The sequence below is a fragment of the Columba livia genome, chromosome 11 (genome assembly GCF_036013475.1).
Source record: "Columba livia isolate bColLiv1 breed racing homer chromosome 11, bColLiv1.pat.W.v2, whole genome shotgun sequence".
NCBI lineage: Eukaryota > Metazoa > Chordata > Aves > Columbiformes > Columbidae > Columba > Columba livia.
The window spans coordinates 8,934,769-9,006,034 of record NC_088612.1 but is presented as its reverse complement, the minus strand read 5'-3'; the positions used below and the strand labels follow the sequence as shown (position 1 = coordinate 9,006,034).

Below are 71,266 nucleotides of genomic sequence, written 5' to 3'. Positions count from 1 at the left end.
TAAATATGAAGCTGCTTAGTAGCAAACAGTTCACAGTAGGAGCTGAAACTCTGTTGATCAGCAAATTACTGAAACAAGCACAAAACTATTTAAAACTAAATGATAAGAAATGATAAATTCATTAACACAAAGTGTAACTTAAATTTAAATGTATAATCAAATGGTATGTGCATCTATATTACCATTAAGAGTATTCATGTTTCAGAAACTCATCATATATTAAATACATGTATTTCATCTACTCTAGTGGGAAAAAATAAGATAAACATGTAAAAGTAGAGCTTGTTATGTGTGGTACAAGACATCTGAAAGACAAGTAGGAGTCCAGGAATGATAAAATGACAAATATGTCTGAGACCTAAGGGAAGCTGTACCAGAACCCTCACAGAATTATAGGTTTGGGCAGATTCATTTTCATATGACAGGAAACTACACACTGGATGCAAAACCCATTTGTATGGAGACATGAAGTGTATCAGAAAAAACACTGGCATTCACATTTTACCACCATCGTGTAAAAATCAAGCAATATCCAACATGAAAACGGAGGAAGCTGAGAAAATAAACCTACTTATATAGTCTATTATGTAAGTAACACATAATACATAAAAACTCCAATTTAATTTTTACCCAGTAATGTAAATGGTAATATAAACCTACTATTAAGAGTAGTTTACTCAACAATTTTGGCTGAGAAATATGCTGATGGGTAACTCGCCCTTACCATTAAGCTGTAGTTCATTAAACATTTCGTATTTGAGACATGAATAGAGTGGAGAATTAAATTAGAGGATCACTTCACTCCTAAGACTAACACTTCAGTCAATGCAAGATTTTGTCCATTCAACACACCGTACAAAGAACAGACCTAACTCTGCTTTCAATTACTGGGGTGCAACTTTGACTGAAGTCAACAGATGTTGCACCTCAGTAACTGTTAGCAGGACTGCACACTGAATAAAAGGTTGCGAGAAAAACTCCCTGACGAAAACATTTTTGATGGAAAACTCATTTTTCAAATAAAGGAAAGTTTTGTTTCACAGAAAAAAAAATATTTTCATCAAATATTTTTCTGCTGGAAACTTGAAACTTTTAGTTTTCCTTTATTTAATGACAGGTCAGAGGGTTTTTCTTGAGGAAAGAAGTCTAATCATTTGACACGTTGCTGGAAAAAAACTATCAATGGATTGAAAAGACAAAGCCGTGATGAGAGTGGGAAGAAATGGAGATAGGAAGGAAAATGAGAAGATGGCAAGTTTGGCATTCCTCAGAAAGCTTATTACAAATGCTCAGTTTAATATTTTAATTCCTTCGACAGAGGGGTCAGTTCTAGATAGGTACTGGCTTGTAGCATGGAGATATGCAAGGGGCTCAAACAGGAATGACCTGAAGGATGATCTGGGCATTCGCGGGTGGTGGCAGAAAAACACTGCAGCAGTATTTCTGCTCTCATACACTGCACAAAACACAGGAATAGGGCTCCAAAAAGGAGGGAAATTAAGCCTCCATAAATTTAGCAATTTCCCAGGGTGTAAATCCAAGCGGGGGTTTCAGGAAGCAGAACGTGTGAAATAAGACAGGTGTCTGTCCCTGACCAAGGCAGTCTGGAAGCAGTTAGTACAAACCGTACATGTTGCCTGGTCTGCTTCAGTGCCGAGAGAGAAGCATCAGGAGAGGAAAACAGAGAAAGAGCAACTGCTTCGCTCACAACAGTACAGGACCTCCTTAAGGTCAGCCTGGTGCTTTGGGACAGAAAGGAGAAACATGAGTGAGACTAGAAACTTCACTTTCATGGGAAGTCCAGAGAGTCCCATGAACTAAACAGAACTATTTTGAGGCTGAAGAACCACTCGCAACAAATAAAAATTTCAGAATTCGACCATAAAGCATGCAAAATATATTGTATCATGAAATGTGAGTCAGCACTGCAACGATACAGACATTACTCATGTATATGCCAGACGTCTCTGCTGTACGAACAAACCTCATCTTCTTGGGAAGGATTATTGAAAACAGAACTCCTGTGGCAGATAGTTGGGGCTGGACTTTGACAGCTCATCTCCTTTCCACCTAAAAGATGGGGAAGGTTACCTGGGAGAGCTGCTTCTCTGCGGACAGGCTCCCATGTGACCTCACCACTTGATCAACGTGCGATGGTGTAACAGGCTTTGGCCATTGGAGATGCTGTGTGATGAGGCCAAGTGCTCCTGCTCCTTCTGGAAGACACGAGGGAAGATGTGACAGAGCCCCAGACTAAAAACAACTCCTAGCGTGCCAGGAAATGGTACGTGAAGATATTTAGTAGCTAAGGCAGGATAGTGAATCAAGAGCGTTACTCTGGAGGACTCCTTTTTATTAGCTGCATATGAAGATTTCTGGGAGCAAGGAACATTTTCGTTAATGTCTGTTCCTGTCGTATCCAAAAGCCTAAGAGAACAGATCCTGGAATTTTTTAGGCATTGTGAAATATGTATGAAAAGAGTGGCCATCGCACAGCCCTTGCCTGCTATTTGAAGGCAGGCTACTGAAGCGGGTGTGGGTTAGACAGACTGTGGAAGAGGGGGAGGAAGGCAAGGAGAAAGGTTAAATAGCAGTGGGAAACATGGCTAGAAAGGACTAACTACTTGCACAACTGATGGTTCTGAGCGGTTAGATTATGCTGACAGTGTATTAATCATATGTTACAGCCATATGCACACACACTGATAAATTTATATTTATCTGCCTATAAATGAACATTAGATGTAAATATATGTAAATTATTGATGATTTTGTATCATGTTAATGGGATAAATATTTTAAATAATTTAAATATAAGAATCTTTTCACATTACACCATCAGAAGAAATTACAAAAATATATATGTGGGAGATGAGCTTATGGCCGACACCAGCTCTAAAGACTGGGCTTGAAATCCCAGATTGTCCACAGACTCCTTCTGTAACTTAGTAAAAGCTTCCAAGAGCTTCCCAATGAGTTAGAAGGATAGTTCCTAAGCCCTGCATTTAGAAAGTAACTTAGGTAACTAAGCAATTTACTTGCCCTTGAAAGACTTTCCCTGGGCCACTCTTGCTTTAAGTGTCTAAACCTGCTGTCGAGGTCCCTATATTTATACTGAATTTAAGATCCTTCCTTTCGCCTTGTTTGTTTTAGATGCTGGCTCCGAATCACCAGCTCCACATCACTCCCTAACCCACCCATTCTGTGGCCATATATGAAAATCCCAAGTGCTTTGCCATTTTCCAAACCATTCAAGATCATTGATGCCACGCAGGTAAACTCTTGGACTCCACTCTCATTTCAGTTCATGACTTCTAATGAACTTGAGGAGGGTTAGTAACACAAAGGATTAGACTCAAGCTCTGTCACTCCTTTGTCCCCTGTGCTTTTTACAGTGACCCAAGCTCCCAGTGTTCATGGGAGCAGCCTGGGACCATCTCAGGACACCATTTTTCCAGCTCTAGGTTACAAAGAGGACAGAAGAACAGATTTTCCCCCTGGACTCAGGTCCCAGACTGACCCGTGACTGCCTGACCTCTGCGCACCCACTGGATGAACCTCAGCCCAGGCCAAGGCGTAAGTGATGCACAGGGCTGTGGCTCTCACTGGGCACAGCGCGGTACTTTGACACAGACAGAATTTAGAGCTGAGCTCTTTCCTTGCTTCACCTCTCTTCTGCTACAGGAACATCTTTGGTACAAAGCCTATGGAAAAGGAGCAGTTAAAAACCCCACCTCTAATATACCTAGATTTTTTTTGAGTATGTGTGTGTTGTGATTGTCTTGCTCTGGGACTATCTTCTGGATTCTTAAAATACTCTTGTCTCTTTTTTTTTCTTTTACTTTTGCCACATGCTGCCCTGATGACACTGCCTCCGGGAGCGGGTGTTTGGCCAATTTCCCCGACAGTGCTGAAAACTCCCTTTGCATCCACCTCTCCCGTCCTGTTGCTCCAACTCCTGCACTGCTCGCTATGGATGAATTCCTGCAGTGTTTCATCTAACCACCTCTCATATCCCTCGTCAGAGGCTTGTGTGCTCAGCTTACATCCAGTCTCATCAGGATGTCTTTTTGATTTAAGCCCTTGTCTTCTCCCCGCTAAGCCTAATACCTCATCTGTTAGCCACTGCTGGGTTTTGCATTGTTTCTTTATCCCAGTCATATTGTGTGCTGTGTCTAGGCTGACGTCTTCTCCCTCACACCGTGGCTCATTTGGTCCCTTTTTAGTCCTGGCATGCTGATAGCACCTCAAACGGGCTGTAAACTTCTACTCTGGAGCTGTCACTGATACGTCCTGGGAGAAATCGCTTGCATGAAGATAGCTTTTGCTTTGGGATTTGGTTTTTTGTTTGTTTTTCTGTATTTTTGTTGGACATGTGACTGTCAGAAGCCAAGAGATAGGTAAAAGAAGAGACGTGATGCTTATTAGGAATTTGTTGGCGTACAGTCAGAAGCAGGTCAACTTTGTTCAGAGAACAGAGTGTCTGTGGAATCATCCTGACTACGAGGCAAATGGATTCAGTCTCCACCTCAAGATGAAACAGGTCCTTTCTCTTATTTTGTTCCTCCCTCCTTCTCCTATTTTACACCATATTCTTTATGAATAGAGGCTACCTTGGCTTCCCTAGTAGCCAATTAAAAAAAAAAATAATCACAACAACAGAAGCAGAATTGGCTGTGCACAACAGAGATGCACAAGAGACAGCTAATGTATCTGCACAAATACCGGCCTTGATCCGACAGAGACATCTGCATTAAAGTCAATGAAAGATTCGAGTGCATAAAGTTAAGTGTATGTGTCAGTCTTTGGCAGACTGAGACCTTGAAGCCTGCTCAGACATCATGGCTGGGTGCAGACATAAACTTGACACTTGCCATGTTTCACTTAGCTTTGACAAAATGTGATATTCAGGCAGTGGCTTTAAAAATAAATACAAATTCCCTATCAGTTTTATTACCCTTTCAAATGAGCTTGGAATACAGCTTTCTTGTTTGTGATGCTTCCTTAGGAAAAAATGGCTTAAATTAAAGGAGAAATTTTGAAAGAAACTTGGTCTGTTGTTAATACTATATTGAGCCTTTTGGACCAACAGACAGAATTACAGGGGTAGATAGAGAATGAAAGAAAGAAGGAACTAAAGAAAAATAAAACCCAAGAAAGAAAATGTTCCAAGAGAGGTTCTTGACGATTTTCAAGGGCATTTGAGTAGCATTTCCCCCACTTAAAAATGCATCAAAAGGGGAGAGTGGATCTTTACAACAGCAGCAGCACGTCCTCACGTTTTCTAGGGCAAGGTTGCTGCTGGCTGGCTCAGGAAGAAAACGCTTCAGTAACGCACAGGTCACTAATTTTTACTAAGTCATTGTCAACACTCTTTGGAGACAGATGCTGGGCCACATTAGGCATAGCTATGCTGGGGTCTCTGTATTCCCCCTTACCTTACAGCCAAGCAGGCAGTGCATTTTTTGCTACATAGTTGTACATGTTGTGTTACGTGGAAAGAGCAGACACAGACTCTGAATCTAGTAGTTCAGTTGGTGTCTGCATGGTGGGAAGCCCCGCTCCAAGATTATTCAGCAGCAACGATGCCATGTCAAATCTTACTCAAAATTTAGCAGAAATTTTCAAATCCCAACTGCTGAGAAGAGCTGAGCAGATATAGCGTAACAGTTTTCAGGAAAGCATTCCTATTTATTTTTGATTTACTTTCTACAGGTACTCTATTTAACATAGTTAACAGTGGAAACACTTGAAAAACCATGCCTACACAATTCTGAGCAAACGCACGAGGGGATTAACAGTAAAGCAGTTGCCCTGTCATCTAGCACTCGGTTGAGAGAAGATACGTGACTTCACTGTAGTACAGTGCACTCTATGTAAATGGCACTTGCCCCACCTTGATTGTGTTCAGCTTTTTCCACAGCTTTGGTGTTTCTTGACTTTCTTGTTACTATGGTGAATGACTGTCACAGGGGTGTAAAGAAAGGATGTTTAGCACATGAGTGGAGAACAGCAGCCAAAAATCGTAATTGGACAGCATGAGTTACCATCAGGTTCATCTGCTTTTCTGTGTGTGTGGGAAGGGTAAGTGAGAGCTGGTAGCTCATCTGTCACTGTGTTCATGAGAGACAACTGTACATCTCTTGTCCTGATAGTTCAGCCCAGTCATGGCTCTTGTTTAATGGCTGGTGAAGGAGAGACTGGCTCCCTGACACAGGCAGCCTTGGCTACTTCTGCTGGCATCTGCGCCTGTGACAGCAAGGATGCCTTCATGTCTTTCCATGCACAGTCTCTGGTATCATGTCCACAGCCCATGGTGAAGGATTCAGAGTGTGTGGATCTGCAGATCACTGTTCTTTGTGATCCAGGGTATCCAGACAGGATAATTTACCCCTGGATCTGTGCAAGTGCTGGCTACATGGAGTTAATAAAGTTGTGACCTACCCTTGTCCATCTTCATTCACCTGCACATTCAGATCAATAATGCATATTGCTTTTTGGCTTCTCTTCCCACGTGAGAGGCAAAGCCAATAGAGCAGTGCACGTAGCATTACTACAGGCACATTTATGTTCGCTGATGACCCAAATGTTAAGTAGGCTTGTTTGCCCTTGTGCAACCTTACCCTTGGATAAGCCCCCGCCCCGGTCCTACTGCTGAGTTCCATTCCCAGATGAAGATTGTTTAAGTCTTAAAGTAGTGAGTGTCTTCAAGATGGAAGCAAATTAGGAGACATGTTAAAAGAACAACTACGACAGGAATTCTTAAATGCCACATCTTAAATCATTCTGGCAAATTGTCAGTGTGCTTATATTTCTGTCTTACTCCCCCAAGTTTGGTGATGGATGACCACTGATAGGAGTAAAGTTGGAAGTCATGATTTGGCACCCGATCCCAGCATTAGCTAAATCATCCCCCTGCTGCCACAAGAAAAAGCCTTGGTTCTGATCCAGTTTAAGAACTTAAGCACATCAGAAAAATGAATACAGCACTGATTTCTAACTCAAAGGAAGATGTTGTTAGGATATAGCGTAAAATGTCAAGAGACTACTTTTTCAACTGCAAATAGTCAGTAGTTCTTTCTATCCTGCTAAGGTGCATTAAAAAGCCTCCTCAAATGGATATTAATGAGGCTTTATTTTTGGCAAGTTCTGCGTATTAAGATATCCAAAATATTTGAGTACACTGGCTTCTCAATGAGATATTTAAGAGGGAGAAGACATACTTCTGTAAGGTTGCATTTATACTGCGTTTTATAGCTCAGTAAACCGACAGAGAGATGAGGTAACTTGCCAAAGACCCCATGGCAGGCAGGTGGCAGAACAGGAACTATAGCTTGTAAATGCCTCTTGCTCTTCTGTCTGCTGAAGAGTCAGACTACGCTGACCCGTGTGAATGTAATGAGGAAGGGAGCAAGGGAGAGAGTGCACAAGAACTTCTCTCCTTTTATCACACCTTTGCATGCCCACGAGGGCCCTGACCCCTCCTACACCGAGCCCTCTGCAAGGGGGCAGGTTCAGGAAGGATCAGGGTGAAATGTGAACTCACTATTTATCACTCCGAGAGGTCAGACCGAGAGTCTGGACGTGAGGCAGAGGCATCTTGGATTCCTTCCAAGGCTGGAGTCGCTGCTGTGCTATGTGCTGCCCAGGATTTTCCAGGGCAAATTCTGATTCAGCTCTTAAGTCTTGCTAGAGGCTCTGCCTGAAATTTCTTTCATTCTTATCTATTCAGCTGAGGGCACTCGGGGCATCCTGACCACTAGACAATATCCCGTCCTATGCCGCAATCCTTACAGCTCAGCGCCTGCAACAAGGCAGCTTTGCAGCCAGTGGAAATTGCGCAGCTCTGCTGACACAGGTTCAGAGCTGCTGAGGATCTGGCCTCATATTTTGACTGTCACACACACAGCACAAGCAGAACCGCTCTTCCCTATTTTCATCATCACCAAGAAAATTTTGTTTAGGACTGTGGTTTACAAAGATCTTATTATAGAGAAATGAAAAGAAAACTCATCTAAAATCTGGTTACATTGAAAAATTCCAGCTGTCTTGCAATTCAATGCAGCTGTGCTATCTAGTATCTTTTTCTCTTCCTTTTGCATCTCTTTATAGAACATTAGCTTCTATAGAAAAATGCCTTTTTTTTTTTTAAACATGGTGATTTTTTTTCCCTTCCCTCTTCATTATTTGCTGGCTGTTATTTCCACCAACAAAACCTACAGACTCTGACAAGGAAAACACAAAGATATTTTGAGACAGAGGAACAGCAATGAGGAAAAAAATAGCATCTGTGAAGAGTTTCTACTGGCAATCTCTTGTCCAGGATTTTTTCCTTATACAAACTGTAATATGATGATATTATGCAACTGCCTTCACATATTAGAATCATTATGAGCAGTAGCTTTGTGATATCATACAGCAGGTGCTAAGAACAGTTTTTGCTTTTTCCCCAAAGCGACTACAAAATTACTTACGATTTCATTATAGAACAATCAACACTTTGTGGGGAGACGTTTGTATTATTTTGTGATTGTGTTAGTGAGGAAAAAAAAAATAAATCTATCTTTCTGGGGAGTTTGCTGTATTCTCAGGGTGTAAACTAAACTGAATTCATCTGTAGCCAAATGCCTATGTCCTTAGCCAGGCAAAACTCTGACGGAACTGGAAGGACTCCAACCCTCACTCAGCCCTCTGCTTTCTCTTAACCCAAGCCTCCGTGAATCCCACATGAGGACTGGATAGTGCAGAGCTGGGGGCAAAATTCAGTCCTCCAGCCAAGACCAAAAGGATCACTACAAGAGGAGGTCGTACATTTATCTCACCTTTAGGATAAAACCAAAGCCAAAGTGTTAATAAAAATATCCAGGCTGCGTGGGGTGAGGCAGGTTCACGAGCAGGCAGATGTGAAGTCCAGCCAAAGCTGCCTGAGAGTCACCAGCCACTTGCAAGCAACGCAAGTCTTTCATCTTCTCTCTGGAGAAACTCTGGGGCTTAAGAAAGCCTCACCTCTGGTCAGCTCGAGTTACTCCGGCAGGAATAATTCCCGATGATTCCTGCTCCCAGAGGAAGAGACAGCCACAGCCCAAGGTCCACAGGTCTTGGTGCAAGGAACACCAGCAAGTTTATATATGGAGTTGCATTTTCTTCCCAGCATTTCCTGCCAGTCTCCAACGCCCACACAGCAGCTGGACTGCCAGCCCCAGAACGGCTTCTTTCCCGTTAGAAACAGGGCAGAGATTTAGTTAGAAACTTAATTTTTCAGTCAGGGAACCGTAGAACTGTGGTAGAAATCTGCAAGCCCCCATTCCTCAGCCCTTCATTTTAATACTGCCAAGGACTGCAATTCTTTCCTCAGAAAAAAGCCCTATCCATCCCAAAATGTCATTAATATATTAAAAAGTATTTTCCACTAAAAAAGCAAAATGTGTCCATTGGGTCATATTTTCTATTCACAGAAGATGCTTTGCTATTATTTTACAAACACTTAGCACCCAACATTCCCTTTAAAAACTGAAAATATGTAAAATAGCTCTCCGTATATTAAGGATAGACAACAGAAGCACAGGAAAAAATCTGTCCAGAAAGAAACATAAAAGTACAGTAAGACAGGGTAACCGAATGATAAGCACATGGCTGGAACACTTTCCCCTCAAGGTGAACTCTGAAAGTGCTAATGACAACATTCAAACCTCCAGCAACACACTGCAGTTTTTGTTACATCTGAAAACAGAGATACAGATCAATTATACTCAAGAGAAAAATACCTTCACGTCATTCCTTGTAAGAGTACAGCTTTGAGTGAGACATGCCTCATTTCCAGCAGTGGTATTTTAAATAACAATCACAGCCGATTGTGGTTTCACTGTTGCAGGAAAACACTGGAATTATGTTTTTTCCCAGCCTTGGTGTTACATTAAGTCAGAAGCAAGGCCCTCGATAGCTGCTTTAGCCACTGGTCTTCAGACAGAGCCTTTAGAACTGCCTCACTGTAGCTACAAAGCAAGAGCATAAAATAAGCAAACCAGAAGGTGGGTGCTCCCCAGGATAGAGGCTCTCAGTGGTTTTGGTGATACTACTCTGCAATGAATTGATTTGAGGACCTCTCCATGCTTGAGGGACTGCCTGGGGTTTTCCAGCTGTTGCCAGAGTACACAGCTGGGGACAACAGGACACCTACTCAGCACAACCTCACGCCACAGCGATTGCTGATTGTCAAATTTATGACTCTGGGCAATTGGATGCTCTAAAATAAAGCCAACACCCAAAAGCATTGCCAACCAAAATGAAAAAAACACACGTAAAATGGCTTGAATTTGTAGTTACTCCATCACTGCAGTCCACTACAGAACTGAAATCAAACCAGTTACACTGATGCATTGGTCCAGTAGCGAACCAGTTGACATTAGAAATGTTTCTTAGTCACTATTATGATGAAATCAGTACAAAGCCCTTTGTTCAGATCTACACTTCATCTCACATATGGAAACCTGCTGGCCACTCGTGGGCACCCAGGCTCTCCCCGGGCAGTGCCCTCCCAGCAGCCACACCGCACAGCTATGGATCCTCTCATTGCCTGAGCCAGATTCTCATGCTTTGTAGGATAAACAAACAGATCCTAAAACCATTTGATCCTCAAGCTGAGAGATTAAGATCAGGTATATAAATAAATGATAAGCAACCGGGTGCTGCCAAAACACGCTCCTTGAGAAAACAAACGCGCTGCACGACACGAAAACCCCCCGACTGCTACACGAGGCGTGAGCTCCCCGGACACTGGGGCCGTGGGGCCCCGCACCTGGACCTTATTAACGACCGGAGATGCTGAGAGCGCTGCCGGGGCCGGCTGGGAGCGCAGCACCCCGCGGGGAGCGGTGTCGGGCCGGGCCGGGGCGATGCCGCACGCCCGCTTTGTGCTCGGGGCCGCCGCCGCCATTCAGCGCCGCGCGGCGCCCAGCGCGGCCGGTAGATGGCGCTGTCGCACCGCGGAGGCGGCCGCGGCCCCGCCGCGCGCTCCCGCCGCCCGCACCAGCCCGGGGGGGAATTTCCACTCCCGGCACTTAAAAGCGGTCATTTGCTTAGCGAGTGATGCAATTAGAGCTGGTTTATATATATGTATATATATATGTGTATACATATATATTTAATATTTTTAAAGGGGTTTGTGTGTGATTAAAAAAAAAAAATAACATGAAAGAATGAGCTTGCTGCAAACCCCCAGCAGCTCTGGGGAATTCCTGCGTAGAAATGAATATGGATGAAAATCTATATTACCCCAGGCACCAACTTAGCACAGGATGTTTATGAAATATTCCTGAAATGTAGTTTATTTACAAATCAAGTTACCCACTTATGTGAGATACTTAAAACATTTATGTGTTTAGTGGACAGTTATTATTATTACTTATCACTTGTTAAGCACCAGGTGCTCTGTGCTCTACAAGCCGTGCACGTAAGGAGTCGGTCCCTCCTGCTAAGAGGGTACAGCGGAGAGGCCTGGTCCTGAGTCCGGGGAAGTTTCTTCTGAATCGGGCTGCCGCTGATGACAAGATGCCAAAGGAAACAGAGGAGGGAATAAAAGCTTTAGGTTGGTTTTCTATTTTTTTTTTTCCCTGTTGCGTTTGTATATTTGTTAGCTATATTTCTTCAGAATACCCACTGGATCAAAGTTCATTTCAAGGGATTTTGATCACAAAATAACCAGATCAGAAGCTGCTGCTTTCTTCCCTTACGTATCTGCATCAGAGGCTTTTTCCTTCGAGCACTGGGCAGAAAAGATCATGTACCCAGCCCTAACGAAACCCAGTTTCACACCATAAAAGGAGGATAAATTGGAACACTCATGAAGGACTAGATGAGCTTCAAAAGAATATTTTTAGCAAACCCCTGAGCCCTAACAATTTGTAAAATGAGAAAAATTCCTTAGCCGTCGCTGAGCCGTATTCCAGTACACAGAGCTGTATCTCTGTCTAGTGGCACTGCACAGTGTGCATATATATTGCATTCTCTATTTGTGCCTGTACACGCTTTTCAGAAAGGGCACATGAAAGCACTATCCCTTTCCCATATAGAAAACTGTGGTAACAGGATGTCATCTGTTGCAAAATGCTGGAGTTGCATAATTTTATTTTTTTTCAGTGCTGACTTTCTGTCCACTTTCCTGCACATATGTTAAGGTTTTGCATCTGTAGCAAACCTGTGTTCAGTGAACTCGGTGTTCGAGTAGGAGAAAACTTCATGCTAGTAATCTATGCGGTGTGCGTCCTCGCCGAGCAGAAAGCTGTGTCATGCGAGACACGGAACCGAGCGCGCCGCAACTTTAGGGCAGAGGGTAGCAATTCTTTTTATGAAGAAGAATCTCTCCAGCTCATCAAAAGGGAGACAGACGTTGCCCGTACAGAGTTTAAAATCACAGCAAGAACTTGTTACCCTTTTGCAACCTCTCTGGACGGAGCCTGTTCCTCCACGCGGTGAAGAGGGAATCGCTCGAGGTACATGCACAACCCCTTCCCTTTTAACTGCCTCGCCATCCCTGAGGAAGGGATGAAATTCTGCGCTTCAGAGCAGGGTTGTTCTTTGTTTGTTGATTTGTCGCCCGTTCTGTTTTATGCAGGTATTTCAAATAGAAACCACCTAATACAAATATCAGCTTCACAGAAAAAATGCTATTCAACTATCAAACAAAATCTGGAATACTTATACTATGTGTATTTTTCAGACAACACAATTTATTTTTCTGTGCTATTTCGTTTTACAAAGTCATCCCTGAATAACCTCTTCCTGCCTATTAAAATTACATCCTTTTTCATGTAAAAAGGCAGGAAAATATACACATAATGGCTGAGTCTTTGTTATTAGGTGCTATTGCTCATCAAATGTTTAAACTCTTTTCTCAGGTAATCTTGAATTTTGCAAGTGTTCAGCTGTACCAGAGCAGCACAGGGAAGGACGAGCCAGTGCTATCCCTGTGTCAGCAATGAGCTCCCTCCGTGCAGGCCTGAATTAGGTCCCAGCCTACCAAGGTACAGAGCTTTCTCTTGCATTATTTTTTCTTCATGAATATTGATTAAGAAAATAACTTGTTAATGAAGGTGAAAAAAAAAAGAGGCAGATTTAGAAGGCATAGTGGAAAAGATACTTCATAGCGAGTAACTCAGCTAAAGCTGACCAATGTGCATCAAAAAAACAGAACCCCTGAAATTCAAAGGCAAATATTCTGTCCTTAGCTCACCCCTTTGCAGTGAGGTATTACAGCCCATTTCACACTGTTTAGAGAGTCACGCTCTTTGCAGGCTCTTCTACTGTGTAAATATGAATGCAGAGCAGAAGAGCCGCCATCCTTCTCACTAAATTCTCTAAACTTTAGGGAATTTAAAAGACAGACCTTCAGCAGCATCTTAAGCCCTTTGAATATAAAATTTGCCCTTTCTCTCTTGAATAAAAACTGAAAAGGGAAAGCCCCCCCCAAACCTTCCTTGGTTGTTTCAAAGAAGTTCATCGACAAGATAAACACCAATGCTGATGGGATGGGCATATTTTTGAAAACACAATTTCTAAACATATGTGCTTTTCTTTCAGTAGGGGCTGAGCAGAAACGGGTGGCGGGATTTTTGGTCTCAGTCACATAGGATGTCAGGTGACCTGGTCTCTTGTGGTTTTAAAATTTATGAATTTAGGAACCGCTCCAGTTATCTATGAAGTCATTGTCCCTTGGAGTTCAGGGAGGTAAAAAGGAAGTCAAATTAAATGCTTTTAGAAAAATACCTTTTATTTGGTACTTATGTGAGAGGTAAGTGTCAAAGTTCTTCTGTACACATATATATTTCTGAAAGATGATCATTTTAAATGGAGCTTTTAAATGTTACGGATTCATGTGCTGTGGAGTTAGATTATTACATAAATATTCTCTCTAGGGCTGATTTTGCATGTGAAAACTGACGTGGCACAGCATGCTCAGAGAAGCTGGAAGCATGCGTGCTAAACCTGGCTACAGACATGTTGGATTGGTGGTTTTTTTAGAGCTCCTAAGCAAAAATAGCTCATATTTACAGTGAAATAAATTGCCTGCCTATAGTGGTCATTTTCCCAAAGCATCTGCTGAAAAGCTTTCGTCCACGTGCTGCACCTGCTAAAATCAGATTAAAGAACAACCAAAGCTGTTTTCTAAAGGGCCCATGTCTGGGGGGGCGGGTGGGGAATTAAAAAAGGAAGCACAGTCAAGATGACTTTTTAAGAAGTATTTTGTGGTTTGAAAATGGGAAACTGAAAAGGTAATTCTCATTTTTTTTTAATGAAACAAGTAACTAAAATAAGACCGAGATAAAAGCCAGCAATAAAAATCAAGTTAAAAGCTCTCCCTTGGTTAAGGTTTAATTCAAAATATAAGAAAGTTTGTAACCAAATTAAAATTATTGCTATACCCAGCAATCCTCCAGTGGCAGTATTCTGCAAAGAATAGATCTTTGCATTCTACTATTTTTTTTCAGGGCAGAAATGCATCATCTCAGTTCAAAGAACAGGCATCTTAAGGAAGTTATTGGGTAAATGCCAAATCATGATATTAATCCGTTTACTGGTTATTAATTTGGTGCTTGACTATAAAGGAAAAAATGTTCAGCTCTCACTATTTGTCCTGATTGAAAGGTAGAAATGAAGAGAAACAAAACCCTGATGGACAGAATGTTTATTTTGGTAATTACTAACAAAGCCAGCTGTAATGTACCTAAAAAGGCCAGATCAGGTATCCTTTCTGCTTTAAATACTACATCTGCTTTCAATATTTGTGGTCATTACAGGTCTCCGTGCAAAGTTATTTAACGCTGTCGTTTGTTGCTTAACACCAGTGTATTCTGTGATACCAGAGTTCTGCCAGTTCAAAGGAGATGGCCCTGTGGAGCATCTTTTTCGTGTCATGGTTTTTGCTGGAGGCTTTTGTTTAAAGCACGCTTCCAGCACGCGCTCTTGTCTCTCCCACTCTCTCTCCAGCTTGTGTGTGTGAAATAGCAAAGTAATTTGCAATATAAATTACAAAATCAACTGTTGAGTTTACAAATTGAATATGCATGAAAATATTGCATAATATTACTACCTTCCCCAGCCTAATATAGGTAAATAAGTCTGAAATTTGTGTTGGTGGAAGAGCAGATATTTATGTACTGTAGATATTAATTACAGTTGGGCTAATTTAAAGTTTCTGTTATTAATTCCTTTATAGTTTCACTGCCATCAGGATTAACTGCAGCCACCTACAAGCACAACCATTTGGTAATGTTCTTAATTACACTGAGGAGACATTATTCTTACAGTTAAAACAGTGCTTTAACAAGCACCTTCTAGTCTCTTTTGTTTATTCAAAACAAATATTAGCCCAGAAGAACGAAGAAGAAAAAAAAGAAGAGACCAACACTCTGAGGATAAAAATGGGCCTTAGGGATTTAGACTAGCAATGATTTTGGTGAGTGCTTAATTTCTTGTTTCGTTGAAAAAAGACTGGATTGGCTATTGACAGGTCCCTATCAATAGGCAGACCCTGGAGGTCTGGCTATTTGCACATGGCCTGATTGACTTGTCCTTAATAGACATATAATTGTTGACAAATACCTTCCAATAGACTGTGGCAGGCATGGCTGGGCAGACAAAAGAGGCTTCTCTACGACAGAGACCCGAGCAGAGTGATTCAAGAGACGCGGCACCTTCACCAGAAAAAAAAACAGCTTCCCCAAGAAGCTTCTAGAGTAAAACCTGTAAAATCAACCCCGTTTTCTACTTCCAGCGGCTGCCAGCCAGCTCAGACATAAAAAGCAGCATTGTCTGAAGAGCGTGTGGGATCCATTCAGGGTGTCCTTTCTTCTAGGCAACTTCAAAATACATCTTAATTGTAAGATACAGCTTAATCATAACAGTAAACCTATGCACTTAGTCCCCTCTATTCCCAGAGCCTGTGGTTTTTAAAAATACGACTGATTTTTTTCCTATTAGTTATTTGCTCTCTCTCAGGTACTTTGTCCTTACGCATCCATCACAGCTGTTATTAGGGACACAATCCCAGGGCAGGTAGATCTTCAACTCTTTTTAAGTCCTAATATTTCCACCAGTTCATTAAATAATACTGCAATACAAATTTTTACAGGCAGAAAAGCTGAGTGCACTGGCTGGAGGTGCACGGTTCTGAATCTTTGCAGTCTCCATTGATTCTCGCAGCCACTGTGGGTGGCTGGTGCCTCTGAAAACAAGATTCAAAAAGGAATGCTTAATGTTGGTCACCTATGTGTGAAAATTTTGGCTGAGTTTCCACAGTACCTCAGGAAATCTGTGGTGGAGCTTGCAGTCTGCATCTAAGGATCTGGGTCTAAACACTGCTAGCTTTATTTTGTGCCTTCACAAACACAATAATACATTTACTGTGCTATTATTTTCTGTGTTAAATAACAGCACAGAAAACGAAGAGGTGTAGGCAAAGGAGAAAAAAAATAAACTGCATTTATCTGTCCTCAAGATAATAGTTCTATATTAGATATGTTGGGGAATTAATTACATGAATTTTTAGAATGTTTAGTACATTATAGGCATTGCAATACTTGTCACAAGACAAAAGGCCATTGAAATGATGCAGTACAGCCTTAGGCAGCCATAAAAGAACAAATTGTTCAAGTTTGTGCATCAGTGTGAGATCCAAAGAATCCTGGCTCCAAGAAAAATGGCAGTGAAATTCAGAGATGTACCTACCCTGTGGATTTACCCAGAAGTGGACTGAAACCTGGACGGTGGCCTTTCAGTCCTGGCTTTGGTGCGCCTGCCTTTCCCCATCAGCAACAAGCTGAGAAATCACTCTTGAAAGTTTGCCTTGTAGGATTTCTTCCCTTGGTCATTTTGGATTTTTCTTCCCCCTTGGGACACGGTGCCTGTCAGGCAGAGGTGACACCCTCATCCTGTGGCGTAAGGGACTCGAGAGAGAAGACCGAGAGGTGGGGGAGGAGGGTGAGGAAGGGTGCTCCTTAAGGATCTAAGCTAATGTCTTCAGCCTCCCACCTCTAAGCTCCCCCACCTCTCTCCTCCCTTACTAATAAAAACAACCATTAAAAAAAGAGAGAGAGAAAAAAAAGCATAGGGCACACCGTGATCACAGAGGCAAGCAAATAAGGTTACAAATGAGTGTGACACCATCAAGGTGACACTGTAGACAACCTCTGACACCCGACACAAAGCTGAACGCCTTGTGCCAAAAAGACCTTGAGCCTTGTCTTTGATTCTTATTGATCAAATACATAGATTAAATACAGTATCAGATGGCAAGACTAAAGCCTGGGATTCTGCATACAGTGAAGACCCTCAGACATGAAAGAACAGATATACAGCAGAGATAGAAAGACAGACAGAGGGAGGGATAGAATAATTGTATTGTGAATAAACAGATGTAGGCTGAGGCAGGCAATTTTATCTGGCAGATGGGCAGGGCTTTTTGTACTTACTGCACTTCTTACAGGTCATGAAATCCAAATGTCAATAATATTAGGAATAAGAGACAACATTTTAAATGGCTTTTTTGCAATCCCCAAACATTCCTGAGCATGTGCATCCTGTGACCAGCTGCTTCAAAATGGTGTGTGTGCTTGTGTGTGTATATGTCCATTAATTCAGAATTACTCCAATTACGAGCTTTTGATGCTCCAAACCCCTCTTTCTAACCCAAAAGAGATGGAGAGCCCTCGGCCTGTCCAATCAGATCATTTTCCCTCCTGCCTGCAGCAGATGTAAGCAATTTACTTTTTTATTTCTGCATATTCAGTGCGAGCGGAGCTGTTGGTGACTTCTCACCCCAGAGCCTGCAGGATTCTAACCCTATCAAATTAAAGCATTTTGCTCACTTATTCCCAAGCGCTTGGCTGGTGCTTAGCAGGCCTCCCGCTGCATAGCAATGGCGGGCGTTCGTGTCCGCTCATACCCCGAGCCTAATCAGAGATTATTAAGGAAAATATACAGTGCTTTAATTTGATGAGACTGGTTATAGGTACTGCAGTTAAAGGTCACACTCTTGCGTGTATCTCCCTCAGTCACTGTAATATTTTCCTCTCGCTTGACAATCCTGAGCTCCAAACAATAGGCCAAGAAGACACGTTTATTTTCGTCACGCTGTGATGAGCTCAATAGGGACAAAAATGAATTATTTAAAGTTCGCATAAACAAACAACCCCAGCCCAGGTTCCCCCTTAGCCCACTCACCCCCTCTGCATTTTTGTGCATGTGTATGTGTGCACACATGCTTTGTCTCTCTCTTGCCTTTAAAGAACAGGCGATAAAAACCTTCCTCAGTTGGAAAGCAAAGCCATTTAGATGTCAAGTCCAGATATGATGGTGTGCAGTGGCCACTGCCTGCTGCTGGGTGAGACCCTGCCCATTCAAACCCCACAGAAGTGCCTGGGTACATCCCAGCGTCAGGTCCCTGGAAAGGACTTTTCAGCCTCTTCGGCTCTGAAAGCTTTCCCCACCCAGCAGGAGATAATGGAGCTATCCAGGGCGAAAGAAAACACACACAAGGCCTGATACAGCAGGTTCTAAGCATTCCTGCTGCCACAGTGGGAACCGAAGGGGTTCAGCTCAGTCCTGTGCAATTTAAAGGCTGAAGGAGTCAGGGAAGTGCATCAGCTTCAAACTGACCGCCTGTGCCATGGTAATCAGCTCGTGGCCTCGTCTAAATTCACACCGCCACTAGCAGAGGCTCTGTGGGTGTGGGAAGGGGGGAGGAGGGAGGGAATACAACAATTTTCTTCTGTCAGCCTTAACTCTGCTGTTATTCGTTAAAATAGTGAGGTGGTGTAGTTTCTTGTATGAGCTGCATGGTGGGGAGGGAAAGAGTGAGCCAGTGAGAGATGGGTGGGTTAATTCTAATCTCCTTTCGAGCCTAATGGTTTGAGCATATGTGTCCATGCAGCAGACCAACAGCAGGCTTATTTACCTCCAAAATTTACATGAGAATTGCTTTATGCAGCTGTATGTAAAAATTCAAACCACACAGTGTCACTGTATCACACAGGTCAATCCAAAGCCCAGTGGCATTATAGCAAGAGACAAAAGCCTCACCACGTCAACAGGCTTTCCTTTACGACTGAAAGTTGTTCTATTAAAAATGAAAAACAACAACAAAAATGTGAGCCTATTTCCACTGTTGCCCCCATTCCAGATTCCCTCCACATTCCTCAAAGTCTGCCAAAATTATGAGCCCGATCCTGCTTTTGCCCCTCTCAGCAGGCTGCAGCGAAGGCTGCAAAAGACGTCAGGATTGGGCCAGCTTCATTTTGTGTCTGTGAATAATCCGGTTAGCTGATCCCCAGGCATAGACTTTTTATATACACATTACTGATGGGCAAAGGCAGAAGAGTTCACGGAGGTGCGGCTTCAGTATTTATCCTAAACAGAGGCAGACAGGCGCAGGCTGCTTGGGATGCTACAGGCATCCCGGTCCGTCTCGTAAACTGTTTGTGATTGCCTGGTTGTTGGTTTGTTTTTGTCCCGCCAATTGGATGGGTCTGTGATATCTCCAGAAAAGCCACAGCTATAGGTGCTGTGGAAATACACGATGTATGCATTTCTTCAGAGAAACAGAGAATCCTGTGCTGTGGGAGAAATGAGGAGCTTTCAAAATCACTTCAATTATATTGTGCTATGCTGATACTATCCCACCTTTTGCCATACAAAAAACCACTCTGCTTCATGACCCCTAATTCCATCTGTTACTCAAGTAATCTAACAAGCTTTGAACAGTAAATTTGACTGGTATTTCTAGGATAAATATGGTTAGATACCACATTAGCAGTCTCCGCAGTGAAATTCCCTCAGAAAATGCACAAGTATATCAAGGGCAAAAAAGTTACCTGCACTTTTAAAAAACTTCACAAAAACTTTTTCTGTGGAGGCTTGGGACAGTTCTTATTTTAGTCTGAACCAATTATTCAGCCTTAATACCTGGACCCTGGTAGGCTTCTGTCTTTGATCAGAAAGAACTTGCCTGAAGGCCAGCTCAAGAGAGGTTCAAAGTCAAATGCTTTGATTTAAACCACTCTGCTCCCATCCATGAAAGAAGATGAGAAGAAGCTCTCTAGTATAAGACACAGATAAGTGCAGTACAGCATGTCACATGCAGGATTACAATGCAAAGCATACGAAAAGAGATGTTTCGGGGAGCAGCATTTTTAAAACACAAATCACCCTAAGAATCTGGTGGTTTTGGCACTGGTAAAACACCGTAGGGATTACAGCAAAATTCTTTAGGCTGTGAGAAACACCATGTATTCTGCCGTAATGCAAGAAATAGAGATCTGCAGCATGACCAAGGACCAAGACTTAGATGCTTGTGGTCTGAGCGCCTCCGAAACAACAATCCTAAGGGTTTGCTAGCAGTGTATGGAGGATGGGATGCTGCTGGGCCATTCCAGTTCTCTGAACAATTCTTTCCTTGAGACATTTTGCTATATCACTCCAAGTAACCATTTAGCTGTGTGACTATAAAGATCTTCCCAGAGCATACTAGACACACCTGCCCTAATATTTTAGTGAGTACTAGGATGATACTTACTGCCTGTTATGGACAGGACTCAGGCCCAGAAATCACCCTGGATTCTGCACAGAGAAGGAAAGCACAGCCTTCTGATTGCAACTGGGGTTTGTTCTCCTTTCCTCAAGTACCTTGATGAATGTTTCAGCCTTTGAACCCCCACATGCACAAAAAGAAAAAATTCTCCTTGGGCGTCACACAGGAAATGGAATGCAGGAAACACAATATCAAAATAGTCTTCCACTGACAGTGTCATCATTTTATTGCTGGGGTTGTAATCACTCTTCAGGGGAGTGATCATTTCCCCACCATTCACAGCAACATGGCAGGCAGGCCCCACTGGCTGGAAATGCAGGGAGATGATTTTCCCTCTTGTCATTCAGAACTTTACTTTGTTGACAAGAACTAAGGGAATAAAAAAGGAGAAGGGCTTCTTCAGATATCTTTTTCCACTTCTGGTGAATGAAAGTAACTTTCCTTTAACTATCAGCGCTGTGGTGAATACGTTTAGTCACTGTATCCTGCTGGGTCTTTTCACTGGGGAAGGTTTTGATGGCAGAGCCCTTCTATTCTCCACTGACTGGTACCTTAGGCAGTTTCCTGTCTTCTTTTCATTAATTTGCCCCTATCTGTCAGTTCTGGTGTCCTAGTAATTCAAACAGGAGAAGCCCAAAATTCATTGCAGCATAATACAACTCTACTAAAAGCAAACCAGTTTTGATTTTTGCCTTGGAACGGGGCCTTGGGCCTCTTTGGAAGAGTTCTCCAAACCGCATCCCCACAACTGCACCAGTGTTTTCACCAAGACCTTGTGTGAGAGCTTTGCTGGCCAAGGTCTCCTTTCAAGATATACCCCCATGGGGAATTAGAAAACAGCCATGGTAACATGTTCCAGGGCTGGTACATTACCACAAGTTGTGGTGTCACACCGCGATACACCATTCTCACTGCATAACAACAGCAGTGGCATCAGCAAAGGAAAGAAGTGTTCCTGATACCGAAATAATCAACTCAGGCCACAAAAAGGAAGAGTTTGAGGACAAAGCTTTAAAACTCTTCCTCCTCCTCGCCCGAATAATCAGCATAGGGGAATATTTAGAGAGGATGTTTTCCTCATTCTGACTATCAAGACATATTCCTTCTTTCCAAGAAAGGTCTGTTATAAATGTATAATCCCATAAGCAAAAGAAAATCAAAACCAATGTGCAGAAAAGCATGCTGGGGCTGAGGAGAGGCAGCACAAGAGATCAAACCATCAGAAAAGTAAAACACAGGGGAGGATAAACAAGAGCAGGAAAGAGACGGCACAAGAGAAAGAGAATAATCAACAAACAGCATAGGCTATATGGAGCAGGAGAGTCCAGCTCATAAAAAGCAAACATTGGGCTCTCTTCTCTGCTTACAGAGTAATTCTGGAGGATTTGAGATGAGAATGATGAGAAACTCATTTCCAGGGTGCACCTCAGATGTTTGGTGCACAACTCCACAGAAGACCACAGCTTGCTGCCATCAGTGAAATGCACCTTCCAAGAGGTGAAATAAAACTTTAATGCAACCGACCCTGTTACACTATCCAGCCAGGCCAGCAAGATGCTCAATTTCTGCTTATCAAATTCTGGTTCTGCGAATCCTGCTTGCAATGCTGCTTCATCTAAAGCATGGCTTGCTGAACTCCACATACTTCTGTGCATACTAGAAAAGCTCTGAGTAAAATACAGAGGGAAATTTGACACAGCTTGGTATCTACCTAGGCGAAAGGCACTGTTAGAAACTAGGGTGGAAGGAACAATAGTTGTTTTTTGGTTCAAAAGGTCCTGCCATGTTCTCTCCCAAGGAAGGATCTCTGGTTTTGCAGTCCGCCGTCAGTCTCCACCTTTGCTAATGAGCAAAAAACATTTCAGTGCCACTCCAGTAAACTTAAAGGGCACCTTTTGTAGCCACTGCTTTTGAAAAAAAGGTTTTTTGACTCCTGTGGTATGACCTTCCTTCAGAGAGAGGTAAATCCACACGGACATAACAAGAGAGCTCATAAAACCCCTTCAAGCAGTGATGAGCCAGAAAGTGAAGAAAAACAAGAGTCAGAGAACCTTCAGAACACATCCAGATTTCTTAAACATCACAGTGAGCCTTACAGAGCTCTGATCACCTGTGTTCTTGCTGCAAGGCCCAGTGCAGTGTGTGTGTGCACAGCTGGCACATCTCCTACACTGACAGGCCAGGAGGAGCCAGAGTTTTGACGGTACCATGAAACTCTGGAATTCAGAGTTTGTAAGGATGCTGTTATAGAGAGATGAGAGAAAAAAGGAACTTCAGAAAAAAGGTGTAGTACTTTGGAAAGGAACTTCATGAATCGCAACATAATTTAAGTGAATGGAAATAGAACAAGGGAAGAAGGAATGAAAATTGCAATGGGGGAAAGGATGGGTTGAGTGTGCAGAAAACTTCACAAGCCTAAATGAACACCTTGTTTTTATTTTCCCTTAAAAGTTGCAATGTCAAACATTAGGAAATGACAAAGATGGCATCATTTAGAAATATAGCTACCTCAAAACATGAGGCAAAATTAAAATATCAGTGCATTTTGGCCAGGAGACTGGGTGATCTGTAGCTGAGAATGAAGGCACAAAATTGAGATCCAGTAGCAACTGTCAGTAGCTAACAGAGCTGGCAAAGCCATGCACTATTACATGGGGAGGGAACAGCACTACCTACCCCTTTTGTACCTACTTCTTCTATCCTGTAGTATAATTTTCTTCTTCTTAGAGTAGATAAAGGGGATTTAGGGAAGAGCTGTCAGTCAGTCCCTAATAGCTGACATGATTTTTAGAACAAATGTGAAGAAAGAATAAAAAGAAGTAAAGGGCAAACATTTACCATATCAGTTTCCTGAAGCAAGCTAGACTGTGCCAGGCTATCCTGGAAGGGTTTTTGATAAAAATTATTGTTTAAATTAAAATTCTTAAAACGTATAGGAACTACTTAGTTCACTAGGGGAAACAGAGAATTAGTCAGAGCTCTAAGGTCTGTGCTGGTGACAGGGGAAGTGAAGATGTAATATTCTGCAAGGGGAAATACAGGGCTGGAGGGATGATATTAGGGGAGTTCCTCAAAGATCAGTCTTTGGACTTATCTCATTTAATGGTTCATTAATAAACTTGGCACAAAAAGGAAGAGTGTTCAAATGAAATTTGCAGATTGTACAAAGTTGGGACAAACCATCAACACAAACGAAAATCACAATATCATACACGAAGAATTGGATGACCTTGAGGACAGAAGTAATAGAAATGGGATGAAATTGAACAGTACAAAATGCAAGGTCATGCACTAAAGGACTAATAATGAGAATTTCTGCTAGAAGCTCTTGGGAATGACAAAGGAAGAGAAAGACCTGGGTTTGCTAGTTGATTACAGGATAAATATGTGCCATAATATAATGCAACTGGAAAGGCAGATGCAATCCTAGGATTCATCGCCTGTAACAGTGCTAATAACGAGAGGAAAATATTAATGCTACTATACAAAGCACTGGTGAGATATTATCTGAAACACAGTGTAAATTCTAGTTACCCGTGCTCAAGAAGGATGCATGCAAATTGGAGCAGAGGGTGCAAAGAGGGCTATTACACTGATCAAAGAACTAGAGATATTTTCAAAAGGAAACTAAGAGAGTTTGCTTGTTCAGTCTATGTAAACAATGGCTTAAAAGGACAAGATACAATTCAGGAACAGGGGGTGTCCATACCAGCTATATAAGGATATATAAGTGTAGGGCTGAACCAGGAAGAAATGGCCATGAACTGGCTTTGAGTTCACATAACACAGAAGATGTTTCAAACCACTGGAATAAAGATTTCTGACACAACATTCCAGTGAGTGTAGTGGAGGGGAAAATACCTAAACCAAAATACTAAAATGCATGAAGATAGTTCTAAAACATAATCTGATCAGATTATGAATGCTACAACATAACATGGTGGCCATGGGCCAGCAAAGCGGATTTGATATTCCAGATAGATGTTCTTAGATTTACAAGCAGTCTTTTGCGTTGTTCCTTTAAGGCCCAGGAAGATGGCAAGAGAGATCACTTTGCCATCCAAAAGGATGACACTAGTAAACAGGAGACTTTGCAACATGAGAAGAATCTTTCAGATGTAAGAATTAGTCAAGTTAGTATCTTGGAAAGATAATGAAAAATTTAGTTCATGTGTACGTCATATCCTGAATCCATTTTAGGGAAAGATAGTACTTTTTTAGCTGAGAAGAACTGCAGATAAAAGATTGATTTTTCCTCATTCTGAGAGCCTGCTTGCCACAGGTAACAATGCTCTTTGGTTTTCTCTGGAAATACGTCTTGACGTCAATAATTTATTAGAAGCTCTAGATTTGGTTGTTTATGACATAAGTCATCTGTTGGTACCTGTATAGCCCACTGGAAATAGTTCTATGGTTTTTACAGACTTATTTTAATGAGAAAGAAAAGATTAATAAAATGGTAATACAATCTGGCAGTATCTCTGTGCTTTATATACCAAAACAAAGATTTGGTGACATAGAACTCTCTTGCCTCCCTGCCCTGAATTGTTTTCAGCTCTGCTCTTTTTAGGTACAACAGGACATTTAAAAAATAAAAATAATAATTAAAAAAAAAAAAAGGCAGAATTTGCAACAAGACAGATAAAAATACCCAAAACTAAACAGAAAACAGAAAACCACCAGGAGATATTGCAGGAGAAAACAAACAAGAAAGCATCCATCTGAATGTTCACCCAGAAAATAATTTTTGCAACAGTTTGCAGGAAATGAAGAAGAGTTGGAAATGAGCAACTCAGAAGAAAGCAGATATTTTTGCTGGCTGGGAGGATGAGTATTGACCTGACAACTTTCAATATTGTATCCAACTACAGCATATGATGTCCTCAACTTCCTAAAGGCACAAGTTCCAAAAACTTTCCCCAGGGAGCATTACAATAATCCACAAAAATGGAATAATTTAGCAACTGCTACTGTAGTACATTAGCAGGTACTAATGGCATTTTCAGTGCTGGGGCAGGGCATGTTACTTGCTTCCTAATTCTAGGTGGAATTTTTCAGGAAATTAGTTTCTTCATTGAAAAACCTACCTTCAAACTGACCGCTGTTATCCGTAAATTCTAATAAAGACAAAAGATGCAAAAATATTCAGAAAAGTCTAGACACGCTTTCAACATTCTTTAACTGTATACTTTGCTATTTCTCTCCAAACAATCTTTCCAGTCCAAGTATTTTTGAAGCACATTAAAAAGTAACATGAAAACAACCCAATCATTTTGATATAGGTCAAGCAAAATATTTTTGATAACTTTGTGGAAGGAAGGATTGATTCTTGTGCATTTTTTTTTTTATCCCAAATGTCAGAAATGTCAGCTAAGTCCTATTTTAGATATATTTCTTTTAATCGTAGTTACTGGATGGGAAAAATCAGTTATTCAGCTGCTCTAATGGCAACAGTTGGAGGGACAGAAGGGGAGATTTTAAACTTCTGGGGTATAGACACCTAAACTGGCCAGTGCTGCTTGTGCTTAGCAAATAATAATGATGAAATGAATCTTCCATTGTCTAATGGATGCTTGGGGCCAGTGGAGGATGTCTGTTATAGGAATGCTGTCAGAGCTTCACAACAAAACTAGTGGTGAGTCAGGCTACGTATAAAATATATAGGTCTATACAAATAGGCATAGAAATATATAAATAGGTAATAGATATATAAATGTAGTAAAATGACCTGAACACACGAACACATTCCTACTTTGAAAGGGTGTTCTTTATTTCAAATGTTCTTGATGATTTGAAACGTCAGCTAAATATTACATTAAGGAATGTTCTTTAATTGCAAACATGGCAGACAGCTACAGTTATTTCTTTCTGCATTGACATGATAACATTATCTCACTGTAAATTCTGGATCCACTTTCTAAGGTAACTGGAATGGCTACCGGTGTGTAAATAAGGAAACGCAGGGATATGCTGTAGAGTGTTGCTGACAACTCACTGCTGTACAAGAATAACCTCACACGGTGGAATTCAATTTTCTCATTTACATGGATGTGTCTTGGATGGGAAGTGTCCCTGTTCTGCCTTGCCAAACACAACAGCTCCAGTTATGGAAACACAATGAAACCAAACAATTAGTTAGAATTATTGCTCTTAAAGAAAACTGATTTGCTTGTCTGTCTTCTAAGAAAAACTCAGTTACCGTACACTATCAACCTTGGCTTGACTGGCAGTGATTTTCCTGGTCTAGTCTGCTGGGAACCTTAAATGAACATGAGCAATTATAAACCCAAAGTCCTCAGCAATTTGTAGGCATTATCTCAGGATAATTGCCCTGAAATGTTCATGTTGCGAAGCAAAGGTAGATAATTTAAAAATCCATCTTTCTGTCTGCAGTACAAGTTGGGCATAACACTCTTCTCTCCTGCAGGCCTTGTAGTAGCATAATAAAGCTTGGAATTGGTCTTTTGAAAATGTCTATTGCTGTCTTTTAGAAAGCAAAGAGGCCAAATCTGAGTTCAACCTTTTCTGGCTTTACTATTTTTATAAAATGAAACTCAAGTCATATTTTCTGTCACAAACAGAGGAAAAAATGGATTATTAAAAGTCAAGGGACAAACCTGCCCTGAGGAGCTCTGGACAATAACATCCATTGGAAGAAGTCTCTCCTGCTCCCTGGGTAAGAGGAGTACCCTTCCGAAGGAAACACTGGGTCTTGGCCTCCTCATGGCTGTCCACGCAGTAACTGAGCTCAGTATTTGCTGCAAGTTTTACTTATGAGCTTCTAAAAGTGCTCATAAGTGCTCAGCTCCCGCTCTACAACTGGGAAAAACCTCCTGAGAAGTGCTGAACATTTCTCTCTTCTGACGACTCACACAACTGCCTCATCTGTAGGTGGTTTCCTCAGTTCCTTGCCCCCATCCTACCGAGCAGGCAACTGAAATGTGTTCATTCCCTTACTGATTTATAACAGCTCTCCTCTCCACTGCAAGGAAGGCAGACTGTTTCTGGCTTATGAGCAAAGCACAGTGATCTCTGCAGCTACTGCTGCAAGGAACTAGCAGTAAGAAGGATGTTTGGAGCGAGGAGGAATAGAAAGGCTCATGCCCTCCACATTTTTTGGAGGCTTTTAGGAAAACAAGCCATCACTGTATTTTTTTTCTTGCTTTGACGTAATCAAACCATGCAAAAAACCCTCAGTGAAATTGGACTTTTGCGAAGCCACAGGCTTGTCTCAGTGAAGAATGGAGAGTACTGACTCCTGAGAGAGGAAGAAGCCCCTGGAGTAGAAACACCTGGTACAGTAAGTATCTAGTACCTGTACTTCAATTTGTCAAAACTGAAGAAGTCCACCTCAACATTTCCCAGGAAATTGGTTATTTAAAAAAAAAAAAGAAAAAATAGTTGGCAAAAATTAAAGTTGAATAAGCCCAAACAAAAGATCAGCTATCAGGAAGACTGTATTTACTAAACAAGGAATCAATGAAGTAACTGGTATGTTGGAAATCTTCACTGGAAGTCTGGGGTATTGACCCAGTACCCTTCAGTTTGGAGTGCTACTTTGCTATAGAGAGTAGGAGAAAAATCAAGGAAGAAACATTATCAAGGCAATATCCCTGCAATATTCCAAGTTCCTGTAAATTACAGAGATTCTTGACTGTGCTGGTATTGGGAGAAAAAACTGAATTTGAAAGACTGATCCAGTTCATTCCACCACTCGTGGCTCATCTGCAAACTCCACAAGAAAACTGGGACTAAATGCCTTCTGCCTTTTGCATCCATATCCCTTTCCTCTTCTTTCACTCCATCTTTTTTATGCTCAGTTTATACTATAAAATTGCAAAGTACCAATGTTGACATGCTTCGTCAGACCATTTAGGAGTCAATGACAGTCACTCCTGCAGACAATCACATGTTTATTGCTGGAGGTTCCTCCTGAACCAGGACTTGCTCCATTCTGTGCAGTGCTGGAAGACTGCGAAGCACAACGGGAGCACAGGACGTTACCAGCTGTGCCAAACACATGGCCAGATCAGACATGTATTTTCCCTTACTCTAGTACTGTCCATTGCCGTAGCTGTGGACAGTCAGATCTTTTTCTTTTGTTATTATTTTTTTTTTTTAATAATTGAGGCACAGAATGAATAGGGGAGAGGAGAAAAAGGGAGTTATCAGCAAGAGGGCCAGCTGAGTGAGGTTGGTGACCTGATTTCAAGCATACCGGGGGTACTCTGTGACCCCTGTAATTTTACTGCCTCCTGAGTTATCGCTTATGGTTTTCACTGGAGTGAAATGATGCATCAGGGAACAGTAAGGATTCCAGCTGCCCACAGACAAGCAGAATACAAAGTACCTACCAAAACAGCTGCCATACCTCTGGTAAAGATATATTTTTAATCTTTTTGCATGGAGACTCCAACTGCCTATCCAGATCCCCTAAGGCTTTGTTAACTGAAAACACGAAAGAAGAGACCTTTTTTTTGTTTTTAATAATCGTGGGCCTAGCTCACTGCACAGAAGCTCCACAGGCTTCTGTAACATAGCTCTCAAGGAACTTTATCCAGATTCAGACATCCTCTCTTTGGAGTTGTGGAATGCAGCTTGTTCCCCACAAAGGCCTGTTTTCCTCAGTGACCATACCAAAAACCCCTTGCTTGCTCCAACAATGCTGTACTTGGCAGATCCCCACCAAATTGGAAAGACTTGTGATCTTGGGTACCTTAGCAACAGCACAGGTCCCTATCAGAAACTGGACCATTTGAAAAAAAACGAAACAAAACAAAAAACAAACAAAAAAAACAGTTTCAAGGAAAATATTCATCAAGAAGAAGCTGATGTCAGAAGAGATCTTTCCTGGAGAAAGAATGGAAAAAGGATAGATACATTCTCTTTTGGGTGGACTTTCAACTTGCACAAAAACCAGGTTTCTACAGTCTTTAAATTCATCATGGCTATCTTAAAAAATTAAAAGCAAATATGAAATTTAAAATATATGCTACATTCCACGTTCAAGTTTAAATATGGTTCCCTTTTGAAAAACTAGTGAAGTCCTGTTTCATTTCTTGTTGGAAAGGGGAAAATAGTCTTTATATCAAATCGGTTGAAAAGAGCAAAAGGCAAAGTGACAGAACAGAGAAGGTTATATACACTTCCCTTTACATGGAGATAAATGCACTGAAAACTTTAACCAAGACACTGCTGGCATGATTTCTTGCTTGAACTGAAAACGTGTTTTCTATTTAAAAAGTTTAGGCAAGGAAGTTTAGACTGAGTACAGTATTCACACACCTTTTAAAAACCGCTACAAGCTGAACATGTAATTCCAAATCCCTCTGGAAAAGTCCTATAAAATTATTATCAAATAAATAGAATCGTATAGTAGTGACAGGAAACCATCTGTGAAATTGACTGGAGAATTAGTTCCCTGATAGCAAATGCAGACAGCAAGTCAAAAAGTGCTGTAGAAGTTTGTCCCCTCCAAAATATGAATATTTTTAATCATTCAGTGAAAGACTTCTTTCTTTCTAGTAGATTAACATGTGAAGAGTTCCTGCACCAAAAGTGTGTGCTGAATTCCTTATAATTTTTAAAGAAGAAAACCAATCCAGACCATAAATTATGGTTTCTTATCTAAGTGCTTGTAACAGAGTATTATTTGAATGCTGAGATTCCTGAGGAGCTTGCTGATGAATGCTACTGCATGGCAGTTTGCAACACAGGCACCTGTTTCACCCATTCCCCTGTTTTTCCAACAACTGATTAATTTTGTTCCAGCCAGCAGTTACCCACCACATGACAGTATGTGTGCTGCAAGTGGCATAGGCCAGGTTTAAACCAAGGATCAACAGCTAACCTAAAATAGTCACGCAACTCTGATGGCCTAATGCTGCCAACAGGGAGTTGTTGCAGAGTCTGAAGTGGAGGTAGAACACATTTCTGCATGGTTCAAACCAGCAGAAGATCAGATGCTACTCTACAGAGCACAGGCAATGGGAACTATCAGAAATGCAGCTTTATTGAGATAAGTTGGTCCTTCAGATCGCAACTGAAAACAAGGTTTCTAATTCAAATTTGTTTGAACTTTCTCTCCCTCCTGCTCCCTCTGTTGGCCTTGAAGAGCCTTTTGGTCATTTCAAGTTAGAGTCTTAGGGTTTAATTATTAGCACAACAAGCAGAGCGTTCACAGAGGTGACGGGGGAGTGCGGAGGTGAAGTGGTTGGAGATGTCCTGCCCCAGCAGGCAGAGGCAGCAGCGAAGCCTGCCTGCGCTCCCCAGCTCTGCTGCCCACGCTCTGACAGCACAGTGTCTGGGACCCAGGTGCCCACGGTCCCGACTGTACCCTCAGTCTCCCAGCTCTCCTTGGAAGGTGCAAAGCTGCCTTTGGACCAAAGGCCCCACTGTGATCTGGACACAGATACACTATGTGCAAGATCACTGTAGGGAGCAGTAGGTAGCTTTTTATGTGCGTACATCCATGTGCACACACACACACGTGCTCCCTGGGGCATAAATCGTTTGACCTCTTCGCGCACCTCTCCGTTTTGATCCTTTTAAAGTCCAAGACTTATGCTTTAGGTTTTGGCACAAGATGAGAAACAAAATAATCAACATCATTAGTAGGCATCTCCCCCCTGTGTCCCCTACACCCATGCCATTTACATGCTACTTGCCCTTGTAATATTACTGTATGTATCAGACAAAACCCCACTATTTCATTGCCTTAAACAGGAAAATGTTTTCAACTCCCCTGTGCGTTCTTGCCCAGTTCATGGCTTGATTTAATTTTACAAGGCAAGAGCTGGAACAATTATCTGATTCTTCATGTACAGCAGGCTTTCAGTGGTCATTTCTGAAGTTTTACTGGTTCGTAACCTCTGTAATCAGAAGACCCAGTTAAAAAAAAAAAAAAAGAAACTAAGTGAACAGGCAGGAATCTGTTCATATTATCCCTTCCTAGCTGTCCAGGCTTTCATCCTCTTTTCTCCCACACATGCCCTTATTGCTCTGCTACTCACCCACCAATGAGGGTCTGTCAATGGCAGTGAGAGGTCAACATCAAAGCACTTTTACAGCTAGCAGCTTGCAGCTAATGCTGGCATTATGGAGAGAAATAGAGAGAGAGAGAGAGAGAAGCATAGGGATTGAATGAATGGCTCTCTCATATAGAAAGAGACTGAAGAATAGAACAAAACCTCCTATTCTCCCACTCTTTATAATACTCCTGGGCCGAGTGTGCGTATGTGGTACACAGCTGAGTTTGAACTGCATTAGCACTCTTTCAGTTTACAAACAAGAGGCCTAATTTAGAAGAAAAATCTCCTATCTGATTATTTCTTTGTGTTCACCCATGTGGTAAAAAATGTCTGTACAGAGAAGGGAGGGGTGCTACAGAGGTGGCTTATTAACTTCTTTGGCTGTATCATGATTGTGAAGGGCAATTGGGAGATCATTATTCACCCATAATTTTCAGACTCAAGAAAAAAAAATAAAATAGTCCCTCACAAAAAAAATTTCAATATGGATTACTATTTTTCTGAAGAAGGAGATGGAAAGACTGTGGGTCAATCCCACACTAACTGTATGACTGAGGTGGGTCTTATCCCCTGCCCACACAAAAACCCAGGAATTATTTTTGTCCCATGCAATTGACATTGAGATTGGATGTCTTCCTGTAAAGACATTATGGCCTTGGTATAGCGAATTTCACAATTCGATGAAATTACCACCTCATGCTAGGTAGATAATTGTAATCATCTCTCCTAGCTCAACAATCTATAATTCTGTAGGGGAGGAAGTGGATTCAAAGCTTGTATGACTGCAAAGTTGTTACCCAGAGACTCTGGCAGCAGCCTTAGGGATGAATATTGTTTCCAGGATTGACAATGAGTATTATTGAGTTTTTCTTCCTTCTCTGGAGTCTGGGACATGCCATCCTTCTAGCATCACCTGGGTATAGAATTTAATGAATTTCCTGCTTCTATAGGGAAATTAAGTTTTGGCAACATCTTTGATCCCTTCTGCACTTTTCTAGTGACAAATCGAAGTTACAGGATTTATCTTTTACTACATACCTTACACTTGTTACAAGAAGCCACAGGAAAAATAGTGCAAAAAGACACTTATTTCACGTCTCTGCAGACTATACTATTTCTATGCTATTTTTACATCTGTAACTTGGTCTACCCATGCATTAGATATATATGAACGCGCCATCCTTGCTGAAACAGTCTTTACTCTGCACAGATTTACATCAGAGTAGCTACAGGGATACAAAAGATACAAAAATATTAATGACTTTGAAAGTTTCACTGTGTTTTTCCTCCCTGAATTTAGGATGCAGAGATGACAGAATGGTTGAAGAAGTTCACAAGTGGGAGATACTAAAATACCCCTGGCCTTAGAGACTAACCTGAAGAAAGTATCTGCCATCTCAGAAAACAGCTGGATGGGTTTAGGGGAGTCTGTGTTTTCTACAGGATTTAAACTCTCTATGTTTTCAGAGAGAGATTCTCCACATATGACATGTACTGAATACTAAGACATGCCTTTCAAGCATAAATAAGTAGAGATCTTAACCATGCTAGTATCCAGTACTTACTGCTTAAAAAAATTCACTATGAGGAAAAAAAAAGAATAAGTGAACTGTAGTGTAAATATATCTGTGACATGTAACTGCAGGATGCCTTTAATGCTTTTTGAACACTAATTATTTTCTACTTTATTACAGATTTTTTCATGTTGAGTTTTCTAAGTATTACTTTATACATTTTTGAATCAGAAATGAGCATAATCAGCATTAGACAAATCCATTTAACTTTTTCCCTGTATCTTCTCACAGGACAATATGTAACAGGGTACTCCTCTTGCACCAAGGCCTCTAGTTTGTTATATTGTTCAAGATAATGAATGTGCAACTTAGCTTGTTATATACTGATTTATTTTAAACAGAAAGCACTTTCAGTAACCACAGAGAACTGTCTTCCAACCACAAGGGGTAAATGGGAGAACTGCCAGTCACTGAACCAAAGATTGCTGGATCAAAATTGGTGTTAATTGGTGGATAAGAGAATGACCACACAGGATCTCCCACCTACCATTTCTGGGAATGCAAAACACCTGTCCCTAGGCTGTGAACTAAAAAGGGCTGAAAGGATTAATTAATATTACTGTCCTTTGGGGGTAACTGTATTGGCTCTTTGAGCTCAGTAGAAGGAAAGCAGTGAAAGGATATAATCATTAGTAGGTACAACTGTTTTGCACATTCAATCAAGGATAAGCCTGACTATAGAAATCTAGTGGTTAAAAGTCTTTGCTATGACATCGATCTGTATTGAAAATCCACATAGGAGCAGTGAGAAGCAATTTTAGCAAGCAGTAGCTTTGGGAGCCACTATACCAACTCAAAACTTTTATTTATCTTCTTGAAACTGGTGGTGATGGTTCATTAGTTAGTGCATGCTCATAACTATAGACTGTTTCAGACAGAAAATAAGGACATAAATATTTAACCTTTGAAAAGGAACTCATTTACTGGAAATCCAACTTTATGAACTAAGGTTATAAATAACTCTGATGTACTGCAATCAGCATAGTATAATGAGATCACATGAATGGCTGAGTTGTCTTTAACCTTTGATTGTTTAGAAGTGCAGATATTCATTTGTACTAAGGCTTAGCAATGATGAACACTGAAATGAAGCTGAGTATCATCAGGCACAAGCTTGTTTAGAATATGTCCCTTCCCCTCCAGTTTTTACCCCTAAGATTTCTTTCATTCACGGTAATTCAGTTGTAGTCTTGTCAAGACACTGAAAGAGACATATATTTCAAATTTATCTGTAGGGATTTTGTAATGCTAGAAGAGGGCTTTTTCACTTCGCCACAAGATATCTCCTGAGAGAGGTCTCTTCATGTTACACACTTTTTAATCAATTGTATTAAAATGCCACGCGTAAAATACATTTTTTTAAAGTGTATTCTCCCACACAAAAATATCTGCTACATAGTAGATGCATATTAGTGAAATACACAGTGAAAATTTAAAAGCTTCATCTTTATAGGATCCTTCCTTGACATTGTTCTTGAAATTCCAATTCTCTAGAAAAAGATGCCTGTTAGTAACTGGGGAAGGATAATTCTTACTGATATATTTTGGTTAATATGTTGTCTAAGCGGACAATTTAAAGACTATTACATTTCAGTGTTTCATAGTCCTGGATAGCACTTCCAGCTTTCCAAAGATTTCCAAGCCATCCCTAGATTAAATCTTAAAACAGGTGGGACTTCACATGAACCAGTGAAGTGAACCACTTACTCCTCCATCATTAAACCCTTAATAACTGCAGAAGGTAAATCATAGGATAGTTATGAACCTGTCCAAAAATTACAGGAGAAGGCAGAGCAAAAAGCCTAAAGATCATGAATGTCCCCAACATGCTCTTCAATGAGAAGGCATGAAGGGTCATGCATTCCAAATATTTTTACTTTGCATCCAAATATTTTCACCTTGCACAATGTTACTTCTCTTGATCCGAAAGTAATTGCTAAGTTCGCAGGCTACTGCAATATAGTTTACTGAGCAATTTCATGATGAAACAACCACATTTTCAAAGTACTGATTTTTGTGTGAAAATAAGCAACTTCCCCCCCCAAATACTAAATAGAGCAAAAAATAAAGAGAGATACAGAAAAAATTCTTGACCAATCATTCTTTTGTACAGAAAAATATGAAGCTTTTTTTTGCTCACTTTTACTCACTTTCCTTAATACTTTGTGCTCGGGATTTGAACCCTGTTCTTCAGAGATGAAAAGCTTCTTCAGTATTTAAGGATATTAAAACTAGACAGTGTATGCTGCAAACATTGACTTTTTTTGTCCATTAGGAACATCTGCCTATTCCAAGAGGGATATCAGAAAACATGTCCAGGCAGAAATACAAATTGAGAAAACATCTGCAGCAGCATATGAAATAACCACAACAGGATAAATAATAAAATATTTACCATGACACAGTAAGTCTCCCTCACCATGGCCATGTAGGGCAGCCTCTTTAAGAACATACTTCCAGCATTAAGTCATGGAAGTGGTGTCAGAAAATGGTTTATTGTAGATTATGGTCTGGATTGCCATATATCCACTACACCTCCAGGAATCTGAACTCTGAAGTCATTTGGAGGTAGGGTTACATCTAGAAGAAAGGATATCTTCCCTGGGAGATAAAACAATACAGCACTTCTATGTTTTACAGATGTAGTGAGAGAAGAAAAAAACAACAAAAACATTGGATATGGACGTCAAGCTGGGGGAAACTTTTCTGAAACCAGAAAGCTTTTTCCAGAAGTCAATTAAACAGACTTGTTTCCTGAGCATTAATATTATACTAATCCTGCCCCTCCTTTGGCCTTTAAACTGTAATATAGAGTCTATTTCTGATTTTAATTTAATCTGCTCTTATCACTTTGATTGAAATGAGCAAAATCTTTCCCATCTGTTTGATCACCATCGTGTGTGCTATAGCTTGCACAGAACGTGCTACCATGAATAATGTCAATAAATATGGTCAAATCTCACAATCACTTTTGTAGTAGTATTCAATTATTCTGAATAAATTTCCCACGCCTTTCTTCATCTTCTGATTGCAAAATTTGGGGCACCCAAAAGAGCAGCTCTTCCTAATCTTTATCTGAATTGCCTCAGCAGCAGTGCCTCACCAGCATTATATTTGAACAGCCTGAAAGGCCACATTTGATATAAGGATAAATAAATTAGTGCAATGGGGCAGCAAGAGCCAAATTGAGATCTTCAAAGTTAGAAATTTTGATATTCTTTTTCAAATAGAAAATGTCATTTCTCTTACACAGAGAGGGGGCTTTTAATTCACAAGTAGACTTATTTCTTCCTTTTTTCCCCAAGTCTTCTTAACTTTGCTAAAGCTGATCATTGACTGAAGAAGGTAAAAAGCCCCATGCTTATCCTTAAATACACCTCTAAATATTAAGTGGCACCCCTGTGGCACAGTTGTATATTATTGTCCCCTCTTCGAGCACATATGGAAAGACTGAGAGGTTTCCTCAAAATTACACAGGCATCAAAACTTTTAGACAAAACCAAAATTGCAATATTAAGCTGCACCCCATTTTTCTGGAACAAAGCCACTATGCATAATTTTCCCTGAGGAAATAAATAACAATTAAATAAAAATTGAATGAATGAGGGAAGACTAAATATGAAACTATATGTGTTGGAAGAGAGTACAACTTTTTGGCTGATTCCACTGTGTCTATAAATTACAGCATAACGTAATGTATCATGTCTCAGATACAAGAACAGCATTGAAAAGAATAATTTAGTTTCTTACACACAGTTAATGATGAATTTCCATTTACATGTTTCATCATTCACTAGTACATATGGCTATAATTCAGGAATCGTGACAGTACAAAATCTATTACTCTAACAAAAGATTTGTATCAGACAATTATCTTGATGGTTCCTGTCTTGTTCTTGGAGTAGCAGTGTATTCAAAGAGCTCTGTGAGTTATCTGCCAGCTCTGGAAGTTCTTAGATACCCGTGAGCCTCTCTCCTCAATCATAAAAATGTGGAAGAAAAACTAATGTTATTTTTATGTGTAACTTAAGAATGCTCACATTCCCCTTCCTCTCTGTTCAGAAAGGCTGCAGTAAACTATTCATCTTGCCTATTATTTCTGTTCTTTTAAGAGGATTACATGGGCTGCATTTTTACCTGTGTTTTACTTCAACTTTTATGTGTTACACAGTCACTTTCTGAGGACTTGGCAATTCTTCTCCTCTGCACAAAGTAACCAACCCATTTTTCCAAAAGCATATATTATGATGTTATAAACTGGACTCTGAAGATCACTAACTCACTATTTAATGTTGTAAGGGATAGTAATTTTTTTATTCCACATACTTTATGTACATCAATAAACCCAAAAAAGCCCCCCAAAACCCCCTTCAAATTAACTCTTTAATCACTGAATATGATGCATATATTCATAAAGGCCTATATAGAAATCCATTTCTTTCAGTAGAATACAAGTAAACATGTTATATACCATAGGGACATGGAATAAAGCCGTGAAATATTCTAATCCTGAATTAACTATTGACTCATTGTGCAAGCTTTCCCATGCCATTTAGCCTCCATAAATCTAGCTATGAGACTTCAATGAACACAAAACAAATTATGCCCAAATCCAACTGGGCCTATCTGGTTTCTGTCATGGTTTGACATCACCTGCTTCATTTTATAGCTCAACTCGCATTAGCAATCCATATCCAAACTCATGCAATCTCATGTGTGCCACAAAACCCACAGAGAGAAGACCCATCTCTTTATTTAGGTTTTTCAATAACTTGGTGAAGCTCTGCCTGGATATAAATTTTCCCTCAATACCAACTTGATCCTCTATCCTGCTCCATAAGGAAGAGATGAAGTATTTTTTAATGTGGTCTCAACTTGTGTTTATTCAAAAGCTTTGCTTCTCGGACCAAGTATGAAAATCAAATGTGTTTATTGACATTGTCTCTTTTATTTCCAGTGTCTTATCTAAGAAGTTTTCAGTGAGTTTGTCAGATTACTTGATTAAATCATACGCCTCAGCTTTGAGCTTGTTTTCCCCTCAGTTGACATCTCGCCCTAAATACAAACTTCTGCTTAGGGCTACCTCTTCCTCATTCAACCTGTCAATCCTAAATTTATCAAAACCCAAGATGTGGATATCCTTTTAACCTGTTTATACACATTAGATAATTCTTGACTTCTCCTCAGGAGATATTTCTGGGAAGCTTTCCACTCTTTTGTCTGCTTATTAGATTTCAAAGTTGTCACATTTATGCAATTCATTTGTACCACTGATTTTCAGTTTTTTCAGGAAATGACAATTCATTTGTTGGGTTCCAACTCAGTTAAGACAATATCCATAGGATTTGAAAGTTCTCCTGCACACAATACTGAGGCTCCATCAGTGAAGAGAGTTTGATATTTCTTTGCTGCAGCTGAAGATTCTGCCTTTCCAACAACAGGTTTGACTCCCTTCTAACTTACACTTCAATTTATTTCCATTATTGTAATTTACCACTTTCAACAGTTTGACAGTCAAACGATGATGGAAGAACTGGGACCTTCACAAATGCCTAGATCTGGAGACAATCTCTTCAGTCTTGGTCACAATTTGATAATTAGAAAAACAGCTTAAAATATCAGGTGGGCATGAATACACATGTTGGATGCAGACAAGCATAGCTGAAAAAAATGATGAAATTACTCTCCTTTAATTGTTTGTGTAGTTAAACACAATGGGAAAAGACGCGGAAAGGTTTGACCATCATTCCCCTTCTCCCCTGTTATCATCACTTTTCTGCTCTGCTATTGGAATAATAACCTTGGATTAAGTGATCCTCCAGTTCAAACACAAACTGGATCCAGTTCAGGTCTCAGCCTACCTATCAAATATTCACAGGTACAATTAGCAATCCTGCTGAATATGAATTAATGTGACTTTTCCATGAGACAATCTTGCAGAGTGAAATCACTGAAGGGGTGCATTTATCTGAACAATGACTATGCTGGTTCTGAAGATATCACATGCATTGCATCAAGAATAAATCTGTACAAACGTGTTTTGCTGCTGGAACCCTATCAGTCTTTCATATAGCATATTACATTCCCAGGATATGTCGATGTGTAAAAATCGTCCCAAAAGAACCTTAGCTGTGAACTTTACTGTGTTATAGATGCGTAATATAAAAAAAAAAAAAAAAAAGAAGGCAAAAAAAAAAAGCAAAAAAAGCAGCTTTTTGGATCCATATATTTTGACACGTAACTGTACTTTTCTCATCTGGACTGACATACAGGGCTATGATAAGCAGTTCAAACCAGCCCCTTGTCCACAAGCTATTGCTTATAGCGCCTGTCGAAGTGGTGTTTACCTGTTATTTACATTTTATCAATGTATTAACTATGGAACAAAGCTGGAAGAAAGGGAGCAAGGAACTAAGATTCGAAGGTGAAGCCCAGACCCTGGAAAAGGTCACAGGCCATGAAGTGATAGGTGGTGACAGTCCTGTGCTGAGTTAGCGCTGGTCACTCTCATAAAGAGCGCACACATACATGGTTATCACAGACCAGCAACAGTAACTTGCAAAATTGGAGTCTTAATTCCCAGGAAAATATGTCCATCATGCTAAATGGAAGTAGGTATGTGCCAGTACGCTTCTGTGATTTTAAAAATTCATTTGAAAGACTAAAAATAGCTTCTAGAATACATTAAAAAAATGTGTTTCTATGTTGTTCTTTGTGACACCCGTTACTTCACTTGCAAGATTGTTGCAACACTGTCCATCTTTATGAGATTATAGACCACAGAAAACACATGGGGAAGCCTGATTCTCTTTACATGAAGGCTTCTTTGCACCCATCTGGCAATATAAATAAAGCTCACTTGTGAGGATAGATGACACTCAACTCCGGGCCCTTTACGCTGCTAGACTGGTGCAAAGCAAGAAGCCAGTGTCTAGTGCTCGTCTGACAAGAAGCAAATCTATTTTTGTTTATAAAACCCTGTGGTAGATCATTAGAATAAAAAAAAAAACCAAACCCACAGATACTTGTGCCTATTGGAGGAGAGCGAGCTGAAATAGTGCTGAAGACTGTTGAATCTTCCAGGACAGTAATAACCAAGAACCACTAGAAATAACCATGGTAACAAACAGTAGCTAAGTACAGTACAATCACCCTGATTACCATAGAATTAGCACAAAACAAATGTTTATTTTTCCTAAATATGTGTATTATGCTGATGATGATAATGTTAGTAACTACCCCAAATTACAGAGTATTTGCCCAAAATGCCAATGGCATTGCATTAAATGCTTTGCTCTGCACTTGTTTTCAGTCTTGCTTGTAGTAATTTGTGTAAGAAGTGTATTTATAACAGATTCTTTCCTCACTCTTTCTCTCACCCTGTCCCCCCTCCCTGAATCTCTACCAGTGCCACTAATTTGAATATCAGTTGGATTCATTGATCTCTTCACAGCTGACCGCAACGCTTCTCTGACATTAGTCATTGCACCATTAACCTTTTTATAAGGCTCTCACCTAGTAGGCAACACAGGCTTCATTTACATTTACACTCAGGGATTGTGTAGTCAGGGAATTACACTATAATAAATGAAAATATGAATTTAAACCAATAGACTATAAGCAGGGTTGGGCTTAAATGCATTGAGGGAAAAAAGGTACTATGTTAAATGAAGTAGAAATGTTGGTAATGCAATGGGAGGGACCTCTGTTTACTTTTCGTGAGCACCTATGTGTCTAATCCCACTTCTTGGCTTAATTCATCCTGCAAGTGATTCCAGGACGTTATCTGATTTCTCTGTTGAGTTTATCTCGCTTCTGCTGAGCCACTGCTTATGCCTGCTGGATCTTGGTAAGCACGTCTGGGAAGTTAAAATGGCAAAATGTCCTTGTCACTGTTTTGGCTGGGCTAGTTTATCTCCCCAGATGAACACAGCACCAGTCAAATACACACTAGGAAAAATGGGCTAAGCTGTAACATTAAATCATATCTTTGGCTAAGATACTCATCTTCACCATTTAATTAATTCCTGCCCATATCCTTGGACTCTCACTTTTGTTCCTTAAGTATTATTATGTTAAAAATCAAGATCAGGTCCCTGAAAAGTGAAAGGAAAATAAATTATTTTAAAGTAAGTTCTCTGATCCAGCTGAGACCTAGCACCATGGTTTTGCTGATACACTCAAGAGGAATCACACTGTACAAGGACAGGAAGGAGCAGCTGGTGACAGCAGAAGGAGGAACTTTGTAAGCCATCTTTCTTGCTGGAGAAGTATTTTGTAACTGCCCCCTTGTAGTCCTCTCCTAAAGATATTCTTGGGAAATTACTTAAACTTCAGTATAAGAGAAATATTCTTGGGAATTGTGGGGGACCACGAAGAATTTCTAGTCACATGGGCCTACTGATTTATGAGTATTCATGGGCTGGTGTAACAGTTCATGTTTGTCCTTGTAAACATGTTGGATGGTCCCATTTCATTGCCAAGTGCAAAGAAGTCCCCACTAGGAAAGAAACCAGCCCAAAGCCACATGTGGTTCTGCCTCCTGGGACAATGAACTCCAGATCAAGCAGGGATTAAATGAAGTAAAACTAGAGTACTGAGGCAAAGCTGTTGATTCTGGCAACTAAGATCTAGAGTGAGACTGTCACACTGATTGACAGACATTTTACGGACCGGATCCCCTTGTCATATTCACCTTATGTCAGTGGAACTGCATTAACTAAAATATAAGGGCTCCAAATTTATACTGGTGCCAGTAAGAAGAAAGAAAAAAAAAAAAGGAGGAAAACCACAACAAAACAGGTTTTATATGCACAGCGTAGGGAAATGGTCAGTTGGTGCAAGTGTCTGAAACTCTGCTAAGTTAACAGAGCTAGTCTGGTTTACACCGTCTGAGAGTATTTTATGTGTATGCAAATGGACATTACACAGCATCTATTCTATAGTTTTCATTATTCAGTACACATTTCTCTGCAACAAAAGTACATGCGTACACATACAGGTGCATGCATAGGCAGATAAGAGTCACATAATTAGACACATCCACTGTATGTATTAAGATTCCCTGAAAGTTGAAGTTAAAATCTAGTCACAGACTATCAGGCTTACATCAATGTGAGCCGTAATGACAGCTGGCACTCGGCTGTTTTCAAAACCCCCTTTTACAGTATACAGCACCATGCTTCGACACACCATTGAAGTAATTAGCTGCCGAGCGGCTGAACGTACCCCGCAGAGCACTGGTGTCTCGTCTGACACATCTGGGCACAGAAAGTAATTGAAACAGCTGCTTCTACCCATATGGCAGCAAAAGCTGGTGGTAGAGAGCCTGCTGGCTAGGCTGTACCAACCTCAGACAAATTAGCCATCATTAATCCCAGAATCTGACCAGCATACACACAGCCACTAATCAAGACATCTGGGGGAGGGGTGCTGAGTGGCGGGGGGGAAGGAATGCCAGGGAAGAAAGGGGCCATTTAAGATTATTCTTAATGGCAATAAAGTGGGAGGAGAAGCCTAATACTGAAAAAAAAACCCAAACAAGCAGACCACCAGAGCCCTCCCTCACCAACACTTTTCTCAATCAGCTTGTCTAGGTGGCTTCACCCACGCTGTTCATTAGAGGGCTGCTAAAATAGCAGCATTGCTTTCTGAAAGTGTCATACTGATATATGCACGTCTGGCATCACACAAAGATTATAAATAGCAGTGTGTAAGCTCAGAACCTGGGCTATTTTTACGTTGTGGTGAAGCTAAGCCTGTGGGTGAAAACTGGACCTACCCTTGTATGGAGGTGCTTGAGGTGCACCCTCCTGCTCTGGAGGCCTGAGTGTGGGGCAAGCAGACACACGCGGGCTGTTCCCCTTCACATCTGCAATAACCATTATTGGCTCTGAACTTTGCCACCTGCAGTGAAGTTGTGCAAAATAACATAGCTCTTCCTGGCATTGTAAAATCCAGCATGCAAGTGGGAGCACAGGGAGAACTTACACCTTATAATCAGAGAAACATAGACTGCCATGTAAGCAAGCAGTTTGTTTTGGGAGGAATGGATCGTATGAAGCCCATGGTATTATGTTTGGATTACTTTGTGTCTAATAAGGTGTGAGCCCTAATCTGAGTTTTGCCCCTTGCTGGGATATTTATGCTGTCCTTCTGGATTCCCTGCAACCCTTTTTTAATAGCTGAACTCACAATTCAGCCTTCATCTTCAGAAAGGTCACTGTTTTGGAGTTTTTTTTTTTATCCTACTCATCCATTTCTGTCTCCCAAACTTAGAGGAACATGGCATCCAAAACCTCTACCCCACTATCACATGTAAAATGGCTGAGATTCACCAGCCAATCTGAGAGTTACTGAGGGAACAGGCATCCCAGTAACTGCATACACCGTGCTGTTTCAGATGCAACTCTAAAAGACCTTTGAATGATGCCAAGTGCATATACATTAGCATTTTAGTTGTTTTCAGGAGTGTGCTTCTGATTAATCCTCCTTACTGTGCTTTGGCTTGAATTGTGGAATGGTCTGGGCTAGTTTAGATTCATCCATTCCTCCTGGATGAATCTAAAGCAGAAGATACGTGCCATGAGTGCACCTACTGCACTCCAGCTGCTAATGGGACTAGAAAGAGCCAAACCAAAAGCAGCCCCTCAAAACCGGAGCAGTGTGGATGCCAAGTCCTCACTGTTTTGTTTGACAGACCCACTCCAACAAGACTACTTGGTAAGACACACTCATCTTCAACAGCATAACACTCTGGTGGTGTAATAGTGTGAGCACAACAATTGTGTGTATCATCCTGCTGTTACACATATTTACTCTGAGGCAACAGAAATAAGCTGAGACTCATTCACAAGCTGGTTATACACTGCAAGCAAGCTCTTGGCACTGCTGCTCTCCTGTTTCTGTTTCAGTTGTTCTCTGCAAAGCCTGGGTAGCATTACACAAAGTGGGATCATTTGCACACGGTTCTGCAGTGTCCAAGAAGCAGCATGTTCCAAAGACTTCTGAGATAGATCTCTTCCACTCTGAGACAAATAGTGCTGCTGTTTGCTTTAGAGCAACTGTGTTCCTACTCTCAGCCCCCAACTCCTCAGCTTCCAGATCCAGAGATGTAAAACAGGTGATTTTGCAGGGGGAAAATCCCACAATCAAAGTTCGAGAGATTATAATCAGTGAATTGCATTGTACCTATACACCTTGCAGGCTTGTAAAGCAGGCTCTGACTTGCTCCACTAGTGCTTTATTACAGCCTTAATTGTGCACACCTCACTTTGACCATGTGGGATGAAGGGTTTAAAACCACTTACATCTTGTAGAGGAAGGAGAGATTCTGCTGGGATGCTCAGAGAAAATTAAGTAACAGTTGCAAGGTTATCTGATGTTAGTGATCTTTCTCCTCTGCTCACATCTTGCTCTGTCCCCCCAAGCCTGACTGTTACTTGAAATCTGCTTTGTGAAGTAATTCCTTACATATATTTGGAAATTATCAGTGCTTCTATGAAGTAAACATGCAATGTCTTTCCCCATTTGGAAATTAATTCTTATTGATATGCTGCTTTTTGACTGTTGGGGTGAATGACACCATGTAAGTGCAAAAGTCTGTATTACATCACACCGCATTACGGCTTCACTGCAGGCTCATCTGAAGATGAGCTACAAGACAGCAATTGCACTGGTAATTACCATAGTAAAAGAAATTATGGAAAGCATATGAAAGGCAAACATGATTTCTTTTAAAGTGTTTTCCTAAATGTTATTCTCTCTAATAATACGCTGTGGTTCCCTTGACATCCTATTCCTGGTTTATTGTTTTAAACAAACCTATGTTACATAAGAAAAACTTCTGTCTGGAAAGCTCTCCTGACAGCACGTGTCTGCAATAACAAAGGGGGTTCATAAACTTCAGCACATTGGAAAAAATAGTACAAGCAACATGACAATTTTGGCTGCTTGCAGTGTCAAGGCACTGGTTCTGTCTTGTCTGGCTTCCACCACACTGCTGAGTAGATGCAGCTCTGTGGGATGTGCCTGGTTCGAAGCAGAGAGAGGAAGGTAAGGTGGTCCCTTGAGATTTGTTTACGAGAATGTTTCTTCCATCAATCAACGTCTGAGAGGGATGGAAGTATGGTGTTAATGCTTCCCTTGACACATGGATCAGGTAACGTTGCCAAAACATATCCCTCCCTTTCAGACATTCCACAGCTTCTGGATCTTGAAGGCAGATGTAAGCTGGGTCTTCTATCAAGGCATCTGAAATGTGGTCTTTGGTTACAAATTCACTTCAAGAAGGCTGTGTGTAGAGTCACAGGCTGCAATTTTTCTTCCAAATGCTGCTGCTATTTGCTCTCCAAGTATTTCCTTCATTCTATGCAGCAGTTTTATTTCCATTAAAAATATTCTGTCATAATTTTGTTTCAGCAGTATAAAATTGTGGGTGTTTTCAAAGGATTCTATGGAACATTTTCCTTCATTTTTTTCAGGACTACTTCACAAGCTTTTCCAGACATACATTTTCTTTTATGTATTGATAATTCATAGCCTGATAGATTAGCATCAGTATGCACTAGTTGATCCACTACTGAAACATCTGGAGCAGCGGCCACTTCACTAACTCCTTCTCAAATATCCTGATACAGCATTTCCTGTGGGATACATCCTACACTAAGTGAGAAAATGACTCACTGATTATCAGACCTTATAGTTTGATGTGCTTAGGTGTCCTGGATAAGCACTTGAAGTGAATAAGATTTCTGTAACTTGGTGAATCAGCACAAGAAAAAAAAAGTAGAACAAAACCCCTCAAGGGTAAATTAACAATGCATTTTGAACCAAACAGTTGAAATAGTTTCAAATATTGAAGCTAGTATTCAGATATTTATCTTTTGGGGATGATGTTTTGCAGTTATAACAATCTGACAACACTGAAACGAATTAACTACATGTTAGCATCAACCTGAGTGTATAATCCTTAGTGAGGAAGTTCTGCTGAAAACTTCTCTCTCTTTGACACAGGAATTTGGATGAAACGAACAGAAATGGCTGCAGGAACAGATCGAAACAAAATTTGATTACTATAATCCTGAAGCTCATGGAAAATGCAAATAGGTGAAATGACACAGCCAGACCAGTGGGAGATAAAGTGATGTTATTAGAAATCCCAAAGAGAAATTTGTAGTGGCTTGGCTAAGTGATGAGTAAGGTACAAAGGGTATTTTGGAAAGAAGCTTGACAAAATTCAGGGAATTAATACTTTTCCTGATAGGGGAATCTTTTAGCCCATTGGACAGACTCTGAAAACTAAGTTCAGTTCTTTTAGACATTTTAAATCTGACTTAAAAATATCCCAAACCTCACTGGGAAATACGGTACTAGGTATGGAACAATCCTGAAACTGGAAGAAAAAAGTGTGGCACATTTGCACTGATTTTGCCTCTTTAATTTCTGTCCTTGAGAAGGGCCACAGGTTGGTTCAGAAAAAGGAATGCCTTCTGCTTTGTCCATGAGAGCTGGACACTCCACTTATGAACTCACATTCCTTATCTGTGTATTCCTTTGGGGAAAGAAGTGGAAGAGCACCTTTTTCCTGGCCAAGAATATGTGACAGGAAATGTGTTTCTCCTTTTAAAGACAGGAATTTTGGGAGGTATGGATGTGAATGGTTGTCTTTCAGCAGTAACAATACTCAGCATATGTGAGCACCTGCAAGGCTGCATTGGTAAACATTAACAAAGGGACCTCTTCTCCCTCCAGGCCCTTTGTCCACTACTATATTTATGAAACAAATTACATTTTTCAACAAGAGGATCACTGTTTCCTTTCTAATTCCCTTCCCAATTTGAGCCCCGGGCACATGTACCACACTGCACAATTAAAACAGTTAGCACAACACCTGGATTACAACTCAGCAGTCAATCAGGGGCCATGTGTTATATTATTCTACGTCAAGCCCTAGCCATGCATATATTCTCTCACATAAACATACACCCCTCCCAACAGAGATTTTGAAAGTCTATGTGCTTTATTTTTCTTTATATATGAGCAGCTGTTACACAAACTAAGATTCCTGTGCTGAGCTGTAGCAGAAAATGGGCTGAAATACTCAGTTTTCATACAGATTTGCTTTCAAATATTTACAAAAATAATTTCATTTAAAACATTTGCAGTTCTTCATATGAGACCTATCCTGAAGGCAAGTTCTACCTGTGCCTGCAGCTTTCTGCCTAATGATAACAGGTTATGAACTAATTATTAATCTAAGTCTTGTGTGTGTGCATTCATGAAGGGGTGTGTGTGTGTTACCAGTCTGCCCATAGAAAGTAAACACTTGTTCTCTCAGATATTCTGAGTCATCTCCAGTACCTCTGTTAAAAGTGTGTAGGGTTAATTCTATGGAATTGACAGATTAAACTGTATTTGCAATGAGTATATAAAATTAAAGAGGTTCTGAATTATTTTTTTAGATTTTACGATAATAATTACCCTTCAACAATCTATTAAAACAGTTGTAAGCACATGCTCAAATAGTTCTTGGCTATACAATTACATTTATCTATATTTCACACCAAGATACCATTGCATTTTAAGTACTACTCAAAACACTGAGCAAAAGGATGAGGCCAGCTCCAGAGAGCTGACATCTTGGAAGGCTTTCTTTTTAAATGAAACTCTACAGCTTCTGGGAACACAAATGAATTCACGAGTGACTCCTGCTCAGTAGGGTGCTGTTCCAGCTCTCCAAAACTTGCATGGTGATTCTTTAGTCTCGAGCAGACCATATGCATTCCTGACCCTGACTGCTGAGGACACTATGATTCTCTCTAGAATGTCTATGGTCCCAGCGGCTCAAATCACTTCATGCATAAAGTTACAACCCCACCCAAAAGAAAGACAGTGGGATTATAAATGACACCATTCATCTTTCCTGCCAAGTGGTTTTACCCCAAATTGTGTTTCCTTTATTTCACACTCTGCCTTCCCCTAACCCTTAAGCTTCATCACTTTTTTTGTGCTGAGCTTCCACGAGTTTTTTCTTTTCATTTTTAAAAAGAATTCCAAGAGAATGTTTTTAATTATAATTTGGGGAAGAAAATATATGATATTGTTGGAGACCCCCTTGGAGCATTCTCGGGGTGGTTTGCTTATAAATCAAATTATTGAGGGCTTAATTGTGCAACCCTTCTGTCTTGCAAGCCCTTACTCATCTGAGTAAGTTCAGGGAGGTAAGTACTCACTAACATGTGTGCACAATCTGGCATTACATGAATATCACCCTCACATATTTTGTGGCCCAGTATATTTCCAGTATTTGCAGTGTGTTAGATACAGTTTAATAGTAAACATCTGCTAAAAATGATTTATCAACATTATGGGCCAGTTTCTAACATCCTTACTCATACAGAGTGGTACCCGACTCCTTGAGGGGGCCTTTTTAAAGGAGAAAGAATCACACACTGGAACACCTCAGAATCTGCCCCTAGAAAGCTCAAGACCGATGAACACTTTTGACTAGTCTATCTAAATAGTTAAACACACGCTTAATTTTAAGCACGTGCATATATACCGTGCATCTCTCTCCTCCTCAAAGAAAGCACTCAAAAAATAAAAAAAGTAAATGCATTTTTTTAAAATTTCTGTGGCCTTAGCCTTGCAGGGTGCTGATGTTTATAGATATGTTAGCATCTAATTAAACTGTGTTCATATGTTAATTTTATTTTTTTTAGTCACCAGCACCTTGCAGGATTGACCCCACCAAGAAGAAACAACTTCAAAACATACTCATCAGCTAGAAGTTCAGCCAGCACTGACTCAGTTTGTTAGTAATTGGTTTTAAATCTATCACATGTAGATAGTTGGCACAGGACTAACAAACCAAATTTGTAGTTTGGGAAATGCCTTTATCAAAATGTATAGAAAAGTTTTTCTTAAGAAAACAAATATATACAGATGCTAAGTATGTGTATATATAATGGATATAGAAATATGCACATACTGATATTTCTTTCCTGTCTCTCAGCAAGCAAATGAAAAACTTGTCTGCTCCCAACTCTATTTGGATTTCAGAAAAAGATATACTCTACCGGGCCCCATATGCAGGGACAGATACGCCTTCTGAATAATTAAAATATTTCTTCTTATACAATTGGCTATACAAGCAATTGCTTTCCTGCCTTTGGATTTATGGGAATCCTCCACTTTCCTACTGGACTTGAACAGAGAAAATTAAATATAGACAAAACCAAGAAAAAGAAGACTACCAGTTATGCGTCAGTGATCACTCAGCAAGCTCACTGAATGAGCAAGTGTAATCTCAGTCTATCTTTCTGTTAGTTTATAGGTTAATGTCCCACACGTACCCTTTCCTGTGCACTTAGTACTTGATTTCACAGTGTATCATTAACAAAACAAGCCTCTGGAAGTCAGGCAAACACAGTTGCTTGTTATAGAGAATACAGTTGATACGATGCTCTGTAATGACAGACCCATGCAGCCCCCAACAAAATACAGCAAGACATGTAAGAAAAAAATTGAAAATTTAACTTTTAGTGATAGTGACTGCATGTAGAGCCTGCAGCAGTCTCATCCGTCTGACCTTGCTTTGTGAACTACAAATGACCTCACTGAAAAACAACAGAGACCTTTTTTTGCTCTAGGCTGTCTCTTGATTGTATCTCTTCCTTCAGGTTACTGTAACTGCTCTTTTCCAGGGGTTGGAAAGAAGAAAAAGAGAGAAGCAGAGTAGAAACACTTAGCTGAAGACCCAAAGGCCCCCCAGGCCTGCTTCTTCCTCAGTTCTACCATCACTCTATTAATAACAGACAATGTTTTCATTAAACGATGCACTTTCCTGCTCCAGGATAGACTTGAGTTTTCTGTACTGATCATTATGAGAGTCCCAGGAGGGCTCCTACAACCACACTGTCTTCACAACGGAGACAAGAACTATCTGTTCCCACACAAACCATACACTGTACTGATCCCAGGAGTGTGAGAGACCTAATAACCCACAAGTGAAAGAAGTACGGTGCCTAGTTATCAAATTCCATCCCGTAGAATAAAAGCATCTCCCATTCAAACTTCTCATATAAGGTCTTTGCAGATAAAAGATTTTTCCCAGCTGCCTCTGAACGGCAGGAAGCTGTTTTTCATGCATAGCAATTACCTTTGTTTTATTTTATTTTAAATTGAAGAAACCTCCCTAATCATATTACATCTTGTTCAGCTCTGGGTTAGTTGTTGTTGCATTTAGGAAACAGTCTCCTGTCCAGTTCAGTTTAATACTTGAAGCAGCGACTTTTAAACATGAGCAAATTATTGCTTCTTTGTATGATTTTTCTCTTTAGGTAAACAATATTAATCGTCTACATTTAACCCTGTGAAAGGAAGGTCATTATGTTGTGCAAGGGGCTGTACAGACACATACAGTGATACCACCCACTGGTCTGAAGAGTTGGCAGTCTGAAGAGACTCTGCGTGGGGACTGCATCAGAAAGTTATCACCTTTCCCGTTCAGAACAGATATTGTTCTCAGTACAACCTCTTCAAGTAGTAAATTAAATACTATTTGCATTTTTGAAGACGACTCTGTATCCTTAATCTTTTCTTATTAAAACAGGATGAAGAAAGTAAAAAGATCAACAATTTAAACGTGGAAGTAAACAAGCAATCATGAATAGCTAGCTACATGGAATTTCTCAAAGTGCTTCCTTGGAGCACTTGGAATAAAAGATTACCAAAAACATTTATTTCTGGAATATTACCTAAAATCTGACTAGGATATAACCAGATACATATCAAAGATACTTGAGTTAACACTGCAAGTATCACTTAAATTCACAGCCTAACAAAAGTTCTCAAGGACATAATCCCACTGGGAAAAGAATGAACATTTTACAACGTAAGACTTCATACTTGCAAAAATGGTGACTATTGAAAATGTTCCATTAGCATCTGGAAACGGATTGTGTTGCCACTACTATAATCAATAAAGTTGCACGGCATGCCAAGTTCATGGGCACTTGTCAGGCATGGTGAAATGAAGCTTCACTTTTTTGGGTGATCACCTTGAGACAGATTTTCAGAGCTGTTCCACTGTAGTATCAGCTAAAAAACTTATAAGCACTTGAAAAGAGTGTTCCCTGTTTACTTGTATCTTCTAAGACACGGAGTAAGAATGGTTCAAACAGGAGCTGCAGAGAACTTGCTATCAGCTAGTGCGTCAGCAGTAAATAAACCTTCCCTCCCTGATGACCATCTTTTATAAAGTCCCAGTCTACAAAAAGTATGTACTCTAGTTTTTTAAATGTCGGTATGCCTTGGAAATCTATATGACATAAACTTTTGCCTAAAAATCAATTCTGAGTTACGATTTGATTAGAAGAAAATTGCTATCACATTTGTTTCTACATTTGTCTACCTCATGTCCTTTGCATTCATAGGCTGGCCGATTTAAGCTTTCTTTAAAAACTCCCCAAGAAAGTCTGTGACATTAAAATGTCCTTTGATGCTCTTTCACTAAGCACTGAATATTAACAGTTATGGTGACCCTGTTCCCTAATGTGTCTCTGTTGGATCAATAGCAGTTAAGTGCCACTGTTTTACAATTAAAAAGGGGATCATTTTAAATTTAAAAGCTCATAGCTAATTTTCTTCTTGGCACTTAATAGCATAATTCATTTTTGAAAAACCACCTAGCACGAACATATACTTTATTCTTTGGCGGCAGCCTTATTGGGGCTAGTTTTAGTACTCATTGTTGCATTATATTTCATTTACAGCAATGCCCAGTCAAGCCATCCACATGGCAGCAAGTGTCATATTGCCCCTAAACACGAGCTTGATCAGCAGGTAATAAGTAGAGGAAGAACCTGCTGATTTTGCACCTCCGTGAACATATTTCTGATACACATTTTGTAATGAATTGCTGAGACTAGGAAGAGGCAGAGAGGTTTGTGCTCTGCTCAAAGAAGCCAACAAGTAGGCAGAAGTTTCTAAGTCTGGGTAAACCAGTACTGCCTGCAAAATATTATAATACACACTGAATAATACAACACTGCACTTTCTACCTGTTAAAAAAGCACCTGCCCCAGCAAGAATACTTTGGATTTCAATATAACAACAGTCAACAACAGCCTCAAATTATCCATGGCATCCACACGGAAAAACATTCACACGCTCCTCTACTTCTCACCCCTCATTGAAGAAAAAAAAAAAAAAAAGAAAGAAAAAATCAACTAAACATAAAACAAGGTTGTTTTGGAAAGTGTTCCCCAATTAGAAAAATATTACACATAACTTTAATTATTAATGCCTACACTGTAAACAGACAGATACGAGTTTTCCTGACCCTTTCTAATACACACAGTAACAGAAATGTGGAAAATTAAGGAGTTACATGTACTTTGCAAGAACTGAGGTTTGAAAGCTGGTTCTTTTAGCTGGGATTTTGCAATCCATACATTCAAGCGGACCCCCATCCCCAAACAATACCAACTATTTTCAAATTGGGAAGATGGACAGAGAACTGAATAAAGGTTTGGACTACACTAGAATAAAAGGTGGCATTTCCTGAACTTCAGAGATCGGTCTCCTTTGACACCAGAGCAGAGAGAAGCATACGGATGAAGCTAACTGCAGCAATATTTGGCTTTGTATGTGATTACAGCTACTGCTGAAACAGTTGGAACAGTGTTAAGGCAGTGCTGGAGAATCATTACCTGATTGTTTTAGCAACTTCGTTAAGAAGAAACCTACTCCTCTATGTTCCCCTTTCCCCTTGAATAATAATATTTGAACTCTAAAAGATATTTACGGAAAACAGCACTTCTGGCCCCCAGCTGACACTGATGTTAGCAGAAAAATAAGCCTCTCTCATTTACAGGTGAAGACTAGCTGGGGCTTTTAACATAAAAGCCCATATTCATCCTGAATTAAATAAATTCTCTTTTAACAAATTACTGCTGTGCATTAGTCAAAAAATAACTGGAGCCACTGAACTGCTGCAGTATGATAAAGGCACATCAAACAGAGGAAATGTTCAGGTTAATGCAAGCTGGCCCCCCCAGGGACACTCTCACCCAAATGGTCATCTGTGTAACCCAAGTCATCACGGGGACAAGGCGGCTGGGAATGGCAGTAGATCAGGTTCTAACAAAGTGTGCTGGTCTAACACGCTGCTGTACAACACAAGTAACTGCTTGCACCAGGCATTGCCTTGTTTCTGCCATGTTACACTTCTCACGTTTCATGTAATAGTATTTGCAAAGTGCTCCCAGTTTTCAATTAGTCAGGCTGGCCCTCCCCCTTACATTCATCTGTGCTGTTCTGCCTGACTCCAGTGGGCTACTCTGAAGTTAACTCTCACATACACAACTCCTAAAGCATATATTCAAAAGACATTGGTGGCAGTCTTGCATTTTTACTATTTTCTTTTTTAAAGCCAGTCATTAGATATATTTTATTCTATATGCTTCTGAGGAATCAAATCAGGGATATAACATCCCTTTGCTCTCCTGCCCTAGGTGTACAAGAAATTCATAACAAAATAAGCAGTAACCACTTCATCTACAGAATGACCTTTCTGTGAGTGTCCTTCTACCTATTGATTTGCCAGTCTCCATCAAAAAATCTCAAACTACTGCTTCATACCCTGCTTCTCTTTGAAGTATACTTAAATAACTGCATACAGATTAAAAAAAAAAAAAGACCGCGAGTTTTGCCCTACAATGAACACCAAAATCACATTTGCCTTTTTAGTCTAATTATCCTTTCATACCTCTGTGAAATGTGTGCCTTTTCGGATAGGAGGAATGAGATGGAGAATTCTATAGGTCAGAAATTACACCTGAGACTGCATTACTATTTTTATGATCCAGATACTGTATTGTCACCAGAAAGAGACTCATGTAATACATGATTTCAAACTCTGAAAGTTACAGAAGGTTCAGATTTAAGGTCTGGTCCCTGTATCCCCTATGGAGACAGAGGTAACAAGCTAAATGGCTCAATAGGTCATAGCATTGGCTTGTGAACTTCAGATTATCGAAATCTTCAAGCAAGTTTGTATTTGGTAACCAGCCTCTTTTAAGAACTTGATTTTTTTTTTTTTTTTTTTACACATCTCAATGCTGAAGCCTCCCAGGATATGAATATCCCAGACTGTGGAACAAGAAATACTCTGTCACACAAAAACAGATGCAAATGTGGTTCATGTTCTCAGTTTTCAGAGCTGGATGAGAAACTAAGCTAAAATAATCTCCTAAACCCCAACTTTTAATACAAGAAACTGGTTACTTCCAATTGCTTGATACAGAAAACAAAGTAGTGAGACTGTGTTTTTCTTGCTTTTTTCTTTCCTGTATTTCAGATAAAAAATTAGATAAAAAGGAGTGAAAATTAATATTTCTAAAATTTTCATGCCATGAAAATATCAGTTGGGAATGAAGATTAAACCCACGTTTTAGTATATCTAACTAATCCTGCTCTCTTTATAGTAGTCATTGGAAAGGTAGCTTCTAATCAGTTATATTCAGCATGGCACAGGATCCTTTCTGACAACCTAAGAAATAAAAGACTTAAGGAAGCAAAAGCAGGAGAAGCTTAGCTTGGGTATTTGGTCTGTTCCTGGAGAACCTCTGTCTCAAAACACTCAGCCTTAGCTTGGAAAAGCAATGAGCTTGAAGCTGATCACACTCAGGCAGGAGACTGAACCAGGACTGGGAACTCATGTACTGATATATTACCAGGCATTTGGGCATGTTGACAATAAACCTCTTCTCATGGTATTTCCACCATCTGGAATTTCCCCAAATAGGTCCACATAAGAGTTTGGGTATGACCAAACTATACATGTAAATAGACCCCTTCTTGAATATGAATTCTAAACAAAAGTATCAGTCAGAGGAGTCTGACCTCTACTCTGCTAACATTCCAATGTCTGGAAAAGGAATCATTTTTGGTCCTATACATTTTCAAAACACTCAAGAAGGTCTGAGGCATCAGCTAGGCTGCAGACCTGATCTGGAGGCCAGAGGGCCCCTACTGACTTTTTGGATTTGGATCAGGGCCACAGAGAAACAGCAATTATTTCAGCTTGCATTAGAAGACAATTGCCATTTGTAGGCAACGTGCAAATATTCAGAGGACTTTATTGCACTGAATCCAGTAAAGTTTTACACTGCATGAAGTTATTGCAATGTTTCAAACTGAGCTACAAAATTTTAATTAAAAAATCTGTAAATTCCATATGGCTCCCAGGTGTTCCTCAACCTGGACCCCAGCTTCCCCTTTCCCCCTCACCAGAAAAAGGAAAAAGAGATCTGGATTTATACATAGAGATACCCTTCACTCTATGGCCACCCTGCTATTATTGTATCCAGTGTTGCAGACAAAGGTTGGAGCTTCCTGCACAGTATGGGCCCAAGTCTACTTTCCCTTTATACAGCACCTACAGATGTTTTCAGGAAATTTGCTCCAGGCAGGTGAGGAAAAGGAGTAAACTTCTTGGCTTTCCTGTATGTTAATCTCTCCTCCCTTATACCAACTTTCATGTGTAACTCATTCTCCATTTAACTCCAGGATGTCCACATTCCTAAACAGACAGGATTTTATATTAGACATTGTTCGATTATTTTTAAAGCATGCTTATTGGTTTTCCTTCATTCAACTAATCTAACCACACAAAGTGTTCAAGAAAAAATGAAACTGAGAGGTACTAACTTAGAAGCCTCTTCCAATATTTTCCTCTTATTTACAAAATTGTAAAATGTTGTAGCACAAAACCAGTACCTTCCTTAGTTAATTCACTCATTTATCTTGACAGAAGGAAAACACAGTAAGATTTAATTTAATTATTTAGAGATATTTTCCAATTACAAACCAAAATAGATTGTGTCACTTTAGCCTGGGTTTTCATATGACAAAAAACCTCTGTGCTTTCTCAGTCAGTTCTTTTTTAATTTTTTAATTTTTTTTTTTACGCTATTCACCAGACTTCTACTTGAAAGCCTGCTAGCATTTTCACAAGTACAGTTAAAACTGTTTTAAGCAAGTTAAATGAAAAAAATCAGTCCAAACCATGGAAAAGATTCCTTAATCCTACCTGCGATTTTAAGATAAGGTAAATCTACTTTCTCATTATAACTATTACAGTTGCAAGATCTGTCAGTTCCTAAGCCTAATGGTTTTCCAGAGACCCACAGACATTACATGAGAAGTCAAGGTGAAAAAAGCAAAACTCATGTGTAAATGAAAACGCATTTTTCTACTGAAGACTACTTTGTGACGATGGAAAAAGTCTAGCATAATAACTGTAGAACAATCAATTTCCTGAAATATCTTTATTCATTTTTTAGTGGGGAAAACAGTGCACCCTTCTGTTTAGGAAATCTTGATGCTTACGCCCAACAGTCATTGAGCCCTGTTTAGTCATCTTGTCATCCACTGTTCTCTTCTCGCCTCTCCATGTGCTCTGGATTGTACCATATTTTCTCACATTGGACTCTAAAACTACCATTCAATGCAGTGCCCATATATCCATGGAAACTTTTAAAACACATATATGTAGGTGACAGTTGTCTGGGGAGAAGTCCATTTCCTTCTCATGGTCCTTTATGCTAGAGTCGATGCCGCACAATTCCCTAAATATGGATATTTGCCATGGCAACAACTGCAGCAGAGTTTGCAGAACTCACTCCTTAAGTGGCTAAATGGATATGGTATTTACTCCCTTTCTGAAGATTTAGCTTCAGTGACACATTAATACAAACATAAATGGAGCAAATATTTGTGTGCTTCTTGGGAATAACAAAGACACATTTATCTGATACACACAGAAAAGACATTTTTGAACCTCATTAATACATGAGTAGAAGTCAATGGAGGAAAATGGATCTTGTTAACTGGCTTCTTGGATACCAATAAGCATCTCATTTGCCTTAAACATATCAACCTAGCAACACTATTTATTCAATATAGAATAATCAGTGACATTAGAGAGCCCTGGCATTGCACACAGAGGAATGATTAATCTATTTTTCATTCCACAATAAAGATGCTAAGGGATTTACTGTATGAAAAGTGATATTCAGAAAGGGAGGCAGTATTTTTTTTTCCTGACCTGTATGGGAATTCTTGTCCTGTGGGATTAATTCCATTGAATAGCATTGAGAGTTTTGGTTGTGGACTTTGGTTTGTGTTTTTTTAAAGTACCCTTCCTTTCTGCAAGGCAGGAGACATTTCAGAGCACTAAGGAACTGAGTAGGTGGTATGAAGGCACTTGCAGGCACATAACTTCATAACTTTCTATAAACTGTATCACTCTTATGTCTTCTGAGAAGAGATGGAATTGTATTGATATGAGAAACAGAAGGACCTTCTTGCTACCTGGTGTCTATCTTGCCAAGATAGGGCTGACATAAGGATATATACATGTACAGACACATGTATACATACAATCTTGTATGTATAGGCACACATGAGAAAAATAACTGGAAACCTCACAAGAGAAATTACATTCCACCCCAGAACGAAAACCCTCTGAGAGCATTTTCCCTGCACGCTGCAGTATAAGCTGACACCAGTCCACCACCTCCTGAACAAGAGCAGAGCAACCACCTCCATGAAGGCCAATAAACAACTAGACTGTGCACCTGCTTCAGATAGTTTAGATGCAACCATTAATATTTTTCATCAACTGTTTAATAATTATTAAGACCCATTCTGCTTACTCTGCAGTAACAGCAATGGCCTGAGTTCTAACACATCAGTAATCCAGCACTAGACACGAACAGATGCACAGCTGTGTTTAATTGGTGTCAAGATGGCACCTGAAACGCAGTTATTTTAATATAGATTTAAATAACAGGACAGGTGACTTGCAAAAAGTACTTGTGCATTTGTGTGGACAGCTTGGGATTCTGCTGTTTCAAAGACTAAAACTTTTTTAATTTCTTTTTTTTGCCAAGTTTCTTCCAGAAGCTCAGAGGCCACTACAATCAAGGGGAACTTTTGCCAAAGTAAGCACTAAGTAAAAATTATAGAACTGGGATTTAGATCATGAAACTGTCTAAAAGGCAAGTTGTTATTTGATTTTGAAATGTAATTGAAAATAAGAATAATGAAGATAACTCCAATTACTCTGGAATGGCCTTCTGCTCCTTGCTGGGTATGCAGTGATTAACTAGCCTTTTATAGCACTTCATTTTTTTCCCCAGTGATGGAAGATTTACCCAGGAATCTTTGGGTAAGAATAATTTGTTTTGGCAAAGGTATTTGCAATAGAGGGAAGGGAGGGTGGTAACCTCTCACTCAGTTAACCCACCCACTCAGCTGATCAGCTTTTCCGTGGGCTGCCAGCAGAGAGGCCAAGAAACTTGCGGAGGAGGACTCTCCATACCAGTTTTGAACAGGCTGGCACAGCAGACAATGCAGAAAACCACAACTTTTACAACTGGCCAGCATAAAATTAACCTTAGGGCCTACGTCGCAAGTATACTGGCCTTGGCACACCTGCAAACACCGAGTGTCCATGAAAAACAAACCGCACTTCTGCAAACCTCTGGTGAATACTCCTTCACGTTGTCGGAGTCTGAATAGGCAGATGTTGTCAGTACATTACTTCTCCTTTCACTGTTAGTTTGGAGAATACTACAATCCTACGGCTGACATCCAAATAACAGTCATGAGTTCTGTCGTCTTAAAATACACTAGCAATACACAGGACTAAAAGCAATAGCAGCTTCTGTCATCAGGAGCTCTATAGCATCTTACCACTTGTCACCCATGTGCATCTTGATTGAACTCCAGAGATCTCAGAGAAAACACGTTTTGATAGCAGAAATAAGGGTGCTGTTTTATGCCACAGTTTGGTTTAAATTATGCAAAACTCTGAGATATGCAAGGCATAAAGAAAGGAAGAACAAGGCCTTTAATTGAATTTACGATCCATTTCAATTGAATTGCTAAAACCCTAAACAGAAGAGCAGTTTTACATTCTGGTAACGTAATCCACCTCCATTCACTCTCCAAGAGTCACAACCACACACTCTTAGTGCAGGAGATGCAAGAAAACACCACATAGCAAGTAGCTGAATTAGCATCTCCTTTTAGGCCTTACATTTGACCATGAAAATAGTTAATATTGAGATAGGATTATTCCAACTATTATCTACAATTTATTGTTAATTATAAGAAAGAAAACGCCTTCACTTGGAAATTCCACTTTTTGTGGCAACTAGCTGCATTTCTTCCTCTGTTGCTGTCAATAACTGCATTTACTTTAGACCTTTCTAATACGTCATTTCAGAAGCTGTGATTCAACCTGTTGGGCCACTCTTGTGTAGCAGAGAGCATTTTTATGTTACTGCCCTCTCAATTAGCTTCTAATGGGGGCGAATGAACCGATGGGGGCAATTAAGAGGCAGAAGCACGTATCCTGTGTTCAGAAATACAGCTTCTTAAAGCTGGTCCTCAGCACCAGGACGTGCTTTTTCCTGTCTGAGGGACTCTCATCACCTGCCCCATTCCCCTGCACGCTAAGGCGGCTCCTCTCCCTGACCACTGTTTCTTCCCCTCCTGCCCACTTGGTCCTCCATAATCCTCTGCTTCACAGGACCTTACAACTCCCTGCCGTAAGGTATTTCCCAGCTGCTGCACACATACCTGCGGCCACACCTGATACACAGCTGGCACCATGCAGCAGATCCCCTTCCCCGTCACAGGTGACCATCGTGGCTCAAAATGGCGCCCACAGCCTCCAGGAGGTGCTGAGGGCAGCAGGGAGGGAGATAAAGCCTTGCACTGGTCACGTGATGGCAGTGGAGCCCCCTGATTGGCTGAGCACTTGACTGGCAGCCATGCCCTGCCGTCCAGGTGGTGGTACCTCAGGGTGGGAGCGGCAGCATGGGGCTGGGCAAACAATTCAAAACACACAGATTTGGGGAAATTGGGCTCCTGCAGAAGGAGAAAATTTTCAGTGCAGCTCCCCAACCCTGGGGTCATCTGTCCTGTACAACATCGATAGCTGGGGACTCAGGAGAAAAGTTCAGAGATGTGGGCACTGCTGTGGCAGCTGCTGGTGGCAACGGGGAGAGCCTGGGAAGCACGGGGGTCTCCACAAGCGAGACAGAGCCCGTATCTCATTGTTCCCACAAGCTAACGATCAATAGACATGTAATTACTACTGTTGCTATTCGGCATAGCTAAAAAGGGGAGTGCAGCTTTGTGCTGGCTCTTCCATTGAGGATGCAGCTCTGCAAAACTACTCCTTTTATCCTTCTTTACATATTTATTATAACTCTTTAGACTGATGCATGCAAAGTAAATGAAAGCAGCCAATAGAAAGAAGCCGGCTTGTGCCAGCAATCCCCAGCCTGTCAAGCGATCACTGAAGACTGGACAGGTCCTGATGAAATAAATGTTGGCTGCTGACTCTTCCAATTTCGCAACACTCCTCTGTGTCACTGGAGCAGCCTTGTCCAAGATTGAGATATTTGCAAACTGTCATCTTTCATAAATATCTGCCTTGAGTGACACTTTGCCCCCCTCCATTTCCCTTTGAAATGTACCTAGCTGGCACAGAGCCCGCGGGATTTCATTGCCTGTGATAGGTGATTAGCAAAGAGATGATTTCCTCCTCCCTCCCCCTCCTCCCCTCTGCCAAAGGGCTGAGTGACAGGTCCAAAAGGCGAAAGGCAGACTGGGGAAGCAAATCTGCCAGAGGTAGAAGTGATGACACTCCGAAAACACTTCATTCGTCTTGCCAAATTACAGGCTGGGCTGGGGACTGATGGGGACCAGAGGAAGTGGGGGGGTGGATAATCTTTTGCATTTGCCTTGCATGCTCTCAGCTCAAAAACATTGCAAAGCAGCTCCTGAAGCTTGAAGGATGCACCCCAAGCCCTCGGTTTCTGCTCCGTAATGCTAACAGGCGAGCTGTTACCTGGCTCGTGTTGGTAGCTTTCTGACGAGGCATATTAACTGTCTTAGTCATGGATGTCAGATCCCTTAAGCTCTCACAGGCTTCTTGACTAGACATCAATAATTGAGGCTGAGAGGGAATTTCAAAAAGCAAATTTAAGTCAGAAGTGTCCAGCCCTCCCAGACAGCACGGCTGGTGTTAGCTGTTCAGGGTGCCTTCACCGTATTTATCTGGTGAGAAACCCCATACAGGGCAAACCAGGTATTTGTAGTTGAGAAGTTACCTGTGTCTGTTTTGGGAAGGCTCCAGTATCTGGACGAGTAATTTGGGAATTAACACAGCTGTCAGTCAGAGATTATGCTGGTTTTCTGTGAGCTCTGATGTATTCCGAACAACTGCACAAATTGTGTGCTTGGACAAAGTTCTGCACAAAACAAAACTTAAGGAAGAATACCCATTTGGCAATGAGAAATCCATTGGATTTTTTTTTTTTTTTCTTTTAAAATGGCATAATTAGAAGTTTTTAATCTAGGGATTTTTTCAATTTATTGGTTTGAAGTGGACATTGGTCTTAAATGTAATGATATTTTTTAAAATTCACGTTTAACATTGAAATGCTTAAGAGCTGCCAGCTGACTATTTCAAACCAAAGTATTTTGCCTGAATTCTCAACATGACTCAAGTCTATGCTACTTACATTTCCAGACTTGGCAGTTCTTTTTGATAGTGAGATTATCAACAAAGGAAATTCTCTGTTTTCCTCCTACTTTTGCCCAATGTAAGTATTGATATATCACTGAGTCTTAAATTCACTCTTACAAGTGGAGAACAAGTCAATTATTTCAGCTGGCGCGATTGAAAGTCTCTGTCTTCTGTCATACTTCAAGAGACACACAAACCACTCCTGAAGAATGAGTAAGAATAATTTTATGTTTAATAACACATGAGGTTTAAGTTACCTCATGTTACCTTTCAAAGGGAGCAAAACAGATTCTGGTCCGTCTTACACAAGTTTAAGGCCTAATGTGTACTCAAATACAGGCTTAATGTTAATGTAAAAACTTATTCCAGCTTTGTTAGATTAGGACCTAAATCTAAAATACGTGTTGCCATCACTTTTCATTTTTACTTGCATAAATGAAATTTTGACTAACTTTCTGCAGCATCGTCTCCCGATGGTATGTCTAAGGATATCTTGAAAATGAAGATTGGGCCATAATATAGTGAATTCCTAATGACAAAAATAGATTCCTTGTACAGGACAGAGTCAAGTCCCTACTCTAGACAGGAGAAATATAATCTAAAATGAGCTCAGCTAATCATCACAGAATCAAAAAAGTCAGAGATGGAAAAGATGAACTGCGCTATCTGTCCTGGAAAGGTTTGCTACAAGCATGTTTACTGGGTATTAATTTGCTGACAGAATATTTTGTAGCCATGCAGAATTTAAACAATAATTGTACTCTGCTAAGTACTGTTCAGCAGAAGTAATTCTGAAGAACTTAAAAGTATTCTAACAGTTCAATTCAAACATCTCTTGAACACTAAAGATGTGCAAAATTTCGACTCAAAATCTGCATGTTCCCACATGCTGTGGGACCTATATCCAAATCAGCAAGTGCTCGGTATTTTCACCTGGAAAAGAAATTTCAAGATCACAAAATTATTAGATTTTTACCTTATTATATGAGCTTTTGCTTCTAAATGGGAAGTGCTGGAAAATGACCATCATTTGGTGTTGGAACTGTGGAGAACCATCAAACACAAAAATAAAACACAGGAAGGATCAGAGTCAGCCAACACTTTCTGGTCAATTTCAGTACTAAAAAGTGAGCAAAAAAAAAAAAGAAATCTGATGCCATTTATTTTGAGAAGTTTTGTTCTGTCATCACTCAGCAATTTACAACATTGAACAGCTAACTGAACATCACATATACCCCCTACTTCAGACCGAGAAACCTGGTAAGAGAAATTAAAATGAGCTTTTCAAGGACAAGCACTGAGCTTGTGATAGAACAGAGATTAAAACTTGGAAGTCTTTTGTTTCCCATCAGCAGTCTTACCTACCTGTCTGGTTTATATGTGTTTACATACACACAGATATGTAATCATGCACACATATCTTCAACAGAAATATACATCGCACATGGATGGGCAAACATGGATGTCAGCACACGGCCAAATAACCCAGTTCTGCATCTGAAGAGGAGTTCATGTGAAGTTGAGGCACTCCCATCCATAACTGCAATTAAGAATAAAAATCCTTCTCAGCTGTCCCTGGAGCTTAATTATTTTCCTCCTGCAAAATCAGAATAAATAAAAGGAGCAGAGGAATTCCTCATTCTGTTGGGAGCGGGAGCTGTGATACACAACTCTGAAAAGAGTTTGGGGACTGGTGTCTGCCAGCAGAAGACCAGTTAAGGTTGTTGCTCCCCGTTTGTGGGGATGAACGGGACTCCTGCATGTGTTCAAGATTTCTCAATAGTCACCTCCAAGGGTTTCTTAATACTGATTCTTGTGGCCCTTCATTAAGCTGGTGGGGTGCCTCAGGATTTTAGTACATGTAGGCTTCTAATTTCTGGAGGTACAGGAGAAAGGAGAAAGTGATAAATGCTACATATGTGAGCACAAGAAGTAGCATAACCCATCTGTCCACCTATAAACACATGTGTTGTGCACATGACAAGTTAATTGTGCATTAATCAGGATACACTCTCATACTGCTAATGCAAGTCATGATGTAATTTTACCTTTACTACTTATATAACTATGGCCATTATTATAATGTAATAAATTGTATCACTTCACACTGATGAATAACACTAGTTAATGTATGTCCAACTAATTTCTGTATTTCACATGGTGATGTAGCTTTACTCTGATTATTTTTTTACCTGGGGAAGCAGCCAGATAGTCATCTTAATGTCTTCATTGGACTTTTCAGAATGCTTGCAACAGAAGAAAAAAAATTTGTGTTTGTTTTTATTAAAAAATAAAAAGCAGAAGATTTTACCAGAGACAGCAATTTGTAAGGTTACTAATTCCTTTCCAGTAAGCCCAGCTCTGAGCAGAAATGGATATACTTCAAGCAACAATAACCAACCAAAAATGCTGACTTGGGTTTTAACAATCCACATTTGGTGTTCCCTAATGTTTGATGCAAGAATAAACAATTGCACATCCACACCACTCCCACGACATGTACATAGGGCCACTTGTCAAGTCACAAATATAGCTGCAGCTAAAAAGGAAAATTGGTGGGTCAGAATTACACAGTCACACTTTTCCTAGCATTTGCAACTATGTCTTTACATGTACAGGTGTGTGTCTGACCCTTAAAGATTCTTAAAGTTCTGGATGGTGTTTTTTTTCCTTAGAAGACTTTTATGTGATAAATATGAAAATGCAAAGAGAGAACATAGATCTAGAATGAGTTATTTTTCTAACATTTTCCATTAAGCAGCAGCTGCTGTTACCAAGCTGTCATCTTTGTTGCTACGGAGACTTTGTGCACATGCCAGAAGGGACGGGTTGGTTCTGCGCGTCCACCCGAGTTCCTGGGAATGTCACTGCGTTGGTGACCTCCTGGCTGAGCAACCTCCTTCCTCTGCCCTCAGTGGGACACGGGCTGCAGGAGCAGGACTCCTTGCGAGGGCCATTCAGCACTGCTTTTCCACACCAGCGTAGTCTTGTCTTCTTCCTCCCTGTGAAGTGAAAAAGATGAAATGTTTCATTTTGACATTTTCAAAATCTAAAACATCCTGATTTGTCGTTTCCCAAAGACACTTTAAATTCCAGTTTTCAGCCTTCTCCTCAAAAGAAACACCAGAAGATCCAAGTAAGATATGAAATATTCCAGGCAGTGCCCAACAGCATAATCTTATTTTGACTCAGCCAGCAAACCAAAACCAAGAATCAACTGTCTGCGCAATGCTAATCAATGACTTTAATGCGACTTCTCCAGCCTCTACACATTGTGTGCTAAAGATATTTGCTGGCCTGTACAGAAGATGCTAGAGTTGTTTTGCACAGGTGTTTACACTCCAAACACAGGCACAAGGGCCTAATTTTTTTCTAATATTAAACTTAGTGGATTCATACTAAGCACACATCGCCTTTTGAAGTGCAACATTTTTCCATTCTACAAGGTAAGACTCCAAGACAGGGAGCGATTCCTTTTTTCCTTAGCACACTGTGATCAGTGCACAGTTTCTGAGTGTATAATGAATGCAGTAATAAAGGTAAAACGTTCACAATTTTTTAATATACTTGTAAGAAAACCTTATCAGTTTACTAGTGAATCACAAATGGCAACAGGTTAGATCAAATTTCTCGTGTGGCGCAAAGATCATAAATGCAGTTCCCAAGGCTACCTCAACTTTAATAAAATGAAGTCATCCATGTGTTGCTTTGTATTAATATTGCAACTAGGTTTAAGCATGTATAAGCCATGATTTTTCCACAAGTGTTAAATCAAATTGAATCATAGGTTTTTATGAGTGATAAAATGATAATAGACCAGATCTGGTCAGCTAGGATAATAACTTGATTCAGTACTTCGTGTGTAAGTGTTTAAGGTTTCCACAATAAAACTGTAATGTTATACCCTAAAGTGTGTTAATAACATTAAGTGATGTAACAGTGAAAGCGAACTGACAGAATGTAATACCCATAGGGCCGTCATAATAGAAATAATTTATAATGTAACAGCAATAAAATCTTTAATGTTATCTCAATCCAGTCGTGTCCCCATGTCTGGGGTTTCAGGTTACACGTGATTTTTTTTTTTTCTGTGCATTTAAGTGTTAACTTAAAATAATTAAGAAAATGGTTTTCAAAGCGGAAGAGCCTTTCAAAGTTGCTGACCTGATAATGATATTATTAACTCTTTCCTTCCTGCCAAATTCCCACATGGCTGACAGCTGATGTAAAAAGAGGTAAATCTCTTTTGCTTCTCATTTTTTCCCCTTAAAAGTAATTTACAGCAATCAAGGAGTACATAGGACCACCTTAGTATATGAAAGAAGTGTCTCATTCTCACCATTCTCACACTTAAGCACAAAATATGTTGTGAAAGAGTTTGAACAAACACCCAGTAAATGTCATCTCACTATAAACATGTAATGTTCATATATGGGCCTACCTGCTAGAGGAAGGCAATAATACATCTTCTATCCTCATCGTGGCAAACCAAAACATGACATGGAAGAGCATGCTTATATCCTAAAAAATGTCCTTACTGGTAAAGTGTTAGGTTAAGTTCCCCGGAGGGCCCATGGGATCATCTGCATTGAGATCTTTAAGAACAGAAATGATCAAATATCTATAAGGTGTGAACAGAATGTAGTTTATCTAACCTCTTGACAGAATGCTAGGTCAGAGAATCTCATGTGTTTAACCTAAAATCACTCCCTCCCTTTTTTGCAGCATAAGTATCTTCCCTGGAATCTCAATACAGAGTCATCTTTAGCATCTGGTAAGACAGTTGTCTTCAGGAGGTAGAGCTTTTTTGCTCTTTATTCTCTTAAAAACATTTAAAAAGTACTTGGTGGACAAACATGTCACAGTTACTGCAAAATGCCTGTAGGAATGTGCCTTTTAGAAGTAAACTGGAAACAATAGTTATTACTTAATACAGGATTTCTTTGATTCCAGGTAAGGTACAGTTTTATTCCTTCTTCCTGGCCAAAGTACTTTCTGAGAATATTGAATGTTGAAGGCAGACATACTGAGGGCTTTCTGTAATGTATGCTATGGCTCAGAGAAGCCAAAATAGAATAAACTCAGCATTTGAATTCCCTTGTAAACCCATCCAACCCAGGACTAAAAACCTGGGTCTTTAGAAAATACTCCGGCATCAGACATACAAGATAGTTACTGTACAATTAAGAAAAATCCTCTGACTCTCAGGTTCTCTGTGGACCCACCAGGGAATGCAGAGAAAAATAACTGGAACTGAACAAAGAAGCAGCTTATCATCTTGAAATATGCAGGGTTAATCGTCCCTTTAAAAGCAAATGTATTAGGAAAACATTAGATCCTCAGCCCTCTGTGACATAATTACACAGGCTTCTGATTAACAGAGGCGCTCATTAAGTAAAACATTTTATTTGAGTTTCTTGTTGGTTGCTGGTATTATTGGGCTTCCCGCCCAATTCCAGCCAGGCTACCATATGAACAGTGAAAACAGCCAACGTTGTTAGCACAATAACAACAACAACACTTGGCACTTCCATCATTCCCTTTATCTCAACATCTTAAAACAATTTACAGATTACTTGGTTGCACCATGTGACAAAATTGTCGAGCAGGTAAGATTGATCACCCTTATTTTACAGATGGATAAAGCAGGGCAGAAAGGTACTCAAGTGGCTTTCCCTGACTGCTAGAAAGTTAGTGGTAAGATCCAGAAGTCCTGAAGAGAAACCACTTGGAATTACTGTTTCAACAACGACTGAACTTTTTTCCTCCCTCCATAACTGCTGTTGTTCTTACTGGTTCTCTGTAGCAGGAAAGGACTTGCGCCCAGAAAAATCAAGCAGTGATGCACATCCTATTGAAAAGGGAATTTTAAGCATCACTTATTTTTTTTAGTTTAAGAAAGGCCAGTTACGTTTCATCTCTGAACAAATTTACATTTTTTTTTATATAAAACAGGAGGGTCCTGATTTTGGCCAGCTAAGACATAAATTCTGCACTGGGGGATAGAGGTGTAAATGGTAGAGGAGGAAGGATATTTTAGTTCCTAGTTCACCCAATCTGGCTATTCAAACACGTTTCTTTGCAGAGTTTCCAGCAATGGGAAAGTAGGAACATTTTTGCATGGGTCTAGGAGTATACTGATAAATGTGTAACCTCTGAGTTGCCAATAGCACTTGGTCTCAAAACACTTCCCATGCTCCTGATGCATCTTTGGCAAAGATATTCTTCAGTTAGTGGCTGTGAAGGGCTAGAATCCAGGCATGGATTTATGTGGCTAAACTTACAAAACAAGGCTCCCATCTACAGATGTAGATACGTATCTTCACCCTGAGAAAGAGAGAAACAGCTTTTGTCTTGCACTGGGAAACACTTCATATGTTGAAAGCTGAGCAGAGCTCACATTTGCTGTTCATGGTGTTGCTTCAGGAGAAATATTTTGCAGAATATAGAGTTCACTTCACACAGAGAGAGGGTTTCATCCCTAAGCTCATCTTCATAAATATTTCTCAGTATTTCTCACCGGTCATTTGCCAGTTTTCTGCCATAGCAAAATCTTTTTGTCTTTAGTGTAAAAGAGAGAACTTGGATATCTAAGAGCCTGAAGTGTTAATCTAATTTTAGGCACTGAGGTTTGGAAACAAAATCTCATGCAGTGCATGTAAATATCATCTTTATCCAGATTCCATCCATGTGGATGGTAACTGGTGCTGCTGCAAATTATCTATTAGTGATACACACCAACAGCCCCTGATTTGTAAGCCCAGGTGCCCCTTCCTCACTACAAAATAAAAACATAACACCTACATGTAAAACTAACATAGTCAGTATTAGAACAAGCTTTTAGGTCTAGGTGCATCTATCACAAGAGTGAGAGAGGTAGAAACCTGCTTGTCACTTGTTCAGCTGGATAGGAATGACTGGCTTCAAAAGAAACTCGGGAGTAAAAGATTAAAGGGAAGATGACCATGAACTCTCCTTTCCTGAAGGAAGTTCAAAGCTTCCTGATTTAGGTTCTTATCACACTATAAAGAGGGGAGCAAGGAAGATAAAAATTTAAAAATAAATGATCTTTAAGAAATTAGCCTCATCTGAGTGTCCTCCAATATGTCTGGTCCTCTAAGTGTTAAGTGAATTGTAACTAGATCCTAGGGAGACAGTTGCAACCTGGTTATCAGTGGCAGTAAATGGAAGATAATAGCCCCACTAGAGAGTTATGAAATGGCTTGTCTTTGAGCTGCCAAAGTGTTTAGGCTCTCTTTTATTATATTCACAGCAGTAATCCGATATGTCCTGACTTCTGTCATCTGTATGTAATGCTTATCAACTCTCTGCCAGTGATTCACCCCCTTGTCAGGGACAATTATTCCTCAAAGTGCTGAGGTTACGACTGAAGCAATATTATGACTGGAAAGAAAATATGAAAGGTGCAGCACATCACAGCAAGCAATCTTGCAGCTGACGTCAAAGTGAAGGAGGACATTGTTGATAAAAAAATAAGGCATAACGGGAGTGTTGCACTGTTGCTCCCATAGTAGTCCTGGGCATTGCTAAGGTCATACATACATATGACTACAGTAATGGAAGATTTTCCCTTTATTTTATTGGAGCTACATTGTCATACTTCCCTGGTTAGGTGTCTGTCTCCATTTCCATTGTAAATCCCCTTTTAAAGCCATGTAAAACTAAACAAGGAGAGTCTGTCGTGTCCCTCTATGTTTGCAGACAGGAGCTCAATCCGGAAAATTCATTTTCCTCCGGAGGATCATGAAATGAGAAGCATAGTCTAAGGGACAAAGGGTCCAATTTGCAATTGTTGAGTTGCCTGAAATTACAGTAACACCTGTGGTAAAGCTCTGATCCAAGCATGTTCAGACCAACCGGTTTCATCACCCTCTTAGATGCCTCAGGCAAAACTGAAATAAGTTTTGTCACTCCTTGTATTTCTTATGGATTCATTAATTTGTGGAAGTGGAATAGAGAATCTTAGGCTTGTGGCTAGGGAGAGAAAGAAGGCACTGGGGAAGCTGATATCAGTGTCCTAGCTACTGCGAGAACAGCGCTGGAGAGCAGAAGGCAACTTGTGAACCAGGGCAGGGCCTCAGGGCACCAGAAGCTCAAGGCCATTGGGAGAGGGTGAAAGGCTGTAGGATTTCTTTGTCTCCTTTGGAACCAAGGGGAAATGGTGGCTTGGGAAGCTTTGCCAATGGCAATGAGAAAAAGCAGCTGGTCAGTTAAACATAATGGTGGAGATGGGGAGGCCAAAGAGGGGTGCCAGATGGCCCCAGGGGCAGCCCAGCTGACCAACAGCAGCACCTATGCCCTGTGTGCACATGTGGCATTGAGTCAGCATGGGTTGTTAGGTGTTGGTCAGCACATAATTCACTCGAGTAAGGGTTTCAGCCTACAGAGTAGCAGAAGTGTAGAAAAACTATATCTCTCTGTGGCATTTTGATAGTTTATTGGGCTCTAAAAGTATAGTGCAAACCCTGTACTTCATTTTGCAATCAGGTGGTTGAGCAATGTCATTCCGCAGTTTAGAGAGTGATACAGGTTCAATTGCGAGACTGAGGAGGGCCCAATGTAAGAGTACAGAAGGGAGCAGGCAGGCAGGGTTGAAAAAAATTAAATTACAAATCAGCCAGCTAATCAGAAAGTGGAATCACTCAAGCATATGGCTGCAGAGATGAATGCAAGCCGTGTCTGTCTGTAATGGTGGGTGCTGTCATTGGACCGGCTTTCCTGATTGTCCTTAAGAGAGACCTACAGGCTCTCACAGGGAACCTACGTGGGCATCAAGGGTCATGAGCAGCAGGATCAGTTTTTCTTCCATGGGGAGAGAAAAGGAGCCTCCCAAAGCAATGAGGAGAGAGAATGAATCACTGCACCTTGTCTAATATATTGCAGTAATGTAATATAACAGCAATAACCCCCAGAGTAGCATCTGGTGAACTTGTGGCTAAACACAGCTTGTTTTGCTCAATGCACACAAGCAAGGGACAAGGATATGTTTTATTCCTTTGCTTCACCCTGCCCAAGCACAAGTTGTAACAAAACTATTTCTGGGAACTTTAGACCATCTACAAATCAGAGCTGCAAGTAATTATTTCTCACCTATGAAGCACACAGGTAGCTTGCTCTGCAGAAGGGTGCTCAGTAGCGTAAACTCCTGAGTCTCAGTTATGGCCAGCGAAGTAGACAGAGATGTGATCTCAGCTATTCACCACACATTTCTGACACCGTGAAATTCCCTGTTAAGGTCCTGTGCAGAGGTGTATATTTCAGGTGATATTTCCCTGGGATGCAGGAGGCCTGACTCTCCCGTGAAGACCATTGGTGACTAGTTACTCTGACCTTGGTCAGAGTTAATCCTGCAGGAATGAAAAGGTTCAGATTTCAGCACTCACTGGAAGAAAAGAGAAGGGAGGAGGGGTAGCCCCCTACTAACATAAAGACATGACTAGTA

At 40.4% G+C, this 71,266-nt stretch overlaps 1 long non-coding RNA gene across 1 annotated transcript; it reads left to right on the top strand.

Annotated features, from left to right (window-relative positions):
* The first annotated feature begins 11,390 nt into the window (after positions 1 to 11,390).
* On the top strand, positions 11,391 to 52,413 carry LOC110355693 (uncharacterized). Its single transcript, XR_010475395.1, has 3 exons — positions 11,391 to 12,488; positions 12,894 to 13,019; positions 50,528 to 52,413. It is a non-coding gene; the product is annotated as an uncharacterized LOC110355693 (long non-coding RNA).
* Positions 52,414 to 71,266: the final 18,853 nt, after the last annotated feature.